This window comes from Homarus americanus, unplaced genomic scaffold (assembly GCF_018991925.1).
Source record: "Homarus americanus isolate GMGI-L3 unplaced genomic scaffold, GMGI_Hamer_2.0 scaffold37032, whole genome shotgun sequence".
In the NCBI taxonomy this organism is placed as follows: Eukaryota; Metazoa; Arthropoda; class Malacostraca; order Decapoda; family Nephropidae; genus Homarus; species Homarus americanus.
Window position 1 is genome coordinate 5,149,747 of NW_024731852.1, and position 72,089 is coordinate 5,221,835.

Genomic DNA, 72,089 nt, shown 5'->3' on the forward strand with positions numbered 1-72,089 from the left:
ATTCCACCCCAGCCCATTCCACGTAAAGAATTTTCTCATATTGTCAATCTGAAGAATCTCCATCCCAGCCCACATCACCTGATGAAGTGGCTCCACCCCCAGCCCACTCTGCCTAAAGAATCTTCACCCTCTCCAGCACCACTTTGGGAGGAGATTTCAGGTGATCCCATCCTAATGCTAACCAAACAAACAATCTTAATGTAGCCTAACCCAACTCAGCTTAGCCTGACCTAACCCAACTCAGCTTAGCCTGACCTAACCCAACTTAGCATATCCTGACCTAACCCAACTTAGCTTAGCCTGACATAACCCAACTTAGCTTAGCTTGACCAAACCCAACTTAGCTTAGCCCGACCTAACCTAACTTAGCTTAGCCTAACCTAACCCAATTTAGCCTAGCCTAGTCTGACCTAACCCAACTTAGCCTAGCCTGACCTAACCCAACTTAGCTTAGCCTGACCTAACCCAACTTATCTTAGCCTGAACTAACCCAACCTAACCTATGACAAAAAATTTCTTTTCCAGAGTGTCTACCTGAAGAATCTCCACTCATCACTACTTGGGGTGGATATTCTTTAGGTGACCCAAAGCAAGGAACAACAGCTGAGAGCCTCGACCGGCAGATATAAGCAAACATTGTAGGGGTGTGAGAATTTACAACATAATCATAAGATAGACATATAATATCTAAAGGACAATTAAATGTGAAGTTTCCCCCCGCCACCCCCTACAATTAGGATAACTTGACTATCAGTGCAGCTATGCCACATGAGTCAATTTTTAGTACAGGACATAATTTGATTTTTTATATATAATAATATCAGACAAAAACAAGACGATTTTCATCTGTGACACCTTTGGTGCATTTTAGTGATTTTACCCATAACCGAGATACAGTATAGGGAGTTGAAAATCAGACTAGTAGAAAAATTCTAAGTTAAGTGGTTGCGAAAAGTGGCAGGGTTTTGTTCTATGTGATAATAGAACGCTGTATTCACATTTTACACATAACCAAGATATCGTGAGTTGAAAATCAGAAAACTACTGCAAAAATTCCAATCTAATATTGCATTTGTTGCCACCAACCAAATCCTCCTGATTTTCTTTTTTTTTTGCAAACAATAATATTCCATTATTGATAAACAGGTAACCCAATTAAATTGGATTGCCATATTTAATACTGACCAGTCGTTGGTCCATCCACGTGAAATGTATTTACAGATATTTTAGTCCTCATGTCCTGGTCCAGGACTCGAACTCCAAAGACATTGGGGAGAGAAGGCACGATACTCAAGTGCTGCCAACACCTACAGGCGCCTCTAATAACTTCTATCACATGAATAGTTATTCAACTTTTGGGATACAATTCATGGGTGTGTACTGCTATCTATTGAATACAACAATCCTAAACCATTGTTACTACTTATGCGCTGAATGATGTGAAAATCAGGCACAAACAAAAGTTTTGTCAGGAGTGGGATTCGAACCCACGCCCGGAAGACCGGACTGCGACCTGAACGCAGCGCCTTAGACCGCTCGGCCATCCTGACACAAATTTGAGAAGCTAAATAACATAAGTTCAGGCGCTCCAATCTCTCAGGGTAGCTGAGGCGCCGAAGGGCAGGCACCAGACTGGCGGACTCCTTTGAACATTTTCAACCAACTGACAGTCCCTAACATATCTCGGGGACCAGATGGGGTGACAGTGCTCCAGATGGGGAAGCACTTCACTCCTGAAGATCGTTACGACGGACGGACCGTTGAGATATCTGAACGACCTTCTTATAAGACCCAATAATTTATTTGCCTGATTTACCTTCTTCTCGCAATGGCCCGAGAACTTCAGCTCATTGTCTACATACACGCCTAGGTCCTTCTCACATTGTCTCAAATAGTGCAGTTTCTTCATCCCGTTGGGACATATGATACTGTGGGGCACGGGTTGTTTGGTTCACTCAGGATGGGATGGAGAAAGGAAACTCACAATGTGCTCTCTGTATACTGTACATGTTGTATTGGATGTACAGTGCAGCTTGGTGCTGGGAAGTGGCAGCGTGGCTACAAGCGTGATGTAGAGAGAGCTGGTTGGTGAGGATGACCAGCTTGTGGGTCGCCATGCTCGCCGGCGGGAGCGAGGAACACCTCCGGGTCCGACTAATTACCCAAATGTAGCCAAATGTAGCCGGAATGAAGTCAAATAATGGTCCTAGATGAATAAATCGGACTGCCAATCACTTCTCGACTAGTATATGGTGTCACAAAGTCACAAAAAATTGGTAAACTTAATTTAATCTGAGTTAAAAGTGCATGTACCTAACCTAGCCTAATCTAACCTAACCTAACACAACACTACTCAGATTAAATTAAGTTTACCAATTTTTTTGACCTTATGACACCAAATAATAATCGAGAAGTGATTCACAGCCCGAATTACGCTTGTACGACCATCATTTGACTTCATTGCGGCTACATTTGGGTAATTCCTCGCTCCGTCGGTACATGCACGCGATCTATTAACTCAGATTAAAGTAAGTTTTCCAATTTTTTGTGACTTTCTGACACCAGATACTAGTCGAGAAGTGATGAGCAGTCCGATTTATTCATGTAGGACCATTATTTGACATCATTGCGGCTACATTTGGGTACATTTGGGTAATTAGTCGGACCGGGTGTGGTGTTGCTTGCTGGTTGGTGTAGGTCGAAAGAGAGACGTAGGTCACCACGAGGTCAGGTCTTATATAGCGGAGGTAGGCGTGGCTTAATAGTTGACCTCCGTCATGTAAGGCGGCGCTGGTTGACCTAGACCACGAGGCATACACTGGGGAATTCGCATGGTCGGCTACTCAGCGACAAACAGCGTTTGTAGGGGAGGAATCCGTTGGTACGCCCCCAGGTGCATCCTCTTACACTTCGTGACATAGAATCTCAGCAGCCATTTCTTCGACCATTCTTTGAGCTCAGAGATCTTTCTGCAGCTCTTCACAGTCTGCATGGTTCTTCATTTCCCAAAATAACTTGGCGTCAACGGCAAACATTTGTATGGAGGAGTGTACAACACGGTTTTATGCCGGGGCGCTCCTGCTTAACACAATTGCTCAAGGTATTGGATATTTGGACCCATATTCTGGAAAGGGGTGGTAAGATAGACAATATACATCTAGATTTTGGCAAGGCTTTTGACAGTGTACCCCACGAAAGGATGAAAATCAAATTGGAAGGGTACGGAATTCAGGGAAATGCCCTCGCGTGGATAGAAGACTTTCTACATGACCGCAAGCAGTGTGTGGTGATTAATGGCACGAAATCAAAGTACCTTTCACAAGCGGGGTACCGCAGGGCAATGTATTGGGCCCGCTGTTGTTTGTTTGTTTCATAAATGACATGCCTAACGTTGTACACTCCTCCATACAAATGTTTGCCGTTGACGCCAAGTTATTTTGTGAAATGAAGAACCATGCAGACTGTGAAGAGCTGCAGAAGGATCTCTGTGAGCTCAAAGAATGGTCGAAGAAATGGCTGCTGAGATTCAATGTCACGAAGTGTAAGAGGGCAAATAAATTATTGGGTCTTATAAGAAGGTCGTTCAGATATCTAGACGGTCCATCCTTCGTAACGATCTTCAAGAGTGAAGTGCTTCCCCATCTGGAGTACTGTCACCCCGCCTGGTCCCCGAGATATGCTAGGGACTGTCAGTTGGTTGAATATGTTCAAAGGAGGGCCACCAGACTGGTGCCTGCACTTCGGCACCTCAGCTACCCTGAGAGATTGGAGCGTCTGAACTTGCCTAGTTTATACTACAGACGGGCAAGGGGTGACCTAATTGAGGTGTATAACCATCTCAAGGGGCAATACTCAGTCGAATGTCCTTACTTGGAGCTGGCGGACGCTCGCCCCACAAGGGGTCACAGCTCAAGATTGAAGAAGCCGCAACTCGCAAGTCCAGAAAACTGTGAGGGCAAACTTTTTTAGAGTGAGTGTTGTGAACTCTTGGAACAATCTACCAGAAAGCGTTGTGACGGCACCGAGTGTGAGCTCTTTCAAGACAAGACTTGACCAACACTGGAGCAGGTTCAGGTACATTCATGAGCCGGTGCATGCCCAGTACTTGCCAACAGTGCGTAACAGAGACCTGGCCGATCGCCCAAGAGATTAACGAGCCGATCAGTGGTGGAGAGGATAAAAGTAAAAAAGTAACCCTGAAAGCAGGTTCAGATACATCCAGGAGCCATTGCATGCCCAGTAACAGTGCGTAACAGTGACCGACCGCCCGAGTGGCTAACGATAGTAACGAGCCGATCAGTGGTGAAGAGGATAAAAGAAAAAGCATTATCTTTCATATCAGATTTCATTTCTCTTACAAGTATATTTAATATCTAGTATAATTTTTTTAAACAAAATAAAATATAGATTAACAACTTTATATATTAGTGATGTGTACAGAATAGGTGTTGTCAAGCTGGCGAAAGTGGTCGTATTAAATTGTATCCACTGTTTACTGGACTTCAGATGGAGATGACATCATGGAGAATATGACGTCATTAGATGCAAGTTGACGTAAACTCAAAAAGAAGAGATTACATATACAGTAAGTGGTGGGTGAATTTACTGTTACTGGTTATGTGTTTTTATGCTATGTGTATTTCCTTTGCCGCTCTCTCAACAGTTTAAAGTTCGATATTTTAGGTAAAAAAAATATCCAAACTGAAAATTTGAAGCTCATAAATAACATGCCTGACGTTGTACACTCCTCCATACAAATGTTTGCCGATGACGCCAAGTTATTTCGGGAAATTAAGAACCAAGCGGACTGTGAAGAACTGCAGGAGGACCTCTGTGGGCTCCAGGAATGGTCGAAGAAATGGCTGCTGAGATTCAATGTCACGAAGTGTAAGAGATGCACCTGGGGCGTACCAACGGTAAGGAGGCGAATCATATGTCCCAACGGGATGGAGAAACTGCACTAGTTGAGACTGTGTGTGAGAAGGACCTAGGTGTGTATGTTGACAATGAGCTGAAGTTCTCGGGCCATTGCGAGAAGAAGGTAAATCAGGCAAATAAAGTATTGGGTCTTATAAGAAGGTCGTTCAGATATCTAGACGGTCCGTCCCTCGTGACGATCTTCAGGAGAGAAGTACTCCCCCATCTGGAGCACTGTCACCCCATCTGGTCCCCGAGATATGTTAGGGACTGTCAGTTGGTTGAAAATGTTCAAAGGAGGGCCACCAGACTGGTGCCTGCACTTCGGCACCTCAGCTACCCTGAGAGATTGGAGCGCCTGAACTTGCCTAGCTTATATTACAGACGGGCAAGGGGGGACCTAGTTGAGGTGTATAAGCATCTCAGGGGGCACTACTCAGTTGAGTGTCCTTACTTGGAGCTGGCGGACGCTCGCCCCACAAGGGGTCACAGCTCAAGATTGAAGAAGCCGCAAGTCCAGAAAACCGTGAGGGCAAACTTTTTCGGAGTGAGGGTTGTAAACTCTTGGAACAATCTACCAGAGAGTGTTGTAACGGCACTGAGTGTGAGCTCTTTCAAGACAATACTCGACCAACACTGGAGCAGGTTCAGGTACATTCAGGAGCCGGTGCATGCTCAGTATTTGCCAACAGTGCGTGACAGAGACGTGACCGATCGCCCGGGCGGCTAGCGTGCCGATCTTTTGGTGAAGAAGATAAATGAAAAGAGACGTGACCGATCGCCCGGGCGGCTAGCGAGCCGATCTTTTGGTGAAGAAGATAAATGAAAAGAGACGTGACCGATCGCCCGGGCGGCTAGCGTGCCGATCTTTTGGTGAAGAAGATAAATGAAAAGAGACGTGACCGATCGCCCGGGCGGCTAGCGTGCCGATCTTTTGGTGAAGAAGATAAATGAAAAGGAAAAGTAATCAGAGATGTGACCGATCACCCAAGCGGCTAACAAGCCGATCAGTGGCGAAGAGGCTAAAAGCAAAAGCAAAAAAGATGTATTAGTCGAGAGTACTTTTATATATCAGAAAAACCTTATTGCTCTTCTCAAAGTAGTGCATTAATTACACAAATATTAACAAACACGTGCTGATGGTACAGTGGTAACTCGCGTATCTTTCATTAATATGTCAAGGGTTCAAGCCCAGACACATGCGAAGGTGTTATCCAGTGACTCCGTAAACATAACAGGTTTCTCTGCCTACATACATAAGAACACAAGAAAATAAGGAGTCTGCAATAGGCTGGTTGGCCTGTGCATGGCAGCTCCTGTCGAGAGTTACTACCACTCTATCATCCATGAATCTATCCAGCCTCCCTTTGAAACTTTCCAGCGTTCCAGCACTTACTACAAAGTTGCTAATCTTGTTCCACTCGTCCACCACCCTATTTGTAAACCAGTTCCTTCCTATCTCCCTCCTAAACCTAAACTTATCCAACTTGAATCCGTTGTTCCGAGTCCTATTCTGCTCGGATATTATAAGAACTTTATCTATATCCCCTTTATTGATTCCTTTCACCCACTTAAATACTTCTATCATATCTCCCCGCACTCTTCGTCTTTCTAGGGAATGCAAGTTAAGTTTCTTTAGCCTATCCTGATATGGAAGGTTTCTAAGTCCCGGAATCATTTTTGTCATTCTTCGCTGCACCGACTCTAGTGAATTTATATCCATTCTATAATAGGGGCACCAGAACTGAACCGCATAATCGAGGTGTGGCCTGACTAGCGCAAGATATAGTTGCAATAAGACCTCTGCACTCTTGTTACTTACACTTCTAGATATAAAACCCAATACTGTACTCTGTTTGCCTTATTTCGAACATTAACGCACTGTTTTCTAGGCCGTAGGTCCGGGCTTACAAGTACCCCTAGGTCTCTTTCACAAGTCGACTTCTCTAGGTTGATGTTGTTAAGGCTGTATATATTATAAGTATTTGTTCTTCCAATATTAAGTACGCTGCACTTGCTGGTGTTGAATTTCATTTGCCATTTTTCAGATCCACCCCTGCAGTTTATTTAGATCCTCCTGTAATGCATTTGCATCCTGCCCTGAATTAATTTGCCGCCCTATTTTGGTGTCATCCGCAAACTTGAGTATCTAGATCGTTTATGTAGATTATGAACAAGAGTGGGCCTAGTACTGACCCCTGGGGAACCCCACTGGTTACACGGCCCCACTCAGATTTAACACCATCTACGCTGACCCTCTGCGTTCTATCGGTGTTCAGGGCGGTGGGAAGGCTGGCGTGGGGCAGTAGCCTTGAATGCAGAAACCGCCTGACGTAGTGTTTGTAGTAGGTCGTGACGGGCAGCAGGAGTGAAGTGGTCAAGGTCAGAAGTAAGGCGTGTGATGTGCTGCTTGATAGTGGCGGAGGTTATGGCGCCTACCAGTCTCCGTCGATGTCGCTTCCCCGTGTGGTTGCAGGGGGCCTCACAGCATCTAGCACTAGCACCAAAACGTTGATGGTACCAACAGGGGGTAGATACACTGTGCTGGGGGCGGCGTCTGAGGCAGGACGGGTGTGTTGGGGTCGGTAGGATGTGGTGCGTGAGTTAGGACCAGGTCCAGCAGCAGGCATGGAGGAGCAGAACTGTTCAATGGTGTCCATCCTGCGGTTCAAAGTTTGTAACAGGTCCCTGATGTCTTGTGAGGTATTGCTCGGCTGAGGGGTGTTGACCCGGCTTACAAGTTCGGAGGTAGGTACTGGTGTGATCGTTGGGTTGTCCGCGGCAGCCAGGCACGCAGCCGCGCACTCGTTGAATATTGTCTGCCGCGGTTGCGTCGAGTTCAGGTGTCGTCGAGTAATCTACTGCGGACAGGATAATACGTACTTGTGTGGGGAGCTTTTGTGCGTGAAGCTGGCGCAGGATAGGGTCGGGAAGTCTGTCTGCGTGCCGGGAGTTCAGCCTACACATCTCCTCCCAGAGAAGTCCCGGAGTTGAGTTTCCAAGGGAGATAGAAGATAGGTTCTGCAGGAGACTGGGGCGGGTCCGTTGGCAATGCGTTTTTAAGGCGTCCAGCAGGGTGGCGAATTTGTTGTTCTCTGGAGGGTTGGAAATAGTCCGTGATACATGCGTGGCGACTTCCGTGGGCAAGGAAGAGAGCAGGGCGCCGTACTTTTGCTCGTCAGTAGCTTGAGAGACGATGAGGATTGCTTCCACATGATCTAACCAGTCCTCGACGTTGTGGTTAAAAGTCGGTAGAAAGATCCGTCCGTCCATTCTTGCAGAAGTGTGTCACACGGTCGTGAGATGGTGTCGTAGTGGGGTAGCACGTGGTGTGGGTAAGGCGGTTGGCCTAGGCTGGCAGCAGGCAGGACGATCTTCTCAGCTCCAGGAGTAAGGCAGCAGAAAGGAGTGTGGTGTTCACTGCTCCAGGGGTCACCAATTGTAGGTTTACATGAGATGTTTCTCCTCCATCCTGTGTGAGTGCGAATCTCCGGGGGTCACCATTTGTGGGGTACGTGATATTTGGTTCACACTCAGGATGGGATGGAGAAAGGAAACTCACAATGTGCTCTCTGTATACATATTATATTGGATGTACAATGCAGCTTGGTGGCTGGTGCTGGGAGGAGGCAGCGTGGTTACAAGCGTGAGTAGGGATAGCTGGTTGGTGAGGGTGCTCAGAGGAGGTGTTGCTTGCTGCGGCTGTAGCTAGAGAAGGGGCAGGTCACGGCCAGGTGTGGTCTTATATAGCGGGGGTAGGCGTGGCTTGATGGTAGACCCCGCTTTGTTCGGCGTCGCTGGTTACCTGACCTTGACCACGAGGGATACGCTGGTAGATTCGCGGGGGTCGGCCAGTCAGCGACACACGGCGTTTGTAGGGGAGGAATCCACTACAGGGTCTTAGGACTCTTCAGACAAGGCATAACCAGGCAGATCTCATTGAAACCTCCAAATTCCTGAAAAGGGTGGAAAACGTGAACCCGAGACTTTTTTATGAAGTTACTACTCTCCACTAGCACGAGTGAACTTAACTAAAAGTTCGCCAAATTGTCATTCAGAGCGTATATAAGGTATCATTTTTTTTCACACAAAGAGCGGTAGACCTATGGAATGACCTACCAGCCTAAGTTGTGGAATCATGAACAGTACTGGGCTTCAAAATAACCGTTGACAAACTTATCAAGAACAATAAAGGGGTCTTACTCAGGCCACTGGCCTCCATCGCGCGGCATGATCACCTTTAGGGGTGGGTCATTAGGTAAATAAGGTAAATAGCACTGGATAGACAAACCGCCTGAACCGTTAATAAGTTGATAAGAGACAAAATAAAAATAAATCGCATCACTTCAAAGTTCCATCATCCACGAAACATGCCAGCTCCAGCCAATGCTCAGGAAAAAGTGAAGGAAGGGCGTGAGGCGGCCAGAGTAATCCATGTTATACTACACGCTGTCAACAACGCAACATTCAACAGCATCTGGTCGTGCTACCAAATTTACACCAGCATGTCAGTGGAAGAACTTAAACAGAGAATAAAAGAGTTAGAGGAGGAGCTAAGGAAAGTGAAAAATGAAGGTTCGGCTCCACGGGAAAAGATCGCCGAGATGTCTAGCGAAGTGGTTGACACCAACCCTTATAGGTGAAATATGCTGGCGGGCAACTGCTAGTGGTTAATTCTCTTGCATTTGTTCCCAGACTTGCCTTAAGCCTGTGTGAGATCCCTCCATTGTTCTTGATAGTTTTGTCAAGGGCTAGGTTAATAATGACTGACCTGCCGACGAGCTATTTGTTAAGGTGTTTGTTTTCTTATTCTATTTTCATCAGTGAATTCTGGTATGATAATCATTTCTTGTGCCAATGCTTCGTTTGGTAAATGTTTAGGCACCTAAGGTGCTCACTAATTTGTCTTCCCGGCGGTAATGTGGCGGTTTTATGTTAAGGTGAGGATAGGATGGGTTGGGTTGGGTTTTAAAAAAAAATGCAGACTAACTGTGACAGTGTCATCTATAAAACTGGTATATGTTTAGGTTAGGTTAAGGCTGAAATTAGAATTAGGTTAAGGTTAGGTTAGGCTAGGTTAGGTTGGGTTGGGCTGAGCTGAGCTGAGCTGGGCGTTTAAAAAAATGCACAAACTACAACAGTGTCTTCTATAGAACACAATGAAATTGCAGCATTTTTTATAATCATTTACTATGCTATATCGCCGGCTATTTTGAACCGACTACTTTTTCAACTCCAGAGCTTTAGCTGATAGACCATTCCATAGGTCTACCACTGTCTCTGTGAAGAAGTATTTCCGGTAATGTCTGAGAACAGCACTACCACCAAAAGGAGTTGTTTGATTTCGTTCATTTATTTCCACACATGTTCTTATCATTATAGTACCAAATAGAACCTGACCAAACCAATCAAAGAAACCTACCTAACCTTATCTAACTTCCTAGATAGGGGCTGTGCCCCCCGGACTCCCCACCATATTAAACAGAAGGTACAGTAATTACTGAGAATAGCACTGCCACCAGAAGGAGTAGTTTGATTTCATTAATTTTTTCCATAGATGTTCTTATCATTATAGCAAGTATTTTAAAAGAAGCAAAATTTTTTATTTTGGAAAATATTGATGACTACACTGCTGACGTGTTATTTGGGTAATTATATAGGAGTAACCCGCGAGCGATGTTGATTGAAAACACTTATAAAAACCTCGGATTTTCATTGTTGTATTGTAGTGGACACACTTGTAGTTTGTGGAAATATGTTAAAAATTTATATTTAAAAAATATACTCTACTTAACATTTGTGGATTCGAAGAACAGACCTAACCAACCAAACCAAACAAACCTACCTAACCTTACCTAACATCCCTGGTATATTAAACAGCAAGAACTTATTATGAGATGGTGAAATTTGAGGCACTTTTTGGACCTGAGATACGGCTGCATCAGCGCTATGCAGGTCTAGCGGGTTAGTCCTATATATATCAACCGTTATTTGTTATGATGTTTATATCCTTACTATATTTTCATCAGTGAGTTCTGGTATAATTTTTTTGTTTGCTATTTTCTTTTATTTTATTTTATGGTTAGGTTAAGTTCAACTTTTAAGTAAACACTTTTTAAAATATTTCCCATAACTACGAGTTTGTCCACTATAAAACAGTGAAATTGCAGCGATTTTAAATTAATTTTCTGTGAAAATTCAGGGGTGGTGTAGTCTCCGATAATTACAATAGGCAACAAATTAAAAAAAAAAACTTCCATAACATGGTTCAGAGCAGCTTCCTTTTGGTAATTTTGAGGTGCTGATTTCAAATCTGGCAATAAAAACTCTGGCACATACAGTTTATTTGTTATACCCAAAAATTAAATCTTACAAATATAAAAAGTGAAAATTACTATTTTTCCTGTTATTTCTGTTACTTTTTCCACGTCATCTCACTAAAATTCAATAAAAATGAAAACAATCATAAGAAGACACAAAAGGTATTAAATTAGCCACTGTATGGGCATTTGTTATTTTATTTCATCCTATATGTGTTGTATTGTCCTCCAATTGTAAAAGCCAGCAAGTCCCCCATCATGGCAGGATCCCATCTTCCCTGGTACCTTTCCTCCATATGTCTAATGTCCTGATGAAATCACTAACCGCTCACAGATTTTCAGGAAAAAAGTCCAAGTGCGAGTGTAGGGGGTAGACTTTCTGGGACATCCTGCATCCTAAGTTTTTGTATTTTTTTAAGAGTTTTCTTCCTTCTTGTTTCCAAGAAACTCTTGACTACAGATGTGAAGCATTTCCATGCAGCTAGCTCATTTTCATTCTTTTTTTTTTTCAAAGTCATCATCACAAAGTAACTGAGCTGTGGGAATTTTCCCCTCAAGTATACAAACCCATCACCTTGTTTGTCTATAGCCTTCACAAAATTTTTCATTAGTCTCAGCTTGATGTGTAAAGGAGGTAGAAGTACATCGCTTGGGTCTACCAGGGGAGTATATTTAACGTTGCTCTGTTTTGGAACAAACTCTTCTCTCTTTGGCCAGTCCTTTGTGTTGAAGTGTTTTTCTGTTGCTCTGCTGTCCCATAAACACAAAAAACAAATATATTTAGTGAACCCTACTTGAAGGCCGGGTAGAAAGGCTATAGCCTTCAAATCGCCGCAGATCTGCCATCTATACTTCTTGTATTTAATAGCGGTCAGTATTTTCTCCATATTATTATACGTTTCCTTCAAACCTACAGAATGCGTTTCTGGAACCGAGGGCTTCTGGTTCCCATTATGCAACAATACTGCTTTAAAACTAAACTCTAAGGAATCTATGAAAAGCCGCCATTCCTTTGGGTCATGTTTTTCTCCCAACTCTGACATCAGTCCATCTACATCAGTACATGCACAGAGGGAATCCTGCATACTGTAGAATGAAGACAATGTAATATTTCTTTTCCTAAAAACAGAAATACTTGTCTGTTTCGCTAGCAAGTTCCATTCCTGCAGTCTTGATACTAAAACTTCCACCTGCTGTTTTGACAGACGGAGATCACCTACAAGATCATTAATTTCACTTTGTTCTATTATTTTTGATTCATTGGAAGTCTGGTCAATGAAAGGAGGATATGGGATGATTCTGGGATTTCTTCCTCAATTTCCTCATCCGAAGTTGAGAGCTCTTCCAAATTAGCCGGTGATGTAGGTATAGGGAGGTCTTCTCTGTGAGGAATGGCCTTATTGCCGAAGGTACATTTGCATACTCAATTTGGTGAATTAACACAGCCTCGGCATTGTATTCTCTCCATTCTCCTGTTTAGTATTGCTAACCTTGCATTTAATATATTCCTGCCAACACAAGTACGTATCTTATATTCCTACACTACATATACACGTACAGTATGTCATAAAAATGTTATGGGACTCATTTTTTATTGCCATATTTTAAATCAGCACCCCAAAATTAATAAAGTGCAGCATATTTGATCCATGTTACCGAACCCTTGTCATCTAGTGTTACCTTTATGTTTAATGGATGAGTTGGCAGTCGGAATATTTTCAAAAGATGGCAGGTCAATGGGTAAATAAAAAGCTTAAATTCACTATGGCAATTATATTTTTTAATAAATTGGGCCAAAAAGTGTCAAAAATAAGGGTTAAAGTTGCTAAAAAGTCACGTGACTCCAAAAAGTTCTGTAATTGGTTGTGACGTCACTGGCTGGGGTGAGCTACAGAGCGGGAGGCAGCCAGCTGTAGTTTTCCAACCTTCTCGGCTGATCGGCTCTGTAAATAAATATTCTTAGATATTTAATTGTGCTTTACTGTGCAACACAGTAATACTATTTTGAATACATAAATACCTGTATTACAAAGCACATAAGCTAATTCTATGGATATTAGCTGCCCATACAACAACTTTCATAGTATAAACATTCCAAACAATATTCAATTCAATTTCAACATTTATTCCTTGATAGAGGAAGTGGGGTCCTAGTGCTGTCACTAGGTACCCCTGTGCAATAACACCAGAAGCATCTGGCAAGTGTCACAAGTATATATAAATATTATAAAGGTGCTTACTAAAGCGTAAGGAAGGAAGAAAGGATGGATATTCTTTTAACACATCATCATTATAAACAATAATTGGTATTTTTTTGGTTTTGGTGACCTGGGGAACCTTAAGATTCTAACTACTGTATGTGATTAAGTACTTTAAACAATAAGACACACTCTCTACAGGATTTCTTTCGCAAAACATTTTTCAACCGCATAAGAAAATACAGATCGTATGTTAGGTTAGGTTAGGGTATGATGAGTTATAAGGTTAGCTTAACATACTTCGGTAAGGGGGGGGTATTAACTTAAAACTAGTGATTTCCGATAGATATGAAAGTCTAAATGTTTCATAACACATTGCAACCCATCAGAAAAAACAAAGATAGTCTGCATGTCTACGTACAGGGATGACCAAAACTTAAAATTTACCTAATACTGTATAGCCTATCTCGAATCTAAACATCCAAATACTCATGGTAGTTAAATGAAAATTTTACCCATTAATTAATATAAATGATGATATATCCCAGTGGTTCATTAGTGAATCATCAAAACAATAACAGCACTATGTTGTCATGCTTACCTAGCATCAGGCATTCTCAAAACAAAGTCCAGACAGTGTCATTACTTCTAAATTTACTTGTACAGGTATATCCATCTAGTACTGATATTCTCTGTAAATACACTGAAAAAGAAGAAGAGAAAGTCTATCAGGTAAGAGTACATGACAGCTGAACTGGAATGAACATGGGAGTTTTTTATGTCCAAAAGAACATAAGAATGGAGGAAACTGCAGTGGGCCTATTGGCCCATACTGGGCAATCCCATTTACACCCAACCTTTATCACTCATATATCCATCCAACCTATGTTTGAAGCTGCTCTTCAAGGCACATTTCTTCACTTACGAAATTTCTATGACTTAGACCATAAAAAACACCCTTAAACTTACCTGAACTTGGTTCTTGGGGTCTGAAGAGGCCATCCTTTCTACTACCTCCATCTTCAGTGGTGAGTTTGAAAGTAGTGAAGTCATCACAAATAGCGGCCCTGTTTCTAGAGAAATAAACTTATTTCAACTATTATAGCAGGACTTTAGATTTTTATTACAAATTATATATACCTTATCACTCTACGAACGTGGCAGAGTGTATTTCTTGTGTTTACCCAGAACCGTTAACTCGTCCATTATAGTATTTTAATTATTTAGTTTTTCTCTATCTACAATTATAAGCCACCTGTAGTGGGCAGGGCATGGAGGATCAGGGAACTTGCAGAGTAAAACACACTGTAAAACTGATCATATGACATTAAACTTATATCTATTTTTGCATTGTATGTTAAGAAATAATTGTTATATCTGGTACCAATGAAAGCATATTTGTTGAAGCTACATGGTGTAATTTTACATTTTGCAGATGTGAGTACACTCGGATGCAGCAGGTCGGTTGTAAACAAACAGACGATACGCAGTGACTTGGCAATTTTTTTATGGGTATTTACGGTAATTGATTATTATTTTCACATACACAGCACGTACAGACATCATTTTAGTGTCATATGATCAGTTTTACCCCGCAATTCTCCTCATCCTTCTTGACCTGCCCACTATGGGTGATTTATGATCGTAGATAGAAAACTAAAAAAAAAAAAATACTTATATACTGTACCTGTAATTAAAATAAAAAGTTGTCGCCTCTTTTAAAATACTTACGACAGTATAATGATATGGACATCTGTGGAAAAAATTTAACAACTTCTGGTGGTAGTGTTGTTCTCAGATAATACCATATTTTCTGTTTGTTCTGCATGATAATTTCGTTAGCTTGTAGTTATGTCCTCTCATGTTGATGGTGCATGACATCACAAAGAAATGGCCTGGGTTCACATTTTACAATTTTTCAAGACTTTGATTGATTCAATGAGATCTGCCCTATTGTGTCTTGTCTGAAGAATAGTCTTTATAGTCCTTGGGTCAGGTATCGAAATCCCCTTCCCCCCCCCCAACAATGGATTTTGTTTCAATTTCATACAAAGGTGTTACTTTACAGATTGATTAAGGGTCTGGGTTCCCAAATTAAAAATTAGAGTAATTAATGTTAATTAATGACCTTTGAAATAATTAGATATTTAAAAAGTCCATTGCGCTGTGCCCGTAAGTTTATATATACATTTTCTTAAAAATATAGAAAATAAGGGTGTCTACTGGTCTGGAAAACCTAGAAAGCCAGGGAAATTTACAAATAAACTTGGAATTTTATGTGAATTCAGTTCAACTTCAAAATACAGTACAGTATTGTTATTTTGACAGCATTCTTACCATAATTTAATGATGTATTGTATAATAGGTAAATAATTAAAGTTTTTGGATTTTTTTTTTGTAAATACAGTTGTACCCCACTTAACGTGGTCAATAAAACCCACAGGGTACCATGTTAAGTGAAAACCGCGTGAAGTGAACAACAGAACATATGGGATTAATTCCAATAGAAACTGGCCCATCCCCAAACTCCACTTTTTCCGACACAATACCTATGTTCTAGTAAAAATAACATCTTAATTTTATGATGGTACATGCACACAATTAATACTTAAGAGAAATAGAGAAATACAGTCGCCAAGTTAATGTCCATTCAAATAATGGACTCGACTCCCTCCCCCTCTTCTCACACTACACTCGCTGGCTCTTCCCTCTGAGAAATTTTGGGGGGAAAACCAGGTATAGTAATAAATAATTCCTCAAACTAAAGTTAGGATAATATAATTGACATTGCTGGATTCCTTGTAAGACCAGGAATATTTTGAATACAAATGTCATATATTTTTCACAAAAGATAACATATTTACTCAGAATAAACTTTACATCTAAAATTTGTATGTCTAATGCAAAATCTATGATGTTTATATTCAAAATGATCACCAAATTGTAAGAATTCCAGCAATGTAAATTATATTCTGGCCGGATAATTTGTCTGAATTTTATGAGCTAAAACAAATATCTTCAGTTAATAAAAAAAAATATATATTCTTCACGACACTATCTGTCAATCAAAGTACCCCACCTTCCCCCCCTCCTCTTCCAACCCCGCGGTCAGTCCCAACCCTCCCCCCAACCCCCCACCAATCCTCCCTTCAAGAGTTTTTAACATTTAGTATTAAATAATACCTCAGATTAAAGTTAGGATAATATAATTGACATTGCTGGATTCCTTGTAAGACCAGGAATATTTTGAATATAAATGTCATATATTTTGCACAAAAGATAACATATTTACTCGAGTAAACATTACATCTAAAATTTGTATGTCTAATGCAAAGTCTATGATGTTTATATTCAAAATTATCATCAAATTATAAGAATTCCAGCAATGTAAATTATATTCTGACCGGGTAATTTGTATGAATTTTATGAGCTAAAACAAATATCTTCAGTTAATAAAAAAAAAATATTCTTCACTGTAACAGATGGTCGGTCGGTCCCTCCCTCCCCCCCACCAACCGTCTCACCAGATGTGTGGGAAAACCAGAATATTTACCTTTTAGTAATAAATAATTCCTCAAACTAAAGTTAGGATAATATAATTGACATTGCTGGATTTCTTGAAAGCCCAGGAATATTTTGAATACAAATGTCATATATTTTGCACAAAAAATAACATATTTACTCAGAATAAACTTTATATCTAAAATTTGTATGTCTAATGCAAAATCTATGATGTTTATATTCAAAATGATCATCATATTGTAAGAATTCCAGCAATGTAAATTATATTCTGGCCGGGTAATTTGTATGAATTTTTATGAGCTAAAACAGGCAGTCAGGCAGGGTGGCGGGTGGGGGGTGGGGCAAATCTAAAAAGAGCTCTCGAGCTGGACACTCACCACGTATATGTGGAAAAAACCCGCGTTAAGTGAAAGTTCAGCTCTGGCGAGGCACCGCGTATATGGTAAAACGCGCTAAGTGAAACCGCGTTAGGCGGGGTAATACTGTAGTCCACTCCAATAACTGAATTGTTTGTGTGCCTATCATATTTCATGTTAGTGATCAAATAACCAAATATTCCAGTTTGTACCAACTAATTCTGCAGTGAGTATTGTTAGAGATGAATCGTTCTTTTTAATTAAGTGACTTTATTCAAGTGGATTATTCCACATATTAATCATGAGTCATATAGGTGGATCAGGAGTGTGATTTTTCTTTTTTTGCCTGATTTCCGGATTTTTTCAAACGTCCGGGTTGACCCACGTGAATTGCACAAATATGAGGAGAAAAGTGTGGAAGGGGGGGTGTGTCAAAGTCTTTGCCGATGTTCATCACTGGGCCTTGGATAGGTCGCGAAAGGGTCTTCAATTTCTTGATTAATATCATTTATATCAGGCATGGGCAACCTTTCCTCGGTCATGGGCCGCATTATGATATACGGTAGGTATTTTTCTGTTGGCCAACCCACCAAAATTTATATCCTATCTAACCCAAAAGTAATGTTAATACAGTGATATCCCCGTTAGCCGGAACAATTGGTGCAGAACACTTTCGGGGATAAGAAATTTCCGGCTAACCGGACGACTTTCTCAAACCTGGAAAAATCCCCCATCCCCGGAAATATTTTCTGTTTCTGGAAAAGACTTTCCGAGTGTCGAAACTATGCATCTTGCACAGACAAACACGAGCCCACATCCTCAGAATGTCTGTGTGCTGGGAGCTTTCCAGGAGTCTAAACTAAAAATCTATATGATATGGTCATGAATGAGGCTGTGTGTTACAGCAAAGACTGGTATTTTCCACTCCCTTGGAGCTTTATAATAATTCCAGAAATATATACAGGTACATTTATAACATAATCATAGCATTATTTTCCAGTAATACTACACTACAATACAACTACTGTACTCTACTTTTAGCAATATTACTTTGATACAACATGATAAAATGGACAAACAATGAAAATGAAACACACAAAAGTAGGTAATTATGTTCAGGAAGCTTCCCTGTGGCTGAGCATGTGGTGTGAGAAGCAAATAGTCACACTGGAATCTGATAACCCTCGCGTTCCAGAATGTCAACTGGAGCGCCCTAGATGAACGTTCCAGCACGTCAACCGGGGCGTAGGGGTTAATATTTTGACTCTTTTGGCCAAAAATTAGATTTTGTTGAAAATCGTAATAGAGGTACTCCTGAGCATGCTGATTCTGAATCTATGGTCTACGATTCGACTGCAGGGTAATTAGTGGCTGTAGTGATGCTTGGAATATTTTAATTACGAGTAATTTTTTTCAATCCTAATTACTCGCCAGCTGTGGGTTTCTGAGGTGCGAGTTGTGTTATTCTGTAACTACTTAATAAGTTAAACCCTGTGTGACCACTGCCCGTGACCCCACTTGGACTTACCCAACCTTTGTTAATTCCCAAGTGACCCACTGCCATATAGCAGCTAATCCACCAAACAGACTGTGCCGAACTTGCCCCTAAGCTCACACAAGTTAAAATGTTTATATTGTTGACTGTATATACTTATTTCACTGTTCCATTTTCATAGTTACTTATTCTTAGGTGATGAAACAGTAACAAATTGTGTGTGAAGATTATTCTATAAATAAATATTGCTTTACTTGCCGTAAACTGGTTGCATCTACCTGAACTGAGGGCCACATTAAATAGAACTTCTCAATCACTGCATGGGCCGCACAAACACATGGTCCAGGCCGCATGTGACCCATGGGCCACGGGTTACCCATGCCTGATTTATTTCATCTTTAGAGTAATATCATTTATGTCATCTTTAAATTTCCCAATAGCATTTAGATATTATTGAAAATCTCTAATTTTGTTTTTAATATAATAAATACCAAATTAATGTACTGTACCTGGAATTTTTCAAACTTACACCTGGAAAAGCCAGGGAATTTTGTTTTGTCTGCCCAGTAGACACCCTGATTAGGCTGATCGGCCTGTGGTTTTCAGGCTACACTTTTTCTACCCTCCTTGTATACTGGGGTGACTGGTTTATATCCAGTTCCTGGGCACTTTTCCTTGATGCAGAGATTTCCTAAATAGAAGTCTTTGTGAAGTACAAATGTTTTTGGCGCCTCCTTTATCTCCTTAGTCTGTGCTCCATCCACTTCAGGGACTTTGAACTCTTTTTAGCCAGCTATTTTCTTTATAATGGTACTGTATTATCTGTAATTCCTATCTCTCTCACTTCAATTTTTGCCCCCGATATGCATTTTCCTAGGTTCTGGCATGTTATCCATCATCTCGTGTGAAAACTGATGCATAGCAAACATTTAGGGTATCTGCTGTCTGTCATTCATCCCCCAGGGCCACATTGTTTTTGCCCTTTACATGGTCAATAGTATCCTTGGTTTTCAATTTATTCCTGGCATACGCATAAAAAGATTTGGGATCTTTCTTAATATTTTGGTCTAATTACATCACAAAGTGCCATTTAGCTTATCTAATTTCCTGATTGGCCACATTTAAGGCTCTTTTGTATACAGCACTACATAATCCACATGCTGTCTTGTGGTCCAGTATTTTTTCCACAGCTGGTATTTTCCTTTGCAGGCTTTTCTGGATTCATCAGTCAAATTGTCTATCTGAGTTTTGTTTTAAAGGTATAATATAAAAACTGCTCATGATGTCTACATAAATATTTGTACATAAATTACTGTATTTTAATTTTATACTATTTTTGTGAAGAAGGGACGTAGATTAGTAAGCCGTATTCTTTCTTCACATGTAATTTTTAAAGTTTCTTTTCAGTCGGTTGATGGCTTTGAAGCGAATGGGCATTGTAGAGGACTACGAGAAAATTCGAACACTTACTGTGGCAGTGGTGGGCGTGGGTGGTGTTGGCAGTGTGACAGCTGAGATGCTCACGAGGTGTGGCATTGGAAAGGTAAATTATACTCATGTCTCTCATTATCTTGTACTTGTCTTCTGTTAAAGTTACTTGTAGTTTTATCTGATGCAAAATGCGGTAAGACCTGGTATTTATTAATAAGAAACACGAAAGTACTAGAATGATATTTGGTTTTATTGATATTTTTCCTGGTAAAGACCCTATTACTTATTGGTACAGTAAGTTGAATTGTATTAGAGTTAGAGGTACTATATACATTACTATATACAGTGGTATAGTAAAACATCATACTCAGTTAGCAAAAAAGTACAAATCACCTTAGAAAGACAGGAATTGGCCAAAATTTGATACGTATTACATTTGAAGAATCATCTGTTTTACCATGTGCCACTGTTAGATCACTACCATGACAGATGTGGTAGTAAAGTACTGTATGACTCTTACCTTCTGCTTCAGAATGAGTACAGTAGTATCAGGTATTAATGTGTAGAAATATAGCAGGGAAAATTAAAAATGGCTTTGTAGGCTTATTGAGAGAAGCAGAAATCTGTCAAGAATAGAATAATATATGTTTTAGTATTTAATTCTGTAGATACTTCAAATTATTATCTCTACTCCTTTTTTTCTTTATACTGTACTTTTAAATATTACATCATATATTCAATCTATGTTTTATTTCTTTGTTAAAATGCATTACTGTATAAAAAATTTATCTTTTTATAGAGAGTACTAAATTATACAGTACAGTATATATATTTTTGGGGGATACAATAATGCTCTACTTTTGTTTTTGGTTTGCTTTGTTACTGTATTATTCTTACAGTATAGTATTGATGGATGTGGTTGATTGTGTTTCAGCTCTTACTCTTTGACTATGATAAAGTGGAGTTGGCGAACATGAACCGCCTGTTTTTCCAACCGCACCAGGCTGGATTGAGCAAGGTGGAAGCAGCAGCTAATACCCTTCAGTTTATTAATCCTGATGTGACTTTTGAATCTCACAACTATAATATTACTACTGTTGAAAACTTCGGTCATTTCATGGAGAGAATAAAGTAAGTCAGGTTTAAGAATTTTTAGTATTTAAGAATTGTTTTAATCTTTCTAAGAGGATTGTTATCAAGTAGGAAAGTAATATATCTTATTCACTTGGAAGTCCTGTATTCAAGGGTTTCTTTTTCCCCAGTGATGGCTCTTCTCTTTGGCTACACTTTCACTTGCCATGTAGTGGTTTGTCATACTTTCTCAATATCCTTGTTGACTTCATTTAATTTTATTTTCCATATCTCTTTTAGTATTCTCTTTTACTTGGTCTTACCTATAACTAATGACGGTAATGATGATGGCAGCCCAGTGTTAACATTAAGTTTTTACGCAGGCTTGGCCAATTTAGATCAGTGGTTTAAGCCATGGTTAAACAAACAAAAAATCATTTATTTAAGAAAATCTTAATATGCCAAATTTGTTTTTAGTTTTAATAAGTTTTGTGTTGGGTTATGTTACTTACAAATGGTTTTAAGGATTCATTGATTTGGAAAAGGCATATGATAGGGTGAACAGAAAAGCATTATGGGAGGTATTACAAGTGTATGGGATGGGAGGAAGGCTATTAAATGCAGTAAAAGCATTCTTTAAGAACAGCAGGGCAACAGTATGAGTAAATGGGAAAGAAAATGAAACATTTGAAATAAATGTGGGTGTTAGACAGGGATGTGGTGTGTCCCTGTGGTTGTTTATGACTGTGAACTGTTATACACTGGTGAAAATGGTGATAATAAGGGCTGTACACATCTCAAATCAGGACTATAAAGAAGCCAGGTTGTCACTATTCATTATAACTGGTGACTGTTTCTGTTTATGGCTGGGCACCGAGCCTCTGATTCTAATGTGGTCAGATCATGTTTTACACGGGTAAAACTTAAATGAATTCTTTAAAACTTTCAACTGTAAAAATGTATATAAATTTTTTTTCTTCATTCATTAAGATGAACTTAAACATAGTTTTTTGCCAGATCAAAGCTTGTGTTTTTCAAATTTGGCCTTTGTAGAGTGATTTTCTTAGATGGAAAAGTGTGTAAATGTTTGCTAAGTGATCCTTAATGTAATGTTTATGATTAATAGCAAATTAAAAAGTTACAAAAAGGGCTACATATTCTTAAAACTTGTTAAAAGCAACATAATAGCATTAATTTTTTTTTTTAAACCAATGGTTTTCCCAACTCTGTTTTTAAGATGAGCTCAGTCTCACAAAGTCCTTCTGCTGAAGTAATCTTCATTCTTTTTGCACATTAAATACTCATTGGAAACAAATGATGAGTGCTTCATAAACAAGATAACCAAAACACTAAGTAGGTAGTAGGCAGCTTTCAAACAGGGAGGTACTACCGCCTGGGAAGATATTGGAAGCATAATGTGTTGTCTAATGGTAGACCCTGCTGCCATATGGCATCACAAATATTGTGACCAAGTCCCAGGTTGCTGATCTGTCTTTCTGCCTCATTTACACACAATTGCAGGATCTCAATTGTTTCTCTTACTATTGACAAGACAACATACTGTACATATAGCGTTTCTAACTATTGATTATTATTATTTTTTCTTTATTATCATTATTACAGTGTTGTTATTATTATTATTGTTGTTATTATTATTTTATTTTACTTTTTATTATAAATTTTATTTGCTATGAATTACTATTATTATTGTTAAATTTTCGCCCCCCAGGCCCCGATGTGGGTCAGTGACCTGTGCCCAGGTAGGCTAATCCCCTTTAAAAAAAAGAAGAAAAAAAGTAGAGTACTTCTCAAATGATTCAGTGGTTGTGTTAATGTTTAACAAACAGGTTTGGAGAGGATTTTTTTTTTTTTCACACAGGAGTGGCAGTTTAACAGGAGGTCCAGTGGATCTTGTCCTAAGCTGTGTGGACAACTATGAAGCAAGGATGGCAATTAATCGTGCCTGCAATGAGCTAGGACAAAAATGGTTTGAATCTGGAGTATCAGAGAATGCTGTCTCTGGACATATCCAGTTTCTTATTCCAGGAGAAACGGCTTGTTTTGATGTAAGTCTTGCCATAAACTGACAGAGCTATTTTACAATTCTTTGCATTTTCTCAAAAAAAGCATTTTCATTATGTGAAAGGGAAAGCTGGCCAGCTTCATCATCAATGTCCTGCTCATTATTGTATTTCTCAAATCTGTTTCTTTCATTGCATTCTATGGAAATACAGTACAGCATGCCCTGACAATTCACGAACTTCGATTATTCGCGGATGACACCCTGGATATACCCAAGAATGTCTAAGGGTAGTTTTAAAGTTGCTGGCATTTTTGTGGCTGGGACAGGAAGCCATTTGTTCTAGAGACTTTAATTTCTTTTACATGCATTGTATATATGTGTGTGTGTAGACACACACACAAAACACATACATACACAAATAATAATGGGAAAATCCTCTCACAAATAATCAGAAACAAGACAACATAATTTTTAAAAAAATGTGAGAGTCTAACCTTAAGTCAAATCCGTGATTTATTATTAAGGTTAACTTTAATAAAGCACGGAGTTGGCTTGAGGGTAGACTCACATTTTTTCTAAATTTATTTGTATGTGTTTTGTGTGTGTCTACACACACACACACACACACACACACACACACATATATAACATATATATACAATACAGGTAAAAGAAATAATTGTCCTAAGGGCAAACACATAAAGGGAATATACATTTCTTTGTACATGAGTAAAAATACCCCGGTCAGTCAATGTTATTTGCGTATTTAGCTATTCACGGCCATTTCGAGAACCTATCCCCCACAAATTTTAAGAGCATGCTGTACTGAAGACCTTGTCAAAAACAGTTTTTTGGGGTTCAATCCAGAATGCGACATCTAGCTTTGTACTGTACCTGCATTAACTCGCCAGGCCAACATATAGGCAACTAAAACATCTAATAATTACTAAAATATGTTATATTAGGAGGACACGTTGCTACCTGGCATTTAATTGCAATTCTCTAAACAACCCCTACCGCACCCGCCAGCACACGCATCACTATCGTCATCTTCTTGCCTGACGAATCAGCTGTAAACATGCACAAAGAAGGCTCCGCTAATTTGTGTTGTAATAGCTGAAAATATTAAGTGCCACAAGGATTTTACTTTTGGCATTTATACATCTTAGCACAGTGAGCAAATTGAGTGACTTTAGTTTTGGTTATGTCTCAAATTTTGTGTTTGGGGTAGTTTTTATATGGTCTGGTCAATCATGGCGACCGTGGCTCGTCTTCTATCTGGGAAGACAGTCGAAGTTTGGTGACTAATAATTCTCTGTTTTCAAGTCACTTAGTGAATGACATTTGTTTTTAGCCATTCCGGGCTCATCTTCACGAAGGAAGCAAGCCACTAATAATGCTTCAAGTGGTAGTGCTTATTTATTGCTATGTTCTCTCCCCTCCCTTTTCCCTGCTTTGTTTGAGGAACAAGCATTTGTTAACTACAGTATAGATCAACTGTGGAGCAAATTATTCATATTATGGTTCCCAAGAATTCCAAGACCTTTCAGGAATTTCAAAGAGGAAGGTCTAACAAGGGAACAGGAGCAGCTGCTAGGTTCAGTCAGCAACCTAGAGGAAACAATTTGAGACGTAATAGGGGTGGCCATTTGTTCAAAGGTGGAAAGAGATCTTATTCCACCACATCAACGACCACTCCCTCCCATTGAAGCCAGACAGTTGGGTCATCTGGGGGGTTGGGAAAACAGGTGGGCTTCTTCCATATGAGCTTACAAGACAATCAAAGGGGGCCACACCTGTACTTGGTTGAGGCGCCCTCCACTAGTGGTACCAAAAAGGGGTCAGAAACCAACCCCCTTACTCACAGAATATGTATTTCAACTGTAAAACAGAGATGTGATAGAACTGTTGCAGTCAGAGAAGTGTTTCATGTCCCGCCTGTTCCCAGTCCCCAAGAAAGACAGCGACAAGTTGAGGTGGATTTTAGATCAGTCCGTACTGAACAAGTTCATTACCAAAAGAAGTTTCAAGATGCTCACTTACGATTATCTGAGGCATCTACTTCCGCCCAGTGCTTGGATCTCAAAGGTGGATCTCGAAGATACCTATTATCATGTGCCTATTGCTCCCAGATACAGAAAGTTTCTATTGTTCGCAGTGGAGGATATCAGTTATCAATTCACAGTGATGCCATTTGGCCTGACAATTGCGCCAAAAGTGTTTACAAAACTGGCAAACATCCCCAGGGAGATCCTCGCGGTGGAGGGCATAAGAACTTTTGTTTATCTAGACGATTGGCTGATAGTGGGACACTCTTTTGAAGACTGTCAAAGGGCAACCCAACGTGCACTAGTAGTATTTCAGAACCTAGTATTACAGATAAACCAGGTCAAATCAAATCTCCTACCATGTCAGAAACTGGTTTGGTTAGGTCTCCATTGGGACACCAATCAGCAGTCAGTCAGTCTTCCAGAATCAAAGGTAACAGATGTGATAAACCAAGTAGAGGCCTTTTGTGTAAAGCAAGAGGGGTCTTGGCACGATTGGGAAAAATTATTGGGTCTGTTGAATTTTGTCACCATAGTAGTTCCATTGGGCACGTTAAGGAAAAAGCAACTAACTCATCTGGGGTCGAAGTTGATTCACAGAAAGAGAAATCTTGTTTCTTCTCTCCCAATTCAGATCAAGAATCATCTGTCATGGTGGACAAGGTTGGACAATCTAGTCAGTTCATCACCCTGGGTTCCCCCTCAAACAGACTTGGTCGTTTGTACGGACGCGTCCGAGATAGGATAGGGTTACCATTCATCAAAAGGAGAATTCAGTCAAGGGAAGTGGAGTAACTCCCTTTGGGACCAACACATAAACATCAAAGAATTAGCAGTAGTCCTATTCTTTTTGTTGGCAAATCCAAACTTCGAAAACTTGACGATTCTGTTTGCCATGGACAACAGAGCGGCAGTGTTTTGTCTCAATCATCAAGGCTCAACCAGATCTTGGACCCTTCTCACACTGTCAGAAATTTTTTTTCAAGGTTTGTGTAACACAAAAACTATACCTCAAAGCAACTCACATACCGGGAGTACAAAACAATTGGGCAGATGCGTTGTCCCGTCTCAGGCCAGTGTCAACGAAAACAGAATTGTCCCGTATGCCACTTAAGTTCAAGAGTCTAGCGAGGAGGTTTGGGACTCCATAAATAGATCTCTTTGCCTCACTAAACAATCACAGGATGCCAATTTATGCTTCTCTGGAACGATCGAATCTTCTAGGAAATACTCCACATGTAGATTGAAACCGTTGGAATTCAATCTATGTTCCCACCTGTGAAAATGTTGTCCGAAGTGGTTCATAAACTCAGATCCTTCCAGGGAAAGGTCCTCTTAATTGCACCATATTGGATCCTACAACCGTGGTGTCTGGATCTGTTGGAATGGTGCCCACATCCACCACAATTGCAACAGGATGTCTAGACCAGGTACTGCACCCTCAGTTCGAGACATCCTTGGCACTTCACGCCTGGAGTTTCTCAAAAGATGTTTAAATAGATTGTTGGGTAGTTCCATTATAGTTATCCAAGTGATAGCAGGTCATTGGCCCCAAACTTCTATGCAATGTGAGAAAGCTTGGAGCCTTTTTCAACAATTTATTAAGTTAACAGCGCCAATCACATTGTCGGAGACAATGGTGTTAAAATTTTTAGATTTTCTGTTCAGAGTTAAAGGCTTTCAAGGTTCTACAATTGGCATGTTGTAAATCAGCATTGGTTGACCCTCCGGCATGGGGTTTTAATTTTACTTTGAACCCCTGAATTTATTAAATGCTCAGATCATCCTTTTTCATTCCGATACTCCCTTGGCCTAAGAGAATCCCACCTTGGTCTCTAGATAAAGTTACTAAATTTCTTATGGGGCCTAATTACAATATAAATCTGAACCAGGATAGATTGCTCCAGAAGGCAGCCTTCCTTCTAGCAATAGCAACAGGTATGAGAATCGGTGAGCTGGTTTCAATTTCCAATAATCCATCATTATTGGTATTTTCTGAGGAAGATGTCACTCCTTTCCCTCCGGAGATTCTAAGAAAAAAGTGAAAGGCTAATGGGTGAGACAAGGGTTCCCCATATGTTGTGCCGTTAAGAACCTTCAAGAATGGTTAACCAGATTCCCTAATCGAGGCCCCTATGTATTCTCATCACAGGATGATGATAAATTGTCTCCTAGTCAAATGACAAAATATTTATGTCAGTTGGTGAGTCAAGTAGACCCTGGCAAGAAATTTTTGGCACATGACACAAGGAAATATGCAGGGTCTGTGGCCTTTCTGAGCATATGAACCTCAGTCAGATCAAAGAAGTGGGCTTTTAGAAATCTTCAAAAACCTTTCAAGACAGCTATCTTCATCTATCTCTGAAAGATGCTTCACATATGGTGGTACATACTGGGGTCCCCTCCCCCACCTAGTCCATCTCCACATCCAGGACCTTCTTCTTCCTCATCAGAATAAAGTGAGTTTCTTAATTGGGATATGTAAATTAAAATTTTGCCTTCCGGTAAATGTTTCTTATGGAGGACAATATTCCAAACAAGTTTATAATTATTATCTGGACCTAAGCTAGTGGAGCCTTATATGCAATATCACCTCCCTCTTCACCTCCTGCTCAGATAATCAAAGCTAGATGTTGCATTCTGGATTGAACAAAATTTTATTTATTTTTTCTAAAAAACAGTTTTTGTGATAAAGTCCAGAATGCGATGTCGACATCCCACCCATCTCCACCCTTTGAGAGTTGACATTTGTTTACTGCTCACTCTGGGGTAAGAGATGACAGTAGTGATGTGTGTGCTGGAGGTTGCGGGAAGGAGTTTTGAGAATTACAATTAAATGCCAGGTAGCAATGCGTCCTCCTAATATTACACATTTTAGTAATTATTAGATGTTTTAGTTGCCTGTATGTTGGCCTGGCGAGTTAATGCAAGGCTTATACAGTACATATGCAGGTACAAAGCTAGACGTCGCATTCTGGACTTTATCACAAAAACTGGTTTTTAGAAGAAAAAAAATATTTTGCTAAAAATCTCTGTAACTCGTTTTCAAAAGCAAAAATATATTGGCATTGAATCTTGACAATTTTATTTTTTTCCAGTGTGCACCTCCTCTGGTTGTTGCCAGCAATATTAATGAGAGCACCCTGAAGCGTGATGGTGTATGTGCTGCCTCCTTGCCCACCACCATGGGTGTTGTTGCTGGGTTACTAGTCCAGAACACTCTCAAGTGAGTTATCCAGTTTTACGCACCAAATTGTATTCTCACTACAAATTCAAAATTTTAAACTGGTAAATACTTAGTGGTAACCCACCTGATATGCACATTAATTTATTCCTTCACTGTGTTGTGAATTAGGTACGGTATTTAGAAATTTTAATGGAAAGGTTTTGTTTTTGAAAAAGGCTATGCAAATATTACAAATGTATACAAGTGCAGTGTTATCTCCGTTAGCCGGAACAATTGGTGCAGAGCACTTCTGGGGATGAGAGATTTCCGGCTAACCAGACGACTTTCTCAAACCCGGGAAAATTCCTTATCCCCGGAATCTTTTCCGGTTACTGGGAAAAGTTTCCGAGTGTCTAAAGTAAATATCTTGTATACACAGACACTAGCCCACTTCTCCAGAATGTTTCTGGGTGCTGGGGATGTTTTCCTCGAGTCTAAACTACTGGAGTCCGTAAATGCAATTCTAATTAAGTTAGAAACTCCATTTCTTTACTATAATAATCCAGAAGAGTTTATCTAAAAGTTTGGTAAAATAAATATATTTGAAAATTAAAAATATTTATGATATGGGCATGAATGAAGTTGTGTTACAGCAAAGACTGGTATTTTCCACTCGCATGGAGCTGTGGGGGATTAGTGGGTCTCGTGTACCTGACCTGACACAATGTCAGGTCGAGGAAGGGTGGGGGATTAGTGGTTGCATATTCCTGACCTGATGGAATGTCGGGTCACCCTTTCTTGGCCGGGGGATCAGTGGGTCTCATGACCTGAAGATGTCTTGAATAAACATGAAGCGTAAAGTATTTTTAGAGAGATTGTGACAAGTATAAGTATAAATGAGCAAAGTTGTATCCCTTCAACATTACATTACATAACATTTTAAAATATGGCGTGAGAAAGCAGAAAGGTGTGGGTGATTAGAGAGATGGAGTGGAAAAGAGTGGTAACATGACTCAGTGTTGCCAAGCGATAAGCTCCTCAACAGCTAATATTTAACTCCAGTCACACACATGCAAATTTGTCACACAATAAGACCCTCACTCCTTATGTCTGCTGTCTTAATTCCCTTGCAAAAAGAGAGAGAGAGAGATGAATTTGATACCATAATGATCCTAAATAAATTCTCTACAAAACATTTCCAATAAGATGTCCTTAAACGTAATATTTCTATATGATATAATGATGGGAATTCCGTTCTCTTAATAAAAAAAAGTAAGAAATGTTGATACCGGAGTCAGTAAAATCAGTTCTAATTTCATTAGACACACAATTTTTGTATAAAAATAATCCTGTATACAGTGAGTTCTGCTATAACGCGTGTTTTGATAACGCGAATTTGCTCTAACGCGATTTATGAATTAGGAACGATATTTGTATAACGCGAACGCTTGTTTGCTATAACGCGATTTTTGCTTACTATTTCTCCAATTTTGTGGTACAGTGGGGTATGCTATAACGAATCTAATTGGTTCTAGAACCTTGTTCGTTATAGCATTCGTTCGTTATAGGATTAATCCGTTCCAGGCCCCCAAATACAACCACTTAACACTGAAAAATATAATATAAAATTGTAAAAATTGTAAAAAAGTGCATAAATATGCATCTAAACCCCTGAAATAAAGAATATCATTAATATTTGTAATAAAAAAACAATAAATTAGAAGAAAAAAAATTAAATAATGTTCGTTGTAGGAGTTTCGTTCGTTATAGCATTCTCAATTTTATAGGTAAAACCGTTCGTTATAGGAATATTCGTAGTAGGATCCGTTCGTTATAGCATACCCCACTGTATTAACTGTGAATATAGTAAAGAAGAATATCAACAAGAAGCGTTCTGGTGATAGAATTCCCGGTGATGATCGTAAAAGAAAGGATATAACACTTGAAGAGAAGCTCGATTTTATCAACCTCAAAATCACCCTTCTCCCCCATCAAGTAAAGTGTTACATTTACTGTATGATTTCATTATTAGATATGAATGTAACATTTATTTAGACTGTGCTATCCTTTGTGTTAGGCTAACTACTAAATTTTTTCGATTTCGAGTAATCTGCACCTAACCCTATTTTCTCCATAAGCCCTGTTATTTCTATTACGCGATTTTCTATAACACGATATTTTACAAGAACACAATTATCGCGTTATAGCAGAACTACCTGTACTTTATCTAAAAGTTTAGTTAAATAAATATACAGTAATCCCTTGGTTATCACGCCTAATTGGGACCGTGCCGAGTTCGTGATAACGAAAAACGCGATAACGAAAGTACAGAACCTATTGTAAGGGTGCCTGTTTTCCAACACCTACACCACCCTTATCTTACTTACTTCTCTTATCTTAGTTCTTACTCTTACTCAGTTCTTTTGGTAGCATGGTCATTCTTTTGGTAGCATGGGCATTCTTTTGGTAGCATGGGCATTCTTTTGGTAGCATGGACATTCTTTTGGTAGCATGGACATTCTTTTGGTAGCATGGACATTCTTTTGGTAGCATGGACATTCTTTTGGTAGCATGGACATTCTTTTGGTAGCATGGGCATTCTTTTGGTAGCATGGGCATTCTTTTGGTAGCATGGGCAATTCTTTTGGTAGCATGGGCATTCTTTTGGTAGCATGGGCATTCTTTTGGTAGCATGGACATTCTTTTGGTAGCATGGTCGAGGGTCTAGGCACATGGGTATGGTAATTCTGGTATCAAGTCACTTGGACAGAAATAAAGGTAAAATACTGTGGGAGAAATGAATACACCTAAAATACTCTAAGAACAAATTTATTAATATGAAATCAAGGGAAAAAAATATATTATTAATCATATAACAAACAGGCTCAACTCCTGGGTTACTGCAGACTCAGTACTTTCTTTACTTATTTTCTTAGTTACTTATTTTCTTATTTCTTTACTCAACAGTAATTACTCAGATCTTACACTCTTACTGCACACAACCTTACTGGTGTTACATTACATAGATAGCAGGACCAGTTCCTTGGCCCTACTCAAAATACATAGTACATGGCACTCCTTATACATTACTGTACTTCTCACACCTACTGGTGGTACGTGGCATTACAGTACAGATACAAGACTTTACTCAACATACACGTTAATACTGAAAATAGCAGATACAGGGGTCCACTACCCAACATGGGATAATTCTTTCCAACTAATTATCCCTAACATACATCTTACAACACTCTCTGTGGACATATACTTCCAGGGTGCGTCCCAGGGTAGAACACTGAGATTCACGACCGTTGTTATGGTCAGTGGTAGCCAGACACATGGCGAGTCTGGGGTCGGCACTATGAGGCAGTGGAACAGATTAATCAGGCCGCATCGATGCCATCGTTTCATATGTGATCCCTGCTGGGTTTCTACTACATCCGGGGCAGTTGTTAAGTGATGCAAGAATCACAAGGGGATCTGGAACAAACGTTGGGGCGGGCGTCAGGGGACGGAAGCATGACAACACATACAGTGAGTTCTGCTATAACGCGTGTTTTGATAACGCGAATTTGCTCTAACGCGATTTATGAATTAGGAACGATATTTGTATAACGCGAATGCTTGTTTGCTATAACGCGATTTTTGCTTACTATTTCTCCAATTTTGTGGTACTGTATTAACTGTGAATATAGTAAAGAAGAATATCAACAAGAAGCGTTCTGGTGATAGAATTCCCGGTGATGATCGTAAAAGAAAGGATATAACACTTGAAGAGAAGCTCGATTTTATCAACCTCAAAATCACCCTTCTCCCCCATCAAGTAAAGTGTTACATTTACTGTATGATTTCATTATTAGATATGAATGTAACATTTATTTAGACCGTGCTATCCTTTGTCTTAGGCTAACTACTAAATTTTTTCGATTTCGAGTAATCTGCACCTAACCCTATTTTCTCCATAAGCCCTGTTATTTCTATTACGCGATTTTCTATAACACGATATTTTACAAGAACACAATTATCGCGTTATAGCAGAACTACCTGTACACAACAAATCTCGGTCAAGACAACAGACGTATTAAGTTATATTACTTCTTACACTGGGTGAATGACAACTCAACTGTTAAAGCATGAACACTGATGAACACTGATATTCACTACAATTGACTGAATTAAACTGAATGGCTACACATAAACATACCTGGAACAAACGTTGGGGCGGCGTCAGGGGACGGTCGTCCTGCGCGATGCGAGGGTATATATATATCCCTGAGTTGCCAGTGATCGCTACTCACGCAATGACAATAATTACAAACAACTCTAACTGTTACTCATTCAAAGAGGACCCTCAGTTGACAAAGGTCTGGCGAATTACTTGAGTTGATTTACACAGACTAATTCAAGATTGAGCTTCCCAGGAGAAGTGGAATAAACGGCACATTGATAACTGTCTTCACAAAGGCGGGACTCTGGGAGGGAAACACAAGTGTAGCGTCTATGGGGAAAAACACGTCTTCTCAGGGGTCTCTAACCCACTCATGTTTTGCGGTCGTGGAGCTTAATAAGAATCATTAGTTCAATAGACTAGCAGTCAATGTGACCACTCCCCCAATGGATCCTTCAACCTCTTACTAGTTCACAATGAGAGATTAACCTTATAAAATGTCACTGAATTCACTTTGGAGAATATAATTTGCATTGCTGGAATTCTTTTTGAGAACATAAGAAAATAAGGAGTCTGCAATAGGCTGGTTGGCTTGTGCATGGCAGCTCCTGTCAAGAGTTACTACCACTCTCTATCATCCATGAATCTATCTAGCCTCCTTTTAAAACTTTCCAGTGTTCCAGCACTAACTACAAAGTTGCTAAGCTTGTTCCACTCGTCTACCACCCTATTTGTGAACCAGTTCCTTCCTATTTCCCTCCTAAACCTAAACTTATCAAACTTAAATCCTTTGCTTCGAGTCCTATCCTTTCACCCACTTAAATACTTCTATCATATCTCCCCCACACTCTTTGTCTTTCTAGGGAATGCAAGTTTAGTCTCGGAATCATTTTCGTCATTCTTCGCTGCACTGACTACAGTGAATTGATATCCATTCTATAATAAGGGCACCAAAACTGAACAGCATCATCGAGGTGCAGCCTAACTAGCGCAAGATAGTTGCTCCGTGCTCATATTACTTACACTTCTAGATATAAAACCTTATACCCTGTTTGCCTTATTTTGAACATTAACGCACTGTTTTCTAGGCCGTAGGTCCGGGCTTACATGTACCCCTAAGTCTTTTTCATAAGTCGACTTCTCTAGGTTGATGTTGTTAAGGCTGTATACATTGACAGTATTTGTTCTTCCAATATTAAGTACGCTACACTTTCTGGTGTTGAATTTCATTTGCTATTTTTCTGACCATTCCTGAAGTTTATTTAAATCCTCCTGTAGTGCATTTGCATCCTGCCCTGAATTAATCTGCCCCACTCAGATTTAACACCAGCTATGCTGACCCTCTGTGTTCTATCGGTGAGCCATGATTTTATCCAATTTAAAATGTTCCCCTTGATACCATGAGCCTTAACTTTTCTCAGAAGCCTCTGATGCGGTACTCTGTCAAACGCTTTGCTAAAGTCTTAAGTACAGTAAAAGTCCAAAAATCCGGATGCCAGAAATCCGGACCACCCGAGAATCCGGACTTTTCGAAAACTAATTTTATTTATTTATTTTTTTAGCGGGCTTTTGTGTGTATGTGCGCATGTGTGAGCGCCACAGTTGCACAACGACGACAAGCGACCACGTGGTCGACACTTTAAAACTAGCAATTAAACTGTGACAACATACCGTATATACTCGTTTATCGGTCGACCCTGATTTTTTTACCAAGAAATCGTTAATTTATGATATTCCTCGTTTATAGTTCGACCCACATTTTTTAGGGTAATGGAACAACAAAAACTTCAGTAAAAACGCTCTACGTCCTATAAACAGAGGCTCGCCGTGCTTGAAACACGAGTGCCGAAGGCAAATTGTTTACCATTTATTATTACGATACTTTACACTGAAACGTGGGTAGTTTCAACAAAAATATTGTATATTTCCATTCAAGTGTTTAATCAAGTCAATTAGGAGGGAATATTATTGTAATACAATAGTTTTTTAACTAAACCATTCAAAAAGCGATTACGGTAACATCTTTTGAAAGAAAGAAAGCGAAAGTCATTGTTTTCGTCACGATTTTATCCCACTTTCCACTGTAATACGTACGTAATTTCAGCAAAAATATTACATTTCCTTGAATGTATTATATCAAGCACAGTAATATAACAGAATTTTAACCGAAAACTATTCAAAAACGAGTAACATCTCAAGAACATCGGAAGCTTAGGTAAAGTCTTTTGTTTTCTTTATGTATTTTATCCTATTTTACATTGAAATACATCATGTTTCAGCAAAACTACTATTTATTCCGAGAATATATTCATTCAGGCGCAGTTTAGGTAAAATATACGTGTGATGTAATAGTTTTTTAACTGAAAACGATTCGAAAAACACGTACCCTCTAGCCCTGTTCAAGGAGAGGACTGGGAGAAGCTGTTTGGTGCTGCAAACGATGACAAGGAAAATGATTTTGATGGATTTTAATGAAAATATTCAGAAATATGGTATCGTAGTATTTATTCAAGTCAATTAGGATTGAATATTATTGTAATACAACAGTTTTTAACTGAAAACCATTCGAAAAGCGATTACGGTAACATCTTTTGAACGAAAGAAAGCGAAAGTCATTGTTTTCGTCACGATTTTATCCCACTTTCCACTGTAATACGTACTTCATTTCAGCAAAAATATTACATTTCTGTGAATGCAATATATCAAGCACAGTATGAATAGAATACCATTGTAATATAACAATATTTTGAGTCCTACTCTTTCCATTTACAGAGTACTGTACAAGCCCATAATAATGGCTCCTAAAGTAGATAAACTTCGTTGTGTGAAGAGAAAGAAGAACACGTTGAAATTGAGCGACAAACTTGAAATAATTAAGATACTAGAACGTGGTGTGAGCAATACTGTTCTAATGGAAACATACGACATTGGAAAGTCTACAATTTTTGATATAAAAAAGGCAAAGAATAAAATTCTAGAATTCACAGCTTTTTCATTAAAACTGCTCGTTTTGATAAATAAAGCATGCTATATTTGCTAATGAATAAACTATCAAAATGTACCTGTTCATCTCTGCTTTATTCCTCCTTAAATTTGAATTTTAAAAGTACTGCCTGAGAATCCGGAAAATCTGAAAATCCGGAACGACCCAATCCCCAAGCAGTCCGGATTTTTGGACTTCTACTGTAAATAACATCGTAATTTTCGTCATTATCTACTATTTCGAAGACTTTCCTGAAAAAGGTCACCAGATTTGTACGACAAGATTTTCCCTTTGTAAACCCATGTTGAGAGTCGTAGATTAATTTGCTTTTCTATAAATGCGATCGGATGCTACAGGTTGTACCTCTCTAGTCCGGCAACCTCAGGACCTGACCGGTGCCGGACCATGGAAATTCACCCTTTTCCTGCATAGATAGTGACTTGTGCTTATGCTTGGAAGCACTAGCACCACTTTCTCTGCATCATGGTCTCTTTGAAGACATATTGAAGGGTTAAACGTCATATAGTAGCTTCTCAAATTTCGCGAGTTTTTAATTCAACGTATTTTATTGGAACACACACAAAAAAAAATAAAAATTTTGACGGCGGAAACTTGAATTTCGACGGGTTTGAACAGCCCGCCAACGTGCAGACGACGTGCATAATCGTGTAAACAGCGTCATTTCTCTTATATACAAGAGATTCATTATTGTTTATTACTGAATGTCTTTTTTATTGAATTAATGTTTCTGTGTGCAAAATGAGCAATACAATTCATTAATAATACGTAGAATATTAAAACACACGAGGAAATGACACAGCATTGTATTCGTTGATTACAAAACCAGTGACTGACTGGTTCTACATATAAAACTGAAGAAAATAAGACCTTGGTTGTAGCTGTAGTAAAATTAATATGGTTGTTTTAAGTAATGTTATTTAATGTTAATAAATGGAACAATAGAAGTAGCTAACGATAATGGTAAAGAAAAAAGAGATCGCGTATGTAAGTGCGCACACGTGAAAACATATCGTCATTACTTTACATAAGAATATGAAAGCAACACTTATTTACTGTTCATATATATTTTAATTAATGTTTCTGAATTTGTTTTTATTGAATTAATGTTTGTGTGTGCAAAATTAACAATACAATTTATTAATAATACGTGGAATATTAAAACACACGATGAGACGAGACGGCTGCCGGCATTGTTTATGTTAAAGCTTACAAAACCAGTGACTGATTGGTTCTACATATAAAACTGAAGAAAATAAGACCCTGATTGTAGCTGTAGTAAAATTAATGTAAAAAAATTAATATGGTTGTTTGAAGTACCTGTAATGTTATTTAATGTTAATAAATGGAACAATATAAGTAGCTAACCATTAATGGTAAAAAAAAAAGTGAGACTGCGCGTATGTAAGTGCGCACATGTGAAAACATATCGTCATTACTCTACATAAGAATATGAAAGCAACACTTATTTACTGCTCATATATATTGAAGGGTTAAATGTTGTACTCTGTATAGACAAGCAGAGAGAGAGAGAGAGAGCAGCCGAACTGCCGGATGTAAACAAACCTTAATTTCCCGCGGCTGTTTTTTTTTTTTAAGGGGATTAGCCCACCCGGGCATAGGTCACTGACCCACATTGGGGCCTGAGGGGCAAAAATTAATACTCCTGTAATAATAATTCAGATAAGTAAAAAAAAAAAAAAAAAAAAAAAAAAAAAAAAAAAAAAAAAAAAAAAAACTGCCTATCTACCTATTGGACAAACTCAAATCGTTCCGGACCACGGGAGTTTCTGGACCACAGAATGCCGGACTAGAGAGGTACAACCCGTATTTGCTATAATTGATTCAAGAAATTTCCCCACTACTGATGTCAAACTAATCGGCCGGTAATTTGACGCTGATGTTCTGTCTCCCTTTTTGAATATGGTTACTACATTTGCCTGTTTCCACAAGTCTGGCACAACTCCTGTGTCTAATGATTTTGTAAATAAATTTACGAGGGGTCCATTAATCTGTACCTTACACTCTCATATCTCGAGGGAAAATTTCATCCGGCCCTGGGGATTTTGTCTTCTTTAATTTATTTATCTTCTTAAGAACATCCTCTTTTCTGATAGTGAAATTCTTTAATTTCTCTTCTTCATTTCCCCTAAATATCAGTTCCACCTCTGGAATTTCCTCGTGAATTTCTTCTGTGAAAACTGATAAGAAGTAGCTGTTTAATGCTTTTCTTATTTCTTCACTGTCATTGATCACTTCCCCTCTCTCTGACTTTAAAGGCCCCACTTTGTCCTTGAACTTTGTCCTATATACCTGGAAAAATCCCTTGGGATTCGCCTTGGATTCTCTAGCTATCCTGATTTCGTGGTCCCTTATTGCCTTCCTTGCATTTTTCTTAACATTCCTAGATACCCTGTAGTTTATTATACCTATTTCTGAGCTGCTCCTCCCCTCCCTTTAATTTCTTATAAATTCCTTTCTTTATTCTTATGTCATGTTTAAGTTTTCTGGTCATCCACCTTGGCTCATTCTTGTTTGACCTAATTTTTCTGTATGGTATATTTTGTTCCTGTGCTTTACGTAGTTTACTAGTGAATATATTATAGTCATGATTAATTGTTGTGTCATCTGTGACCTCACCAGTTCCTACCGAGGACTGACCTGACTGTTCCCAGGCGACCTCACCTAGGTACCTTCTTAACCCCTCATAATCTTCCGATCGAAAGTCTGGGACTCTGACCATATTGTCATTGTTTTTCATTTCCCAATTTAGGGAGAACCTGATTTCTTTGTGATCACTGCTCCCTAGTTATTCCCCTACTGTGATATCTCTGATAATATTTTCTTTATTTGTTATTACTAGGTCTAATATATTGTCACCTCGATTAGCTTCTGTAATTAGTTGTTTTAAAATTTTTTCCTGCACTGCATCGAGGAAGTCTTCTGATTCATAGTCACCTATAATGTCCCAGTCAATATTTCTGAAGTTGAAATCCCCCATAATGCACAGGTTGTTGTATTTTGCTGCCTTACTCATTTCCTGCCATATGGGCTGAGCTGCTCCTTTCCTGTAAATCACTCCTGTAATTAGTTTTTCTCTTCCTTCCGCAATTTCTACCCATACAGACTCGGTTCTTATTTCACCTTTTATTGAATTATTTATACAGTACAACATTTTAATGTATCCCTGACAAAGAGTGCAACCCCTCCCCCCTTCCTACCTTCCCTGTCCTTGTGAAAAATGTTGTACCCTTCTATGTGGTACTCTGATAAAAAGTTCTTACGTACTCGCCAGATTCATCCAAGTTTCGGTGATTGTTATGACGTTTACATTCTCGGTACATACAACTGCTCTCAGTCTATTTTATTTCTAACGCTCCTACTGTTTGTTTCGTATACATTTAAACCTACCCTTCCCTGGTCCTGTTTTACCCCTTGTCCTGAGTAACCAATTTTACTCCCCAGAACCTGCTTGTTTTTTAAATCCCACTTACCCTGACCTCTCTTTAATGGCAACCTCCCCCTTGGAGTGACAATTTACCCCTGCGCGAGACAGGTGTACTCCATCACGACTGTACAGGTAGTCGTTGCCATAGAATGGTTGCCAGTTATTAATGAATGCCCAACCATTGCTTGCACAATGTTTTTCCAGTCGGCAATTTATAGCAATTGCCCTGGACAGCCATTCACCACCAACTCCTCTTCTAGGCAAGACACCACATACTATCGGGATCCCTCCCCTATCCCTAACCTTCCATAGTGTCTCCCTATACCTCTTGAAAAGTTCCTCACTCCTAACCTTTCCTATTTCCTTACCTCCTACACTAGACACACTACTGACTTGGTACCCTCCCCTGACAAAACCCTATCTATCCTCACAGCAACATGCCCTATCCCAGCCCCAGGAAAACACAACCTAGTCCTAAGTTTCCTATCTCTTGCACAAAAAGTCCTATCTAAGACCCTCACCTGGCTGTCCCCAACTATCACAACCTTACCACTGGGCAGGGTTTGAAGAACTGCCCTTTTCTCTCTTGGCACCACACCGTCCTGCCTCTTCTCTTCCTCCAACACTTGGTAGGGGTTACTGCACTCCACACCCTGGTCAGCTTTCCTGAGTCTGACCCTAGTCCCCTTGGAGACAACCACTCTCCACCTCTGCTCCTCCTGACCTGCCTTCACAGGTGTCCTGCTAGGCAGGACACCTACCTGAAGGAGTTCAGTCCTGAGGGCTTCGTTCTCCCCCTTTCAAACGTCTATCTCTCTCCTCAACTGCTTCAGCTGACCTAACAGAGTAGCCAGGGGGTTGTCTTTCCTCATACACCGTCCCTCTTCCCCCACAACACAACGATCCATGGCAGCCATTTCCTATGGTCACTAACACGAACACTTAGTGGCACTTCCTTCTGCAAGCTAGGTCAGGTCGGTACTAAGATAGTGATTAATTTGAGTATAAACATCCCTTATTTTGCACCACACACACAGACAACCACACACACACACACACACACACACACACACACACACACACACACACACACACACACACACACATGTATACACACACACACACACACACACACACACACACACACACACACACACACACACACACACACACCCTCACATGCAAATACAGCCTGTACACACTCACATGGGAATTAGCCTTGGAGGGAGGGGGGGGGGCGGTTGTTGCAGTCACTTTTATCCCCAATAGACCCTTCTCCCTCTGGCTGGGGGAGGTGGGGAGATTAACAAGTACCCAGATTATGAAAGGCAGAGGGTTTTTATTTATTTTCTTGCTTATAAAATGTCACTGCATTCACTTAGGAGAATATAATTTGCATTGCTGGAATTCTTGTAAGATAGCAATTAATTTGAGTTAAAACATCATTTATTTTGCACCATACATAATAATTTTAGTAATTAACTTAGTATATTTGAGTACTTTTACTTTTATCCTCTTCACCACTGTTCGGCTAGTTAGCCGCTTGGGCTATCAGTTTCGTTTCTGTTACACACTGTTGGCAAGTACACGTTGTGATAATTTATGTGGTTGCAGTTTCGAAGCTTTGTGACATCACTAATATAAAATGAGTCTCCATATGCCCTGGTTTATTCATTGATCAGTTAAAAGACAATGGTTCAGAAGTGCTGTTAATGTGTGTGCTGTGTAAGTGTCTTGACATGTCACCTCACCACCTGACTCCTCAACAAACTCTTCATCAACTTCTTCAAATCCTACAATGTGCTTGGCAAGCTCAAAACACACTCACACAGGAATTAAGACAACATGCATCCAGTGAGGGTCTTGTTGTGTGACTGCATGGAGGCAAATTAAAAGATCAGCTGTTGAGGAGCTTATCGCTTGGCAACACAGAGGCATGTTACCACTCCATCTCTCTAATCACCCACACCTTTCTGCTGTCTCACTCCATCTTTTAAAATGTTATGTAATGTAATGTTGAAGGGATACAACTTTGCTCACTTATACTTATCACAATCTCCCTAAAAGTACTTAGGTTTTGAGTTTATTCAAGACATCTTCAGGTCATGAGATCCACTAATCCCCACCGAAGAAAGGGTGACCTGACATTCCATCAGGTCAGTATAATATGAGACCACTAACCCCTCACCCTACTTCCACCTGACATTGAGTCAGGTCAGCACCCCCCCAAAAAAAAATACTTTAGCTTTCGTCTTTATTCAAGACATTTTCAGAAAATTCTCTCGATTTTTAGCCTTGGAAAATTTGTTCCCAAAGCTGGATTTTTTTTTTAAATTCCGGCTATTGGAGATTTCCGGGTTTGAGGGATTCCGGCTTACAAGATATTTCTGTGGTAAAAAAAATTTTTGCAAGGGAGAAAGGAAAGGGAAAGATTACTTAACATACTACTTTGAGGAAAAAAACATTCAACATGTGTACCGGTAGTTACAATACAGATGGATTTTAATTTTATCTCATTGTCTATCACCACCTGGCCCAGAGTGAGTAAGATGTAGCCTGGTGTCCATTCTTCTCTCTTTGTATCTGCTAGGTGTACCAATGTAGATATGACTAAACATATGTTGTTAGTGTGGATATACAGGTATTAGAAAATTTGGATGACTATATATATAGTCATCCAAATTTTCACAGAATCTAAAGTGGAGTTGCAGTTTTAGTATGGAAAAAATAATAATAATATGGTTGAGACAAGTGTAATTAATTTCAACTATCATTGACCAGGTTCCTTCTTAAGTTTGGTGAGGTCGCTAACTACTTGGGTTACAATGCTATGGTGGACTTCTTCCCAACGATGACAGTCAGGCCAAACCCTCAGTGTGAAGACATATGGTGTCAGAAACAGCAGCGGGAGTATCGAGCAAAGAAAGCAGCTGAGCCTGAACCAGAGAAGGAAGAAGTAAAGGAGGAGGGAGTGGTGCATGAAGATAATGAATGGGGTGAGTATATGTATGGTGAACAGTAAATATAAAACTACAAAGAAAAGAGGATTAAAACTACATTTTTATTGAACAATTATTTAATGCAGTACAGTTTAGTAACTAATACGAGGTGACAAACAGTATAAGGAAGGTAGTTGGTCATTGAGACACTGGTTGAGGTAAGTTGCTGAAGCAAATGTATTGTTATAATTAATCACTTCCAATGATACAGCAGATAACTAAGGGATGATAGACAAAATAAAGAGTATTAAATGATAAAGAATGTTGGAATAGGTAGCTCTTGACTGTCGAGATGTGCACATTAGTACTGTGAGTTCTGCTATAACGCGTGTTTTGATAACGCGAATTGGCTCTAACGCGATTTATGAATAGAGGAACGATATTTGTATAACGCGAACGCTTGTTTGCTGTAACGCGATTTTTGCTTACTATTTCTCCAATTTTGTGGTATTAACTGTGAATATGGCAAAGAAGAATATCTCCAAGAAGCGTTCTGGTGATCGCATTCCCGGTGATGATCGTAAAAGAAAGGATATAACACTTGAAGAGAAGCTCAAAATCACCCTTCTCCCCCATCAAGTTATATTCATATTTTTTCAAGGTAAAGTGTTACATTTACTGTATGATTTCATTATTAGATATGAATGTAACATTTATTTAGACTGTGCTATCCTTTGTGTTAGGCTAACTACTAATTTTTTTTCGATTTCGAGTAGTACTCTGCACCTAACCCTATTTTCTCCATAAGTCCTGTTATTTCTATTACGCGATTTTCTATAACACGATATTTTACAAGAACACAACTATCGCGTTATAGCAGAACTGACTGTAATGGGACGTGCTTCTCTGTATAATATGAATAACTACCAGTCACATGTAATTTATTTTGAGCCACCTTGTGAATATGCAACATACTGTACTAGCCACCCGGGGAACACAGCTTATAACCAGAATTTTCTGTTACTTAGGAATAGTCTGTTTACCAGTTAGTAGGAATTTTAGAGGCTTTGCTGTTTGCATTATATACAGGTACTGTACAGGTACTTCATTTTGTTCAGGATCATAAGTGTTTGAATTAAAAGTAGGTAACCTCTGGAAAAAATAATTATGTTAGCTATAACTATAGACATGGGCAGTGGCACCTGTTGGTGCAAGAAGCTTTTGTGCATGATATCCTCTGCACATATAATACTTTACATTTACTTTGCACTTGAGCAGGGGTGTCAAACTCATGGCCCGTGGGCCAAATGTGGCCCTTGGGATGACTAAAATTTATCAGCCCCTGAAATTATGATTGAAATAGATATGAAGGAAACAATGCAGATGAATGAGTCGGTAAATTCCGAAATGATCTTTACTTCATTGTGGCAATAATTGAATTTATATTGTGAATGCTAGTAATAACACTATTGTAAAGGGAAAATGCTTATAAATCAAAATCACTAAAGAAATAAAAAATGAAGCCAGTTTCTTTATTAATCTCAGACAAACCCAAATGGGGTATTCTTGGTAAGCCAGGTAAGGCAATGTGTGAACCTGTAAACTTCAATCCTGCAAATATGTGATACTGTATAGCACTTGTGTTGGCCCTGAAGAGGGTAACTAAAATAAGAATTGGTCCTCGAAAGGTTTTGAGTTTGACACCGCTGCACTAGAGAGTCTTAATGCACAGGAATACAATGCAAACTGATTATGTCATCCAATAGTACTTGACTAATAGTGATTGACAAAATGCATGTCATATTACAGATATCTGTTTGGTTGCTGAAACAACACCAGAGGAAGCTGCAGGCAGTGTGTCTGCACCAATGACCAACTTGGCTAAAGGCATCACTGTGGCATATGAGAGACTTGCCCCAGTAGCTGAAGAGGCAGGTAGTAATACAGTGGACACTGAAGGCATAAGTCTGGATGATCTCATGGCACAAATGAAGGCTCTCTAAATTAATTAATAATTAGGTAATGGTTATAGCTTCACGTATATTAAAATAGGGTGACTGATGTTATGAAACATCTTTATTTTTTAGGGATAGAATAACAGTTCTCTACAAATTACACATCTTCGATTCATAATATTTCAAAGATTTGAATTGAGTGATTCTCTTTCTCTTGCAAGAGTTCTTTTAGGTGTTACATTTATTGGAAAATCTTGAAAGTACAGTGCGGTCTCATTTTGCGTGGGAATATCGTAATGGTACACGTCCATGCATCGGAAATCCGCGCAAGCCATGCCATTTAACACATGTTAAAATTGCTATATTGTACATGACTTGCCAGACCTTTACTCTAGAAAAATTTTGGTTAACAGGTGCAGACAGCAGACAATGTTTTCTCCTGATATTTCGTGATGGTTCTGATGGTGGATTTGTTGACTTTATAACGGTGTGCTACGTCGTGTATGCTCATCCCAGCTTTGAGTTTCTTCAAAATTTTGACCTTGGTGTCGTACAAAAAGGCCTGCCACTTCTCACTTATTTTGCCCTGAGGCCCATAAGTGTTCCCTTCTTGATCAGCCATAGTAACATCCAGATAGCAAGGTTAGATGCGGTGAGGTACACTGCAAGCGGGAGCTGTTCTCATACTAAAATTTGAGAAACCAAATTTATTATTATATTTTTTTAAATAAATATGGGGAATAACCCACCCAAGCAAAGGTCATCGACCCACAACTGGGTGGTGGGGTGGGGGATATTGCACTTAGTTTTATAATGTATCAGTACTGTAATGAATAAATAAAAAATGGGGAAATCAGCAATGGCCAGTCCTACCTCCACCCCCCTCCTTTGTAAAGGTCAGGGGAAAAGATTACCCTCTTTTATATTATATTATCAATAATAAAATATACGGTAGACCATAAGAGGCTGATCATATAAGAAAATAATAATAATGAATACTGTAAATAAAATCAAACTGACAAATCCTCACATCCAGAGTGAGGGTACATACTGCATCTCATGCTCATTCATGATACAATATTGTTTATTTGTTATTCTTTAATTTGTAAAGATATTTTACTGTAATAACCTGTGTTTATTAATCCTGTATCTGTACCCTTCACATACAATAATGTACAAAATATATCTCGAATATATCTCATAGGTAAAAGGTAACATAATCAGAAATGCATCTCCATACACTACAATATATGCAATGGTATAATGACCCCTTAGGGTGCTGTTTTGGTTAGTGCTCTATTATTCAGGATTGTATCAAGTGTTACTGTATTACTTACGTTAAGCACTTATAATGTCCAATAACTAAAATGAATAAAATCATTACATTGGGGCTAAACAAGCAAAAGATCACTAAATTCACGCTATACCGCTACCCGAGTAACCCCTGGCTTTTCGAGGAAACTATAACGATGGTAACATTTCAACCAACTGTGCCTGTGAGACCCGCATAAATTGAGACCCCACTGTACTTAAATAATACTTTATGGTTTGGACTATTAAAAAGCTTCTGAAATCAAAGCCCTTGCAAGGCCTTAAAATTTACAAAACACTTTGAAAACTATAAATTTGGCTGTGGGATTTAAAGCGTTCAACAGGAACCTGAAAATTTATACCTTCACAGGTGTTGTGATATATATATATGTCTCTTGAGAGGAAAAGGCTGAATGATAATATAATATATTTTAAATGATTGTGCAGTAAAACCACTCTAAGTTGGACTACATAGGCTTGAGGCTGCCAGACATCTAGAATTCCGACTTTTGTGTAACCTCCCCCTGTGCTTTTAACCATCGTTTTGCAGACATATCAATTCCAAAATCAAAATTGAAGTTAACAGTATACAGTACATTTACCTTTATTATAGCAGATGAATCTTCAGGTGGAGAATGATGGGGGCCTGCTTACACTTACAGTAAGTACATTCACACATATTTAATTACAGTATACTGTATTTATATTTATTGTAGTATCCACTTAAATCTAGTTACACTTCAGCTTAAACTCCTCACAGATAATGCTCACGGAGACCCCAGAATCAATTCTGTCACATCTTCATTTTCTCTTGAATTGGAAGATTTCTTGTGTTATTTTCTTGTTGCTTGCTTTAGAAGCTATAATAATTCAATAGGAAAGCACTTAATACAAACAAGTCAGTGAGTAACTGACGCTTCACCCTGCTGACGCCTCACGTGACTCCTTAAGCCAGAGTCTTATCTGACTTAGAAAGGTCTTACTGTATAAATTACTCCTTTTAAACTTCTGTAATAAAGCACGGTTAGTTATTCAGAGTAATTATTAAGGTTCTGGTTAAAAGAAGAGTATTAAAAACATGAACAATTCAAAAATTTCTAATACTGTATGTCATTCCAGCTGCTATGTTTTTTGTATATTTTTACAATACATTTTGTCTAATAATTTTTACATTTAAACTATGGTAATTGGTTAGAATAAGTTCAGAGGTAGTATCGTATATAAATACTATATACAGTATATATAGAACAGTACAATGTGGGGTATCAATAACCACAGAATTGACAAGTGACTCAATGTATGCCATTGTAACATTGAGTACTGTATTAATGTATCACTGTGATATTAGTAAAGACTTTGCATACCCACTGTAATTTATTTCTACCAATAGTTTTTCCATCAATAGGCGAGATTATTTATACCATTATTTATCTCATTACATGAAGTTTCTTGTGTTATAAAAATTAAATTAATGCAAAAGCCTTTACATCCATTCTTTTTTTCTTTTTTCATTAATTGCAAACAGTAATTTTACTATTGCTGCTCATTTTCCTTATACTATAACCAATCTTACTTTCCCTTCATTAATATCTCATAAGCATCCATTTTCATCATCCTTAACCATCTTGAATATAGTCATTTAATACCTTGAAGAATACCCCCTCCCTCCTTCCCTTTGCCCCTCCTTATCCCATCCATCCCTTTGCTCATGCCCCACCTAATCCCCTTCCCCTCCTCCACCCTAACCCCCTTCCTCCCTTACCCCCATGCCGCTCCTAATCCCCCCTCCCTTCCCCCTTGGTGCCCCACCTAACCCCCTCCCCTCTTCCCCCTATGCCCCCACCTAATCCCCACCCTCCCTCTCTTCCCTATGCCCCTCCCTAACCCCTCCCTCTCTTCCCCCCATGCCTCCTAACCCCTCTTCCCCATGCCCTGTAACCCTCTCCCTCCCCCATGCCCCTTGTAACCCCCCCCCTTCCCCCCATGCCCCTCCCAACCCCTTTCTCCTCCCACCTGACCCCCTCCCTCCCCCCATGCCCCTCCCCCTCTGCCCCCTCCCCTGCCCCTCCCCCCTAACCTCCCTCCCCTCCCCCATGCCCCTCCCTAACCCCTCCCTTCTCCCATAGCCTCCTAACCCCCCTGCTTCCCCATGCCACTTCTAACCCCCTTCCCTTCTCTAACCTCCCTCCTTCCATTCCCCTTGCCCCCTAACCCCTCCCCTGTTCTCCCTTGCTCCATGACTCTCCTAACCCCCTCCTTCCCCCCTATGCCCCACCTAACCTCTTCCCCATGCCCCTCAAACCCCCTCCCTCCCCTATGCTCCTTAACCCCTCTCCTTCCCTTCCCCCATGCCACCTCCTAACCCCCTCCCTCCCTACCCCTCCCTAACCATCTCCCTCCCTTTCCCATGCCCCTCCTAACCTTCCCCCTCCCTTTTCCATGCCCCACCTAACTCCCTCCTCCTTTCCCCATGCCCCTCCTAACCATCTCTCCCTCCCTTTCCCATGCCCCTCCTAACCATCTCCCTCCCTTTCCCATGCCCCTCCCTAACCATCTCCCTCCCTTTCCCATGCCCCTCCTAACCTTCCCCTCCCCTTTCCATGCCCCACCTAACTCCTCCCTCCTTTCCCCATACCTAACATCCTCCCTCCTTCACCCATGCCTCACCTAACCCCCTCCTCTCTTCCCCACCCACAACCCTCCCTCCCTTCCCTCATGCCCTTCTTAACCCCTCCTCCCCTATGCCTCTCCTAATCTCCTTCTCCCTCCTAACAACCTCCCAAACCCAACTCTCCTCCTTCCCCCATGCCTCCTAACTCCCTCCCTCCTTTTCCCCATGCCCCTTTAACCTCCCTCCCGAAGCCCCTCCTCCCCCCTCCCCACCTAACCCCTTCTCTCTTCCCCCATGCCCCGTGTAACCCCCTCCCTCCTGTAATGATTGTTTACCAGACCTTAGCTTACAGCCCAGAGAAGAACAACACATATAACAGCAAGTAGATGTCAACATGGTAACCCACATTGGTTGACACACCCTACAGTGACAGCAAGACCTGACGGCGACAAGGTACCTGAGTTAACCCCGAGTTAAGACCAGGTTAAAGAAACTCACCCGACCAAGACACACCCGGGTGGTAATAATTAGGAAGCATTATGGACCAGCGACATGACCACACCCTGGGCAAACACAGCTGTCGAGACCTGACCCATGCCCCTCCTAAACCTCCTCCCTCCCTCCCTTCCCCTTGCCCCTCCTAAATCTCCTCCTTCCCACCCTTCCTTCCCCCATGCCATTCCTAAACCTCCTCCTTCCCCCCCTTTGCCCCATGCTCCTCCTGACCCCCTTCCTTCCCTTCCCCATGCCCCTCCCTCTTCCCCCATGCCCCTCCTAACCCCCTTCCCTTCCCATTTCTCCCTATCCCTCACTTTTTCACCCACCTTTCCTTCCTTCTCATCCCCGCTTCTCTCTCTTCCTCGTTCTCTCCCTTCCTTCTCCTTGGAGCCACATTTTTCTGAACCATCTGTGATTTTTGTTGATCAGCTAAATAAAAAACGTTTCCCATTATTTCCTGCAGAAGCAACTCAGTTTTTCTGTTAGTGAGCATTTACATGCAATACCCGGTCCTTATCATTACAAGAGCGTCGGTTAGATAGAAGTTTCGATCAGGTGGTTCAGTGTCTGGGAGTCGAGCTCTCAATTGTCACTTTGGAAGGTATCGGTACTTTTTTATGGTGTCAAATTAAGCAAAACAAATATGGCCACGCCAGTCACCCGATTAAGTGTTCTTACTAAGGTTCGCAAGTGACGCTTTATATCATGTGCTTCAACACCACAAGAACGTATGTTCATACTGGAGATGGTTCAGTGTGTGGTGGAGATGTGGATGAACTTTAGACCAGGGACAGCCAAACGTGGAGGGAGAGAGCCGGCCAGTAGTGAGACGGTCGAGGCGATTAGTGGAAGTGTGACGGAAGTTAACGTTTACAAAATGCTCCTAAATTAATACATCCAGTTGTCAAGGATAAAAAAATACAGACGCCATCATGTGTGTGTTGGTGTTGAAAAATATAAGGTATGTCGCTGTGTATATTTCCCTTACAACTTATTTCTCTCCAATCTACGTCAATTCGATAGCCCATTAATTGTATAGAAATCTTGATGACTGGGACTTAATTATACTGAATGATCTTGACAGCTTCACTGGGGTAGAAATCCATTTCAACATGACTTGGTTGTAGGAGTTTAAAGTTAGGTACCAGAACAAGGCGACCACCCACGCTGATTAACCCGACCTTCTCCCCTAGACCATTATCCGGTTTAGCATTTATACGGAGTCCTTTAACACGGCTTTAGAGGATTATGAACATTAGATTAACACCTAATCGTGTCCATGATCAAACGTTATAGGTGGTTGTTCTCAGTCGGCGTAATAGAGATGTCTCAGCTGTGTACATTAGGCCTTCAGTCTTCATTGGTGTATTCGTAAGTGTTCTAAGTGGTCTATGATTGTCGGGAACAAAATGTAAACAGCACTTTTAGGCTAAAACGTATGTAACAATATAAGCAACTAACCACTCAGCGCAGCCAAACTCAGCTTGAAATTAGCCATCTCGTGAAGATTAGGCACCCAATTTGATTTTACTTGTTATACACAGAAGTGCCACTTTTGGTGGGGGTCAGTACTGGGCCCACTCTTGTTCATAATCTACAAAAACGATCTAGATACTGGGATCAGCAGTGACATAAGTAAGTTTGCAGATGACACCAAAATAGGGCGGCAGATTAATTCAGGGAAGGATACAAATGCACTACAGGAGGATTTAAATAAACTGCAGGAGTGGTCAGTAAAATGACAAATGAAATTCAACACCAGCAAGTGCAGCGTACTTAATATTGGAAGAACAAATACTGTCAATATATACAGCCTTAACAACAACAACCTAGAGAAGCCGATTTGTGAAAGAGACTTAGGGGTACTTGTAAGCATGAACCTACGGCCTAGAAAACAGTGCGTTAATGTTTGAAATAAGGCAAGCAGAGTATTAGGTTTTATATCTAGAAGTGTAATTAAAAGAGTGCAGAGGTCTTATTGCAACTATATCTCGCGCTAGTCAGGCCGCACCTCCATTATGCGGTTCAGTTCTAGTGCCCTTATTATAGAATGGATATCAATTCACTGAAGTCGGTGCAGCGAAGAATGGCGAAAATGATTCCGGCACTTAGAAACCTTCCATATCAAGATAGGTTAAATAAACTAAACTTGCATTACTTAGATTAGAAAGATGAAGAGTGCGGGGAGATAGGATAAAAGTATTTAAGTGGGTGAAAGGAATCAATAAAGAAGATATAGATAAAGTTCTTATAGTATCCAAGCAAGATAGGACTTGTAGCAACGGATTTAAGTTGGATAAGTTAAGGTTTAGGAGGGAGATAGGAAGGAACTGGTTCACAAATAGGGTGGTTGACGACAGTGCCGGATTAACCATGAGGCATTTGAGGCACTGGCCTCAGGCCCCCTGACTCTAAGGGGCCCCCAAATCCAAACATTCTTTAAGTTGAAGCATATGAAACATGAACTTCGTTCAACGATGTCCTAGCAACATCTCAATTTTCTGTCTCTTATGAACATTGAATGTGTTATTTTGCAGAAGCTTAATATTGATGAAATCATTGATAATTTTTGGTATATTTTGTTCTTGCTATTTATATATATATATATATATATATATATATATATATATATATATATATATATATATATATATATATATATATATATATATATATATATATATATATATATATATATATATATATATATATACAGTTGACTCTACTTACGACACGTGATTTAAGACCGTGACCGCAGATTTTTATTAAAAAAAAAATTTTTGTTTTTTGTTTTTTTTCAAATGACACGCATTTTCTATACCGAAACGTTTCCAGTTAATGTAGTGTCCATGTATAATTAGAAAATTATGGGGGCCCCATGTGCATTCAGCTGACTACAATTTCAATTTCAATTTCAATTGTTTATTCCTTGATAGAGGAAGCGGGATCCTAGTGCTGTCACTAGGTACCCCTGTACAATGACACCAGAATCATCTGGCAAGTGTGAAAAGTATATACAATATAAATATTATAAAGGGGCTTACTAAAGCCTAAGGAAGGAAGGATGTTCCTTTAACACATAATCAATATTATTTACAAAATATCTGGCCTACAGCTGACTACATTAAAGGTAAGTGCTCAGTCACACTGTATCCATTCCTTATTATTTATTACTTTCACTGTACTGTATCCATTCCTCATTATTCATTACTTTTACTGTACTGTATTTCATTGTAGATTTTTTATCTATGTCGGACTTACGACCATGTCAGACTTACGACCATGTCAGACTTACGACCTGGATTTGGGTCCCTAACCCCGTCGTAAGTCGGGGTCTAGCTGTATAGTGAAGTCTCTGGTGCACTCTAAGATTAAGAGAGAAAACGGAGGACTCATATATATATATATATATCATTATATATACTATATATAGTATCTATATATATATATATAATATATATATATATATATATATATATATATATATATATATATATATATATATATATATATATATATATATATATATATATATATATATATATATATATATATATATATACATATATACATACAGTTGTACCCCACTTAACGCGGTCAATAGAACCCAGAGGGTCCCGTGTTAAGTGAAATCCGCGTTAAGTGAACAACAGAACATATGAGTTTCTAATAATTTCAATATCATGTTTAACTTTTATTCCCCAGAGTAGTGTTTTAAGTTCAGGTTAAGAGGTGCGCATATTGGTGTACCATTATTTGATTGTGTTTGTAGTGTTGGAGGGAATATAAGTGTAAATTTAACAGTGTGTCTCATTCATCCCAGTCACAGACGCTATCCTTCCACGGGTCACGGACAAGTCATTTTGTTTAGTAAATTTAAGTGTTCTTGTGCTGGTTCGGGATTTCTCTTAAAGGGGCACTTCCACTGCAATTATCATCTAATAATCTTTAATAAACCCCAAGCCAAGTGGGAAATTAAAGTCCAGTAAATTCCGACCGGTTACATACATATATATATACAGTAGTACCCCGTTTAACGCGGTCAATAGTATTGTGTAGGATTGAGGGATGGACTTGGTATTTTGTGTAGGAGTGAAGGAAGGACTTGTAATATTGTGTAGGGGTGAGGGAAGGACTTTTAGTATTGTGTAGAAGTGAGGGAAGGACTTGCAGGAGTGAGGGATGGACTTTTAGTTTTGTGTAGGAGTGAGGGAAGGACTTGTAGTATTGTGAAGGAGTGAGGGAAAGACTCGTAGTATTGTGTAGGAGTGAGGGAAGGACTTAGTGTTGTATAGGAGTAAGGGAAGGACTTGTAGTATTGTGTAGAAGTGAGGGAAGGACTTGCAGTATTGTGTAGGAGTGAGGGAAGGACTTGTAGGTTTGTGTAGGAGTGAAGGAAGGACTTGTAATATTGTGTAGGGGTGAGGGAAGGACTTGTAGTATTGTGTAGAAGTGAGGGAAGGACTTGCAGTTTTGTGTAGGAGTGAGGGAAGGACTTGTAGTATTGTGTAGGAGTGAGGGAAGGACTCGTAGCATTGTGTAGGAGTAAGGGAAGGACTTGTAGTATTGTGTAGGAGTGAGGGAAGGACTTGTAGTATTGTGCAGGAGTGAGGGAAGGACTTGTAGTATTGTGTAGGAGTGAGGGAAGGACTTTAGTATTGTGTAGGAGTGAGGGAAGGACTTGGTATGTTGTGTAGGAGTGAGAGAATGACTTGTAGTATTGTGTAGGAGTTAGGGATGGACTTGGTATGTTGTGTAGGAGTGAGGGATGGTCTTGGTATGTTGTGTGGGACTGAGGGATGAACATGTAGTATTGTGTAGGAGTGAGGGATGGACTTGGTATGTTGTGTAGGAGTGAGAGAATTTCGTAGCAAATGCTCTATCTCATTCACCAGACTGAAAATGAAACACAAGTGTTTTATGTTTGGGGAGGGAGTTTTATAAGGCACTCAATATATTTGATTGAGAGGTAATTACACTGCTTCTTCAGTAGGTAGGACTTTATTTTATATATGTTCCTGTATGTAAACATTGTCTCGTATGTTATATATATTAATTTATAATAAGTACAGTATTACCCCGCCTAACGCGGTTTCACTTAACGCGTTTTATCATATACGCGGTGCCTCGCCAGAGCTGAACTTTCACTTAACACGGATTTTTTCCACATATACGCGGTGAGTGTCCGGCTCGAGACGCTATTTTTAGATTTGCCCCACCCTGCCTGACTGCCTGTTTTAGCTCATAAAATTCATACAAATTACCCGGCCAGAATATAATTTACATTGCTGGAATTCTTATAATTTGGTGATCATTTTGAATATAAACATCATATATTTTGCATTAAACATACAATTTTTAGATAAAATTTTTTCTCTAGGTAACTATGTTATCTTTTGTGTAAAATATATGACATTTATATTCAAAATATTCCTGGTCTTACAAGGAATCCAGCAATGTCAATTATATTATCCTAACTTTAGTTTGAGGTATTATTTATTAAAATTTAGTGGTTATCCCACACATCTCCTTGGGACGGTTGGTGGGGGGTGGGGGGGAGGGAGGGACCGGCCGACCATCTGTTACCCTGTGAAGAATTATTTTTTTTTTTATTAACTGAAGATATTTGTTTTAGCTCATAAAATTCATACAAATTACCCGGTCAGAATATAATTTACATTGCTGGAATTCTTATAATTTGGTGATCATTTTGAATATAAACATCATGTATTTTGCATTAAACATACAATTCTTAGATAAAATTTTTTCTCTAGGTAACTATGTTATCTTTTGTGCAAAATATATGACATTTATATTCAAAATATTCCTGGTCTTACAAGGAATCCAGCAATGTCAATTATATTATCCTAACTTTAATCTGAGGTATTATTTAATACTAAATGTTAAAAACTCTGGAAGGGAGGATTGGTGGGGGGTGGGGGGGAGGGTTGGGACTGACCGCGCGGTTGGAAGAGGGGGGAGGGGCAACAGAGTGGGGTACTTTGATTGACAGATAGTGTCGTGAAGATTATTTTTTTTTTTATTAACTGAAGATATTTGTTTTAGCTCATAAAATTCATACAAATTACCCGGTCAGAATATAATTTACATTGCTGGAATTCTTATAATTTGGTGATCATTTTGAATATAAACATCATATATTTTTCATTAAACATACAAATTTTAGATAAAAATTTTTCTCTAGGTAACTATGTTATCTTTTGTGCAAAATATATGACATTTATATTCAAAATATTCCTGGTCTTACAAGGAATCCAGCAATGTCAATTGTATTATCCTAACTTTAGTTTGAGGTATTATTTATTAAAATTTAGTGGTTTTCCCCAAAAAATTTCTCTGAGAGGGAAGAGCCAGCGAGTGTAGTGTGAGAGAGGGAGGGAGTTGAGTCCATTATTTGAATGGACATTAACTTGGCGACTGTATTTCTCTTAAGTATTAATTGTGTGCATGTACCATCATAAAATTAAGATGTTATTTTTACTACAACATAGGTATGTGCCTTCAAAAAGTGGAGTTTGGGGGTCAGGCTGGTTTCTATTGGAATTAATCCCATATGTTCTGTTGTTCACTTAACGCGGATTTCACTTAACGCGGGACCCTCTGGGTTCAATTGACCGCGTTAAGTGGGGTACAACTGTATGTAATAAGTAAATCAGCTTAACGTTGTGCATTTGTTAGGTAAAATAGTATGGTAATTGGCGGCATGGTATCCACATTGTGTGGGTCACGGCAAGTGCAGGGAGGTAGATGAGCCTGGCTGGTGATAGTGTGTGGTGCAAGTGTGGTACAATTGGCCTGGACTCAGGATATATTCATATGGAGATAAGTGGTGTATACTTTTCTACTTTTCTAGTGTATGGTGAGGCTGAGGTTCGGGTTTGGGTTAATTTAGGCTGTGGTCATATGTACTGTACTTAAATTGTTCCTTTACTTGACCTTTGTTTGTGGTCTCTTAACTTTATAATGCTAAGTTATGCATTTCATGATTCATCTTCAACATGATACCTATATTTTGAGTTAATATGGGGGTTATTATTGAGAACCTGGTGGAGATAATATAAGACTCATTATAGTGTTTACCCCCACTTGTTGTTGTGACCACTCGTGTGACTTGTGACTTGACTAGTGGTAAATTCTTGATAAAGAGGAGTGCTGGCATAACAGTATGAAGAAAGAGTGGTTTTAATTCTTGTCGCCCTGCAATATATACAAAAAAAAATATATTTTTTGGTTAATAAAATTTTAATTTCACAGGTATTAACAGAAAATACTACTCCAGGGAGGATGAGGACCATAACTTGGTGTACAGATGACGAGGCATCATCAAGATGGACAAGAGAAACGATCAAGAGTACAGTAAAGGATGAACATTCTCTAAATTACCAAACATGACAGGAAGTTGTATTGTATGTATGTAAGTGTTGGTTAAATACGTCCACATAAATACTAAAGCAGATTATAACAGTGTGTTGAAATCTTATGTACAGACTACTGTAGAGATACTGTAGCACTGTAGGGTTGAGGAAAGAACAAGCAATGTTTTGTAGTAGTGAGGGAAGGACATGCGGTGATGTGGAGGAGTGAGGGAAGAACTTGCAGGGTTTTCTAGACGAGGGAAGGACGAGGGATGAACTTGCAGTGTTGTGTAGAAGTGAGGGAAAGACTTATAGTATTGTGTAGGAGTGAGGGGAGGACTTGCGGTGTTGTGTAGGAGTGAGGGAAAGACATGAAGTGATGTGTCTGTGTGAGGGAAGGACGTGCAGGGTTGTATATAAGTGAGGGAGGGACTTGCAGTGTTGTGTAGGAGTGAAAGAGGGACTTGCATGGTTGTATAGGAGTGAGGGACTTGTAATATTGTGTAGGAGTGAGGGAGGGCTTCTAGTATTGTGTAGGAGTGAGGGAAGGAATTGCAGTGTTGTATATAAGTGCAGGAAGGACTTCTAGTATTGTGTAGGAGTGAGGGAAGGACAATACAGTGTTGTGTAGGGTGAGGACTTGCAGGATTGTGTAGGAGTTCAGGAAGGACATGCAGGGTTGTGTAGGAGAGAGGGAAGGACTTGCAGGATTGTGTAGGAGGGAGGGAAGGATTTGCAGGGCTGTGTAGGAGTGAAGGAAGGACTTGCAGAGTTGTGTAGGAGTTAAGGAAGGACATGCAGGGTTGTGTAGGAGTGAGGGAAGGACTTGCAGGGTTGTGTAGGAGTGAGGAAAGGACTTGCAGGGTTGTGTAGGAGTGAGGGAAGGACTTGAAGGGTTGTGTATGAGTGAGGGAAGGACTTGCAGTGTTGTCTAGGAGTAAGAAAGGACTTGTAGTGTTATTGTAGGGTGAGGGGAAGGACTTGCAGTATTGTGTAGAAGTGAAGGAAGGACTTGCAGGGTTGTGTAGGAGTGAGGGAAGGACTTGCAGGGTTGTGTAGGAGTGAAAGAAAGACTAGCAGGTTTCTGTAGGAGTGAGGGAAGGACTTGCAGGGTTGTGTAGGAGTGAAGGAAGGACTAGCAGGGGTGGTTAGGAGTTAAGGAAGGACATGCAGGGTTGTGTAGGAGTGAGAGAAGGACTTGTGGTGTAGAAGTAAGGGAAGGGCTTACAGGGTTGTGAAGGAGTGAGAGAAGGACTTGCAGGGCTGTGTAGGAGTGAGGGAAGGACTTGTAGTTTGGTGTAGCAGTGACGGAAGGACTTGTAGTGTTGTGTATGAGTGAGGGAAGGACATGTAGTGTGGTGTAGGAGTGAGGGAAGGACTTGTAGTTTTGTGTATAAGTGATGGAAGGACTTGTAGTGTTGTGTTTTAGTGAGGGAAGGAATTGTAGTGTGGTGTAGGAGTGAGGGAAGGACTTGTAGTTTGGTGTAGGAGTGATGGAAGGACATGTAAATGTGGTGCAGGAGTGAAAGAAGGACTTGTAATGTGGTGTAGGAGTGAGAGAAGGACTTGTAGTGTGGTGTATGAGTGAGGGAAGGACTTGTAGTGTGGTGTAGGAGTGAGAGAAGGACTTTTAGTGTGGTGTATGAGTGAGGGAAGGACTTGTAGTATTGTGTATAAGTGAGGGAAGGACTTGTGGTGTTGTGTAGGAGGGAGAGAAAGACTTGCAGTGTTGTGTAGGATTGATGGAAAGACTTGCAGGGCTGTGTAGGAGTGAGAGAAGGCTTTGTAGTGTGGTATAGTTGTGAGAGAAGGACTTGTAGTGTTGTATATGAGTGATGGAAGGACTTGTAATGTGGTGTATTAGTGAGGGAAGGAATTGTAGTGTGATGTAGGAGTGAGGGGAGGACTTGTGTGGTGTAGGAGTGAGAGAAGGACTTGTAGTGTGGTGTAGGAGTGAGGGACGGACTTGTAATGTATTGTATGAGTGAGGGAAGGACTTGTAGTATTGTGTAGGAGTGAGGGAAGGACTTGCAGGGTTGTGTAGGAGTAACGGAAGGACTTACAGGGTTGTGTTGGAGTGAGGGAAGGACTTGCAGGGTTGTGTACGAGTGAGAGAAAGACTTGTTAGTGTGGTGTAGGAATAAGGGAAGGACTTGTAGTGTGGTGTATGAGTGATGGAAGGACTTGTAGTGTGGTGTATGAGTGATGGAAGGACTTGTAGTGTGGTGTATGAGTGATGGAAGGACTTGTAGTGTGGTGTATGAGTGAGCGAAGGACTTGTAGTATTGTGTAAAAGTGAGAGAAGGACTTGCAGGGCTGTGTAGGAATGAGGGAATGACTTGCAGTATTGTGTAGGGGTGAGGGAATGGCTTGTGGGGTTGTATAGGAGAGAGAGAAGGACTTGTAATGTTGTGTATGAGTGAGGAAATTACTTGTAGTGTTGTGTATGAGTGAGGGAAGGGCTTGTAGTGTGGAGTAGTAGTGAGGGAAGGACTTCTAGTGCGGTGTAGGAGTGAGGGAAGGACTTGTAGTGTTGTGTAGGAGTGAAAGAGGGACTTGCAGGGTTGTGTAGGAGTGAGGGTGGGCTTCTAGTATTGTGTAGGAGTGAGGGAAGGACTTGCAATATTGTGTAGGAGTGAGGGAAGGGCTTCTAGTATTGTGTAGGAGTGAGGGAAAGACATGCAGGGTTGTGTAGGAGTGAGGGAAGGACTTGCAGGATTGTGTAGGAGTTCAGGAAGGACATGCAGGGCTGTGTAGGAGTGAGGGAAGGACTTGTAGTGTGGTGTAGGGGTGAGGGAAGGACTTGCAGTGTTGTGTATGAGTGAGGGAAAGACTTGTATAGGAGTGACCATATAGACTTGTGGTGTTGCGAAGCTTATAACTTCTAATACACAGTTGTAATCTTTTTTGTGGATTTGTAACTAGACAGTCTGGAAGTATTTTGTTCAACTTAATTATTTTGGACGTTAGTTTCATCTTCATTTGCAAAACAAAATATTTCATTCTTCCTGGCAGTGAAATACAAGATGTTAGTTTAAAATTTTACTGTAAAATTAAGTAGTTATTACAGCTTTACAACTTACTTGTAACCAATGAGCATTTCCTGTGGGCAAACTTTTGAAATTGTAAAAAAGAATGATTGTATTTCTTGTAAATGTTCTGAGGCAGTATGTCACTCCTAGGGGCTATGTGAGGCCCCCAGGGCTTATATGCCGCCGCCACGGACTGTTTGGTAATTAGGGCTGTGTGATGATCATAGGTGGTTGTATAATGGATTTAAGGACTATGTAAGGTTGTCAGGGGTAGTCTGATCCAACCAGAGGCTGTTTGTGGCTATATTGTGAATGTCAACTTGGAGATGTGTTAGGCTCTTAGAGAGCTACTGTACTGTACTGTACTGTACAGTACTGTACTGAGAGGGTTAATTGATGCTCCTAATGTCTGTGTACAGAAAATGATGAATATACAGTGAGTTCTGCTATAACGCGTGTTTTGATAACGCGAATTTGCTCTAACGCGATTTATGAATTAGGAACGATATTTGTATAACGCGAACGCTTGTTTGCTATAACGCGATTTTTGCTTACTATTTCTCCAATTTTGTGGTATTAACTGTGAATATAGTAAAGAAGAATATCAACAAGAAGCGTTCTGGTGATAGAATTCCCGGTGATGATCGTAAAAGAAAGGATATAACACTTGAAGAGAAGCTCGATTTTATCAACCTCAAAATCACCCTTCTCCCCCATCAAGTAAAGTGTTACATTTACTGTATGATTTCATTATTAGATATGAATGTAACATTTATTTAGACTGTGCTATCCTTTGTGTTAGGCTAACTACTAAATTTTTTCGATTTCGAGTAATCTGCACCTAACCCTATTTTCTCCATAAGCCCTGTTATTTCTATTACACGATTTTCTATAACACGATATTTTACAAGAACACAATTATCGCGTTATAGCAGAACTACCTGTATCCTAAATAAGTCAGTCTACCCGACATAACAGGAAGTTGTATTGTGTATAATATTTACTGTTGGTTCGACAAGTCTTTACAAATGCTAAAATAGATTATAACGGTGTATTGAAAGTTTATCTACTGATTACTGCAGGACTGAGGGAAGGACATGCAGTATTGTTTAGTAGTGAGGGAAGGACTTGTAGTGTTGTGTAGGACCTAGGGAAGGACATGTAGTGATGTTCGTAAATGAGGGAAGGACTTGCTGACCTCCTAATGAAAGAGATGAGAACTTACTGACCTGCTAATTAGTGAGAGGAGGACTTACTGACCTAAGGAGTGAGAGGAGAATTTGCACTGTTTTATAGGAGTGAGGGAAGGTCATGCAATGTTGTGTAGGATAAGGGAAGGATTTGCTGTGTGTGTGGGAGTGAGGGTAGGATGCAATGTGTTGTGTAGGATTGAGGGAATGACTTACTGAGTTTTGTAGGAGTGAAGGGAAGACATGCAGCGTTGTGTAGTATGAGGGAAGGACTCATTGTGATGTGTAGGAGTGAGGGAAGGTCTCGCTGTGATGTGTAGGAGTTTGAGAAGGACTCCCTGTGATGTGTAGGAGTGTGGAAAGGTCTCACTATGATGTGTAGGAGTGTGGGAAGGATTCACTGTGATGTGTAGGAGTGAGGGTAGGACTCACTGTGATGTGTAGGAGTGAGGGAAGGACTCGCTGTGATGTGTAGGAGTGAGGGAAGGACTCACTGTGATGTGTAGGAATGTGGGAAGGACTCACTGTGATGTGGAGGAGTGAGGGATGGACTCACTGTGATGTGTAGGAGTGTGGAAAGGTCTCTCTGTGATGTGTAGGAGTGTGGGAAGGACTCCCTGTGATCTGTAGGAGTGTGGAAAGGTCTCACTATGATGTGTAGGAGTATGGGAAGGACTCACTGTGATGTGTAGGAGTGTGGGAAGGACTCACTGTGATGTGTAGGAGTGTGGAAATGTCTCACTATGATGTGTAGGAGTGTGGGAAGGGCTCACTGTGATGTGTGGAGTGAGGAAGGTCTGCTGTGATGAGTATGTGAGTGTGGGAAGGACTCACTATGATGTGTAGGAGTGTGGGAAGGAGTCACTGTGATGTGTGGGAGTGTGAGAAGGACTCACTGAGGTGTAGGGGTGAGAAAGGACTCACTGTGATGTGTAGGTGTGTGGGGAAGGAGTCACGTTGATGCTTTGAGTGAGGGAAGGACTCACTGAGGTGTAGGAGTGAAGGAAGGACTCAGCTGTGATGTGTGAGAGAGGGAAGGACTCGCTGTGAGGTGTAGCAGTGAGCTAATGACTCAATGTGGGATGGAGTGAGGACTCACTGAGTTGTAGAGTGAGAAGGACTCACTGGGGTGTAGGGGTGAGGAAGTACTCTGTGAGGTGTAGGAGTGAGGGAAGGACTCACTGTGGGAGTAGAGAAGGTCTCAATGTGAGGTGTAGGGGTGAGGGAGGTCTCACTGTGAGGTGTAGGGAGTGAGGAAGTACTCACTGTGAGATGTGGGAATGGGGAAGTACTCTCTGTGAGGTGGGAGTGAGGGAGTACTCACTGTAGGGTGTAGGAGTGGGGAAGTACTCACTGTGAGGTGTAGGAGTGAAGTACTCTGTGAGTGTGGAGTGGGGGTACTCACTGTGATTTGTAGGAGTGGTACTCATTGTGAGGTGTAGGGTGAGGATGGGACTCTGTGGAAGGGTGAGATAAGGTCTCACTGTGGGTGTAGGGTGAGAAGAAGGTCTCACTGTGAGGTGTGGGGTGAGGGAAGTACTCACTGTGAGGTGTAGGAGTGAGAGTACTCACTGTGGGTGTAGGTGGGGAAGGACTCACTGTGTGAGGAGTGACAGAATGCTGTGGTGTGGGGTTGAAGGGTCTGTGAGGGTGGGGTGAGGGGGACATGGGGTGGGGAAGGACTCTCTGTGAGGGTGTGGGGTGAAGGGTCTCACTGTGAGGTGTGGGGTGAGGGACTCACTGTGTGGAGTGAGAGGGTCTCACTGTGAGGTGTGGGTGAGAGGTCTCACTGTGAGGTATAGGAGTTAGAGAGTACTCACTGTGAGGTGTGGAGTGGGGAAGGACTCACTGTGTGGGGGAGAGAAGGGGTCTCTGTGGGGTGAGGGTCTCTGTGGATTAGGAGTGAGAGAGGTTCACTGTGAGGTGAAAGAAGTGAAGTACTCACTGTGAGGTGAAGGTAGAGGCTATTCACTGGTGTGGGTGTGAAGTCCTCACTTGAGGTGTAGAGTGAAAGTACTCTCTTGAGGTGCAGGAGTGGGGAAGTCTCACTGTGTGGGTGTGAGAATACTCCTGTGAGGTGTGGGGTGGGGAAGGACTCAATGTGTGGGAGAGGGGTCTCTTCATGGGGTGTAGGGTGGGGAAACACTGTGTGGTGTGGGGTGAGGTACTCACTGTGAGGTGTGGGAGTGGGGAAGCACTCACTTGAGGTGTAGGGTGGGGAAGTACTCACTGTGGGTGTGGGGAAGAATCCTGTGAGGTGAAGGAGCAGGGTACTCACTGTGAGGTGGATGAGGAAGTACTCACTGTGATTTGTAGAAGTGAGGAAGTACTCTGTGGTGCAAGTGAGGAAGTACTCACTGTGTAGGGGTGAGGGAAGCACTGTGGTGTAGGAGTGGGGAAGTACTCACTGTGTGGGAAGTCTCACTGTGATTTGTAGAAGTTCAGGAAGTACTCACTGTGAGGGTGCAGGGTGAGGGAAGTACTCACTGTGAGGTGTAGGAGTGGGGAAGTACTCACTGTGAGGTGTGCAGGTGAGGGAATACCTTTGTAGGGTGAGGAAGGTCTCACTGTGAGGGTGGGGGAAGGATCTGTGAGGTTTAGGGAGGGAAACTTACTGTGTGGAGTGAGGAGGACTCCTGTGTGAGTGAGAGGATCTCATTGTGAGGTGTAGGAGTGGGGAAGTATTCATTCTGAGAGAGGGTGAGGAAGGACTCACTGTGTAGGAGTGAGAGAAGGTCTCACTGTGAGGTGTGGGTGAGGGAGTATTCACTGTGAGATGTAGGAGTGAGGTACTCACTGTGTGGGGTGAGGGAAGGACTCACTGTGTAGGAGTGAGAGAGAAGGTCTCAGTGTGGGGTGGGGAGAGAATTCTCACTGTCAGGTGTAGGGTGGGGATATTCTGCTGTGAGGTCAGGGACTCCTGTGTAGGAGTGCAGAAGGTCTCACTGGGATGTAGGGAGTGAGGAGGGTCTCACTGTGAGGTGTAGGGAGTGAATGAAAGGACTCACTGAGGTGTAGGGAGTGGGAAAGTACTCACTGTGAGTGTAGGGAGTGAGGGAAGTGCTCACTGTGAGGTGTGGGGTGAAGTACTGGGGTGGGGTGGGGAAGTACTCACTGTGGGGTGGGAGTGGGGAAGTACTCCTGTGATTTTTAGAAGTGGGAAGTACTCACTGTGAGGTGGGAGTGAAAGTACTCACTGGGGTGTAAGTGGGGAAGTACTCACTGTGGTGAACAGTGAGAAGTACTCACTGTGTGGGTGGGGAAGGACTCACTGTGAGGTGTAGGGGTGAGGAAGTACTCACTGTGTAGGAGTGGGGAAGGACTCACTGTGTGGGAGGAGAGAACATGTTTGTGAGGTGTAGGGTAGGGGAAGTATTCACTGTGTAGGGGTGTGAGGGAAGGACTCATGGTAGAGTGAGGGAAGGACTCTGTGTGGGAGTGAGAGAAAGGTCTCATTGTGAGGTGTAGGGTGGGGAAGTATTCACTGGAGTGTTGGGAGTGAAGTACTCCTGGGGAGTGAGGGAAGGATCACTGTGTAGGAGTGAGGGAAGGTCTCACTGTGAGGTGTAGGAGTGAATGAAGGGCTCACTGAGGGGTGTTGAGGTAGAAACTACTCACTGTGAGGTGTAGGAGGTGGGGAACTCACTCTGTAGGAGTGAGGAAGGTCTCACTGTGAGGTGTAGGGAGTGAGGAAGGACTCACTGTGGAGTGAAAGGTCTCATTGTGAGGTGTAGGAGTGAAAGGTCTCACTGTGTGGAGTGAGAAGGAGGTATCTGTGAGGTGGAGTGAGAGAAGGTCTCATTGTGAGGGTAGGAGTGAGAGAAGGTCTCACTGTGAGGTGCAGTGAGAGAAGGTCTCACTGTGGTGTTGGGTGGGGAAGGACTCACTGTAGTGTAGCAGTGAGCTATGACTAACTGTGAGGTGTAGGGTGAGGGAAGGACTCACTGAGGTGTGGGAGTGGGGAAGTACTCACTGTGAGGTGTAGAAGTGAGGAGGACTACTGTGAGATGAGGTCTCACTGTGAGGTGAAGGGTGAGGGAAGTACTCATTGTGAGGTGTGGGTGTGATACTCACTGTGAGGGTGTAGGGTGGGGAAGTACTCTCTGTGAGGTGCAGGGTGAAGTACTCACTGTGTAGGTGTGAAAGGCTCACTGCGGGGAGTGGAAAGGTCTCACTGTGAGGGTGTAGGGGAGGGAAGTACTCACTGCGTAGGAGTGAGAAGGTCTCACTGTGGTTGTAGGGTGAGGAAGTACTCACTGTGAGGGTGTGGGAGTGAATGAAGGACTCACTGAGGTGTAGAGTGAGGGAAGGACTTGTGAGGTGTAGGAGTGAGGGAAGGACTCACTGTGTAGGGAGTGAGAGAAGGCCACTGGGGTGTAGGAGGAGGAAGTACTCACTGGAGGTGTAGGGAGTGAGGGAAGTACTCACTGTGAGGCAGGAGTGAGGGACCCACTGTGAGGTGAAGGAGTGAGGGAAGTACTCACTGTGAGGTAGAGTGAGGGCACCACTGTGATTTGTAGAAGTGAGGGAAGCACTGTGAGTGCAAGAGTGTGGGAAGTACTCACTGTGTAGGGGTGAGGGAAGTACTCACTGTGAGGTGTAGAGTGAGGAAGTACTCAGAGGTGTAGGAGAGGAAGTACTTTTGTGAGGTGTGGAGGAGGAAGTACTACTGTGGTGTAGGAGTGAGGGAAGTACTACCTGATTTGTAGAAGTGAGGAAGTACTCACTGTGAGGCAGGAGTGAGGGAAGCACTCACTGTGTAGGGGTGAGGAAGTACTCACTGTGAGGTGTAGGAGTGAGGGAAGTACTCACTGCGGGAGGGGAGAGAAGGTCTCACTGTGAGGTGTAGGGAGGGAGGAAGTCACCACTGTGAGTGTAGGAGTGAATGAAGCACCACTGTCAGGTGTAGGAGTGAGGAATATTCACTGTCAGGTGTAGAGTGAGGGCACTCACTGTCAGGTGTGGAGTGAGGGAATTTCACTGTCAGGTGTAGGAGTGAGGGAAGTACTACTGTGTGGGAGTGAGGGAAGGACTCACTGTGTAGGGAGTGAGAGAAGGTCCACAGAGGTGTAGGAGTAGAGAAGGTCTACCAGGAGGTGTAGAGGAGGGAAGCACTGTAGAGGTAGGGAGTGAATGAAGTACTCACTGTCAGGTGTAGGAGTGAGGAAGTATCACTGTCAGTGTAGGAGGAGAAGTCTCACTGTCAGGTGGGGAGTGAGGAAGTACTACTGTGAAGTGTAGGAGTGAGGGAAGTACTACTGTGGATGAGGGGAAGACTCACTGTGTAGGAGTGAGAGAAGGTCTGAGAGGTGTAGGAGTGAGAGAAGGTCTCACTGTGAGGTAGGAGTGAGGGAAGTACCTACCAGAGGTAGGAGTGAGGGAAGGACTCACTGTAGAGTGAGAGAAGGTTCACTGTGAGATGTAGGATGAGGAAGGTTTCTACTGTGAGGTGTAGGGAGGGAATGAAGGACTCACTGAGGTGTGGGAGTGAGGGAAGTATTCACTGTGAGGTGTAGAGTGAGGGGTACTGTGTAGGGAGTGAGAGAAGGCTCTACTGTGAGGTAGGGAAGGACTCACTCTGGAGTGAGAGAAGGTCTCACTGTGAGGTAGGGAGTGAGGAAGGGACTCACTGTGTAGGGAGTGAGAGAAGGTCTCACTGTGAGGTGTAGGAATGAGAGAAACACTGTAGGTGTAGGGAGTGAGGAGGTCTCACTAGAGGTGTATGAGTGAGGAAGGTCTCACTGTGAGGTGTAGAGTGAATGAAGGACTTGCTGAGTAGGAGTGAGGAAGGTCTCACTATAGGGCAGTGAGTGAAGGACCATCAGAGGTGGCAGTGAGTGAAGGACTTTGAGGTGTTGGGAGGGAAGGACTCACTGTGAGTTGTGGGAGGGGACTGACTGGAGGTGTAAAGTGAAGGGCTTTGTCTCACCAATGATGCAGACTACTGGTGATGACGTCATTTCTCTTGTGGTCTGTTCACCATGACGTAGACTACTAGTGGTGACGTCACTGCTGTGGTCCATCAATGGAATGCCTAAGGTGACTTCAGCTCATAAAAACTTAAAAATGCAGAGAACTTGTGCCTGTACAAGCAAGTTGTAATAACAAGAACTAAAATTACAGTGGATTCTTTCAACTAGCATGATTAAGCCAGTGCAGCAAGAGTAAAATATTTCGTTATACAAGTGAAATAAACTGAAGTACAAAATAAGTCAACAATGTCATAACATTGTTGAGATTACGATATTTGTACAGTAGTTTCTCTTCATTTGTATAACACAATGTTACTCTAGCTAAAATAAAAAAGATGCCAGTTTAGAATTTACCTTAATATCCGTTATTTATTTATTACGTATTACTTGTAACCAATTTTTCTTCTGGACAAACTTTTGTAATTGTATATTGTTTTTGTTTTTTCAAATGTTACACATATTAAAATTAATTACAAGGCAGTGTATCTTCAGGGATAAGTGATGTTTGTGGCAACTTGGTGGTGTGTGAGGCTCTTAAGAGCTATCTGTGTCTGGGGAGGCTGATTGATTCTCCGCTAAGATCTACATGATGGTTCTAGGGGCTTATAAGTAACTAGTTGTGTACAGCTAGTAAGGGCTATGTGATTACACTAAAGGCTGTCTGTCACTGCTAGGGACAGTGATGCTGCCAAGGCTTGGTGCCGAGGCTTGTCTGAGCCCCTACTATAGAGATAGGCGAGACACGTCGACCAAGGTACACTGGTAGCCTTGCTTGGTCCAGGTTGGATCGCCTTTATGGACCCTGTGTACACAGGTTGTAGTACCATAAAGGCAACCTGACCTAGCAGTAACCTGGTGTCAATCATTACAATAAATATTTGTATCAATAACTTAGTGTATAAATAAATAAAAAAAATTCGTTGTTTATTATAATCCTAATAAAAAAGTTGAAAACAAAAGGGTTTCAAAGGCAAAAATGAAAAGAGCCAATTATTATACTTTCCCGAAAAGTAGAAAATCTAAGTCACCGAAAAGTAGATACTTACGATCTTTTGAGAATCCGAATTTACGAACTTTTTAATTATAGTAAGTTCGAACTTATGAGAAATAAAATGACACGATCTTTCTAATTGTCGTCAGTTCGGACTTAAGAGAAAAAATAACTTAAAAGTACTTAAGAGAAAAAAATATCTTACGATTTTTCTAATTCTCAAAAGATCGTAGTATCTCTTTTTCGGGAAATAGATAATCGACTTTTTGAGAAATATTACCTAATTTTCAGAAGTAGATTATCATAGAAAACGGGAAATTTGTATCATAGAAAATGGGAAATAATCTACTTTCCGGGAAAGTTGGTTATCTACTTTCCCGAAAAGTAGATTATCTACTTTTCAGGAAAGTAGATTATCGACTTTTCGGGAAGTAGATTATCGAATTTTTGGGAAATATTACCTAATTTTAAGTGAATTATCATAAGCAAGAGAATTTAACATCACAGAAAGCTGATATCCCTTTCCGCAGTTGGTTATATACTTTCCCGAAAAGTAGATTATCTGCTATTCAGGAAAGATTATCGACTTTTTTGGGAAGTAGATTATCGACTTTACGATATTACCTTATGCCAAAGTAGATTATCGCAAAACGTAGAAATTTGCATCATAGAAAATGGGAAATATCTACTTTCCGGGAAAGTTGGTTATCTACTTTCCCGAAAAGTAGATTTTTCTACTTTTCAGGAAAGTAGATTATCGACTTTTTTGGGAAGTAGATTATCGAATATTTGCGAAATATTACCTTATTTTCCGAAGTAGATTATCATAGAAAACGGGAAATTTGTATCACAGAAAATGGGAAATATCTACTTTCCGCGAAAGTTGGTTATCTACTTTCCCGAAAAGTAGATTATCTACTTTTCAGGAAAGTAGATTATCGACTTTTCGGGAAAGTAGATTATCGACTCTTTAGTAAAATATTACCTACTTTTAAGAAGTAGATTATCATAGAAAACGAGAAATTTGTATCACAGAAAATGGGAAATATCTACTTTCCGCGAAAGTTGGTTATCTACTTTCCCGAAAAGTAGATTATCTACTTTTCGGTAAAGTAGATTATCGACTTTTCGGGGAAGTAGATTATCGACTTTTTGCGAAATATTACCTTATTTTCCGAAGTAGATTATCATAGAAAACGGGAAATTTGTATCACAGAAAATGGGAAATATCTACTTTCCGCGAAAGTTGGTTATCTACTTTTCCGAAAAGTAGATTATCTACTTTTCTGGAAAGTAGATTATCGACTTTTCGGGGAAGTAGATTATCGACTTTTGAAATATTTCTACTTTTGCGAAGTAGATTATCATAGAAACGAAATTTGTATCATAAAATGGGGAAATATACTACTTTCCGGAAAGTTGGTTATCTACTTTCGAAAAGTAGATGAATTCTACTTTTCAGGAAAGTAGATTATCGACTTTTCGAAGTAGATTTTTCGAATTTGAAATATTGCCTTATTTTGCGAAGTAATTATCATAGAAAACGGGAAATTTGTATCACAAAATGGGAAATATCTACTTTCCGCGAAAGTTGGTTATCTATTTCCCGAAAAAAGAGATATTCTACTTTCGGGAAAGTAGATTATCGACTTTTCGGAAGTAGATTATCGACTTTTAGGAAATATTTCTACTTTTGCGAAGTAGATTATCATAGAAACGGGAAATTTGTAACAGAAAATGGGAAATATCTACTTTCGGGAAAGTTGGTTATCTACTTTCCCGAAAAAGTGATTATTCTTTTCAAGAAAAGTAGATTATCGACTTTTTTCGGGGAAGTAGATTATCGACTTTTGAAATATTTCCTACTTTTGCAAAATGAATTATCATAGAAACGGGAAATTTGTATCACAGAAAATGGAAATATCTACTTTCCGGGAAGTTGGTTATCTACTTTCGAAAAGTAGATTACTACTTTTCGGGAAAGTAGATTATCGACTTTTCGGGAAGTAGATTATTTCGAATTTTGGAAATATTTCTAATTTTCAAAATAGATTATCATAGAAACAGGAAATTGTGTATCAGAAAATTGGAAATATTCTACTTTCAGGAAAGTTGGTTATCTACTTTCGATGCAGATTACTTTCGGGAAAAGTAGATTATCGACTTTTAAGAGTAGATTTTTCGACTTTTGGAAATATTACATTTTAAGAAGTAGATTATCATAGAAAACGGAAATTTGTATCATAAAAATGGAAATATCTACTTTCGGAAAGTTGGTTATCTACTTTGGAAAGTAAATTATCTACTTTTAAGGAAAGAAGTAGATTATTTTTGAAGGTAGATTTTTCGAATTTTGGAAATATTATTTTTTGAAGTAGATTATCATAGAAACGTAAATTTGTATCGAAATGGGAAATATCACTTTCCGGGAAAGTTGGTTTGATCTACTTTGGGAAGAGGAATTATCTTTTCGGGTAATTTTCGAATTTTGGGGGAAATATTACCGTTACGAAGTAGATTATATGGAAACGGAAATTTGTATCATAAAAATGGGAAATATCTACTTTCCGGGAGTTGGTTATCTACTTTCTACTTTTCGGGAAAATGGAATTATCGACTTTTTCGAAGTGGATCATCGCTTTGCGAAATATTTCTAATTTTGCGAAAGTAGATTATCATAGAAAACGGGAAATTTGAAACATAAAAAATGAAATATCTACTTTCCGGGAAAGTTGGTTATCTACTTTCGAAAAGTGAATAAGATTCTACTTTTCGGGAAAGTAGATTATCGACTTTTCGAGGTAGTTTTCGAATTTTTGGGAGTAAATATTACTAATTTTGCAAATGAATTATCATAGAAAACGGGAAATTTGTATCTAAAAAATGAAGATATCTCAGAGAAGTTGGTTATCTACTTTCAACTCGAACCCTACTTTTCGGGAAAGTGAATTATCGACTTTTAAAGTGGATCTACATCGACTTTTGAAATATTTCCTAATTTTGCGAAAGTAGATTATCATAGAAAACGAAGGAAATTTGTATCACAGAAAATGAAATATCTACTTTCGGGAAGTTGGTTATCTACCGAAAGTAGATAGATTTTCTACTTTTCGGGAAAGTGAATTATCTGACTTTTCAGGAAGTAGATTTCAATTTTAAGGGGAAATATTACCTGGTTTTGAAGTAGATTATCTATAGAACAGGAAATTTGTATCATAAAAAATGAAATATCTCTTTCGGGAAGTTGGTTATCTACTTTCGGAAAAAGTGGATGGATTTTCTACTTTCGGGAAAATGAATTATCGACTTTTCGGGGAGTAGATTTTTCGGTTTTGAAATATTATAATTTTGCAGAAGTAGATTATGCATGAGAAGGGAAATTTGTATCTGTAAAAATGGGAAATATCTATTTGAGGAAAGTTGGTTATCTACTTTTCTAAAAGTAGATAATTTTCTCTTTTCGGGAAAGTGGTTTATCGACTTTTCGGGAAGTGGATCATCGACTTTTTGGAAATATTTCCTAATTTTGTAGTAGATTATCATAAACAGGAAATTTGTATCATAAAAATGGGGGATATCTGCTTTTGGGAAAGTTGGTTGTCTACTTTCGAAAAAGTGAATGGATTTTTTTCTGGAATGGATTGTCGACTTTTTAAGTGGGTTTTCGAATTTTGAAATATTCTAATTTTGCGAGTAGATTATCATAGAAAACGGAAATTTGTGTTAAATGGAAATATCTACTTTGGAAAGTTGGTTATCTGTGTGATTTTTTTTGGAAAGTTGTTATGATTTTCAGGATAATTTTCGAATTTTGGAAATATTGCTATTTTGCAGTAGATTATCATGAAAACGGAAATTTGTATCATAAAAAATGGAAATATCTGCTTTCAGAAAGTTGGTTATCTACTTTCCCGAAAAGGTGGTGATTTTTCTACTTTTCGGAATTGATTATCGACTTTTCTGGGAAGTGGTTTTCGAGTTTTGGGAATATTACCTAATTTTTTAAAGTAGATTATCATAGAGCAGGAATTTATCTTAAAAATGGGTATCTACTTTCCGGGAAGTTGGTTATATATTTTAAGTATGGGTTTTTTTCTTTAAAGTAGATTATCGACTTTTTCGAAGTAGATTTTTCGAATTTTGGGAAATATTTTTCAAATTTTGCAAGTAGATTATCTTGAAGCAATTTGTATGTAAAAATGGGAAATATCTACTTTCGGGAAATTTGGTTATCTACTTTGAGTAGATAGATTTTCTCGGGAAGGTAGATTATCGACTTTTAGGGGAATGGATTTTCATTTGAAATATTTAATTTTTGGTGTATTATCGAAAACAGGAAATTTGTATCATAAAATGAATATATAATTTTGATTGGTTATCTACTTTCTGAAAAATGTTATAATTTTCAGGGGAAGTAGATTATCGGCTTTTTCGAGGGTGATTTTCGAATTTTGGAAATATTACCTAATTTGCGGTAGATTATGTTAAGCAGGAAATTTGTATCATAAAAAATGGGAATATCTACTTTCAGGAAAGTTGATTTATCACCGAAGTAAATTTTCTTTCAGGAAAAGTAGATTATCGACTTTTCAGGGAAGTAGATTTTCGAATTACGGAAATATTGCAAATTTTGCAAGTAGATTATGTGAAAACAGGAAATTTATCATAAAGTATGGGGAAATATCTACTTTCAAGGAGGTCAGTTATCACCGAAAAAGTGAATGATTCTACTTTTTCGCAGAAGTAGATTATCGACTTTCGAAGTGGATCATCGACTTTGAAATATTTCCTAATTTGCAGAAGTAGATTATCGCAAAGCAGAAATTTGAAACATAAAAATGGGAAATATCTACTTTTCCGGGAAAGTTGGTTATCTTCGAAAAGTAGATAATTTTCTACTTCGGGAAAGTAGATTATCCTTTTCGAAGTGAATTTTCAGAACACAGAAATGACCTGGTACGATAGATTATCATAAAAACGAAATTTGTATCATAGCTGGAAATATCTACTTTTTCCGGGAAAGTTGAAGTTATCTACTTTCCCGAAAGTA

The 72,089-nt window shown here is 40.1% G+C and overlaps 1 protein-coding gene, 1 long non-coding RNA gene and 1 other non-coding gene across 5 annotated transcripts; 2 read left to right on the plus strand and 1 right to left on the minus strand.

The window, feature by feature from the left end:
* Nucleotides 1-1,466: 1,466 nt before the first annotated feature.
* On the minus strand, nucleotides 1,467-1,550 carry Trnal-cag. Its single transcript has one exon. It is a non-coding gene; the product is annotated as a tRNA-Leu (tRNA).
* A 7,776-nt stretch (nucleotides 1,551-9,326) lies between these two features.
* LOC121867960 (ubiquitin-like modifier-activating enzyme 5) lies at nucleotides 9,327-46,734 on the plus strand. Of its 3 annotated transcripts, none has more exons than XM_042368130.1 (8): nucleotides 9,433-9,556; nucleotides 14,871-14,956; nucleotides 20,216-20,351; nucleotides 21,174-21,370; nucleotides 23,190-23,376; nucleotides 28,480-28,607; nucleotides 41,946-42,160; nucleotides 43,913-46,734. In XM_042368130.1, the coding sequence occupies exons 3-8, from the start codon at nucleotides 20,223-20,225 to the stop codon at nucleotides 44,104-44,106; spliced, it is 1,050 nt and encodes a 349-aa protein (XP_042224064.1). In that variant the 5' UTR covers nucleotides 9,433-9,556; nucleotides 14,871-14,956; nucleotides 20,216-20,222; the 3' UTR covers nucleotides 44,107-46,734. The 3 variants fall into 3 exon arrangements, with proteins under 3 accessions (XP_042224062.1, XP_042224064.1, XP_042224063.1); XM_042368129.1 differs by having other exon boundaries at nucleotides 14,871-14,947; XM_042368128.1 differs by lacking the exon at nucleotides 14,871-14,956 and having other exon boundaries at nucleotides 9,327-9,556.
* Nucleotides 46,735-64,321: 17,587 nt separating this feature from the next.
* On the plus strand, nucleotides 64,322-64,890 carry LOC121867892. Its single transcript, XR_006089258.1, has 3 exons — nucleotides 64,322-64,340; nucleotides 64,618-64,673; nucleotides 64,864-64,890. It is a non-coding gene; the product is annotated as an uncharacterized LOC121867892 (long non-coding RNA).
* Nucleotides 64,891-72,089: the final 7,199 nt, after the last annotated feature.

Bases quoted from the DNA above. Each gene is read 5' to 3' on its own strand.
- LOC121867960 (XM_042368128.1), top strand. From the start codon at position 9,423: ATGTCAGTGGAAGAACTTAAACAGAGAATAAAAGAGTTAGAGGAGGAG. The intron at 9,557-20,215 runs GTGAAATATGCT...GTTTCTTTTCAG, and splicing joins GTTGACACCAACCCTTATAG to TCGGTTGATGGCTTTGAAGC. The intron at 28,608-41,945 runs GTGAGTTATCCA...ATCATTGACCAG, and splicing joins CTAGTCCAGAACACTCTCAA to GTTCCTTCTTAAGTTTGGTG.